This window comes from Cyanistes caeruleus, chromosome 7 (assembly GCF_971803275.1).
Source record: "Cyanistes caeruleus chromosome 7, bCyaCae1.hap1.1, whole genome shotgun sequence".
NCBI classification, from domain to species: domain Eukaryota; kingdom Metazoa; phylum Chordata; class Aves; order Passeriformes; family Paridae; genus Cyanistes; species Cyanistes caeruleus.
In genome coordinates this window covers 12,143,149-12,215,237 of record NC_141707.1, presented here as the reverse complement: position 1 = coordinate 12,215,237, position 72,089 = coordinate 12,143,149, and the positions used below count along the sequence as shown (strand labels likewise).

General features: G+C 38.1%; 1 long non-coding RNA gene across 1 annotated transcript; it reads left to right on the top strand.

Moving 5' to 3' along the window:
* The first annotated feature begins 38,738 nt into the window (after positions 1–38,738).
* LOC147652191 (uncharacterized) lies at positions 38,739–71,820 on the top strand. Its single transcript, XR_015289401.1, has 5 exons — positions 38,739–39,482; positions 42,128–42,338; positions 66,118–66,281; positions 67,902–67,958; positions 71,665–71,820. It is a non-coding gene; the product is annotated as an uncharacterized LOC147652191 (long non-coding RNA).
* The last annotated feature ends 269 nt before the right edge of the window (positions 71,821–72,089 follow it).

Sequence of the window (72,089 nt, the reverse complement as noted above, 5' to 3'; positions counted from 1 at the left end):
GTGGATTTTTTTTTTCAAATTGGCATTGGTAAGGCTTCAAAAGGCAGTTCTGGATTTACCAGTGAGTTCACTGATGAAGAAAGGCGTGCTGAGAAGATTGCTAGCTTTTCAGATGAAATGTTAGTAAAGAGTCTGAAGAGCAGAGCATGTGTGTGGTAGCAGGTAAGAGGCAGCTGTGGTGGTAATGAGGGCTGACAGCAGAAAGGGCAGAGATGAGAAAGAGAAGAATCAATGTGAGGCACAGGAAGCCAGCAAAATCTGAGCCCTTTCTCACGCCTGCTTCGGCAGCATGAGAGCAGGAGCAGGAGGAGAACTGGATCTGGGGCTGCGATGGTGCCATGGTGTCAATAACTGAAAGGACAGCTTGTCAGAGCTGATAGGACAAACTCTATCATTTTACAAAGGGAGGGAGGCTTGGGAAAGAAGGATGTGAAAAGCGTCTGACAGGGTGAAAAGAGAAAGCTGGTGAAGCTGAATTGAAGTAGGTGATGAGCAAAAGGAAATAATTGAAGCGTGAAAGAGATCTGGAGCAAAAGAGTAATGGTACGCTGAATGGATGGAAATTTTGGAGGAAATTTTTAAAAGTGATGTAAAAGTGAGCCAGACTACCTGACCTCCCAGGGTCACTGTAGAAAATTAAGGCTCTGAGTAAGACTGAAAGTGCAGAGTTCTGCAAGGGGTGAGAGGAGCCAGAAGCCATCAAGAGGTATGGAAGAATGGAGGGGAGCTATGGGGCTGAGGGGGCCTAAAGCTGAGCTCCAGGCTGGACCCAAAGGTCCTGCAGTGGAGGAAGGCAGAGAGCTGGGGGCACAGAGCAGGAGGGGAAAAGCATCTGTGGCTATGCAGCTTGTCAGCTTGGACCAGACAGTGACACCAACGTGAATAAGGCTCTAGAGAACTATTTTCCAAAACAAAAAAAAAAATCACTGGGGTGTATTTGTAGAGCAGAAATGGAGTACAATTGGTGTTAATAAGACCTGTTGAAGTAAGTCTTCCTCTGAGCTGTGTTATGTGTTTTCAATTTCCATAGAAGCTTCTTTCTCCCCTCTGATACTGGTTTTGCATTGTATTCCTGACTCCTGGCACGCAATCATTATCCCAGATAGACAGAAATTAGTTTTAAAATGTGAGTTGTTCTATGCATAGAACATCTTCAGCTAATAAACGCTGTCTTAAATTTCTGCCGTTTTATTTCTTTCTTCAGTTCATTTTAAGTGTCACTTCTTCAATACATCTTGACATTTAATATGAAGCATTTCATCTACTAGAAATACATCCGAGTTTTCAGCTCAAGAGTCCAATTAAGAAAATGCTCCCATGTGCATGCATTTTCCTTTATTGAGCTTCAAGTTCCCTGCAATGTCAGGTAATATGCAAGTTTAAAGTTAAGGCTTTTTGCAAAAAAAAAAGTATTTCTAATCCAAAATATCACCTTGTCTCCTCACTGTGCTTCCACATCTTCAAAAAAATGAGATGCAAGAAGCTTTTAGTTACTATATTGTTCAACTTTTGCTTAGGACCTTTATTTTTGCAGTTGTTTGCATATGCGTCACAAATGTCTGTGTGTTGATAAAAGTGCTGATATACTTCTGCTTTAATGTTTAAGAACTTAAATAGGGTAATGGCAATTAAAAATGTATACTGCTTAATGTATTTGTAAAAAAGTCTCCTTTGTTGTTTGTTATTTTCCTGTTTGAAGTTGATACTCGTGTAAATGACAGGTGCTGAGCAGTAATGAATGAAGATCAGGCTGTCTCCTCTGGATGCTGTAATACAAATTAAGCAAGAAAGAAATCTGTGTTGTGCAAACACATGAGCAAACACACTGTTGGTGTCTCTGAGTCTGTTCAGGCCATTTCTCAGGAGCTGGTGGCTTTCATTTGTAGGGTTGTGCTTTTTATGTTATTTTATGGAGTATTACGCTATCTGGAATATTGTGCTTTAAACTGAAAAGTGTGTCCGTGTGTGTGTGTGACTCTTTATGGATGGATGAACCACAAAAAGTTTTCAGTAGAGGAATCTCTGTTTCCAGAGGCATAAGCCCACAGCCTCATTGACATGCACTTGATCCTGTGACCAGTGTGAGCAGGAGGCAGTTTATGGATGGATGGCTTTGCACTCAGGAAGGGAGAAAAGTGAAAGGTTGGTGATTAGTTTATATGCAGTACAACATTTCTAGGAAGCTTTGATTTTGAAAAGCGTTCTTCAAAGTTTAGTTTTCTTCTCACCTTGTTTCACTGGGTGACATATTTTCTGCACAGATCCGCATCTCCAACAGTCCCACAAGTGGCAAAACTGCATCCATGGTACATAAGGTCTGGGATGAGGAGTCTTCATCCTGAGGTAATTTAAGGATCTTAATACCAGGATTTAGGATGTAGCAGTTAGAAGAGGGCATGAACAGAAGACCAGAGAGAGGCCAGCTCTGAAGCCCTTCTTTAGAAATAAAGACTGTCTTTACTGTAAATGTTTCAATTATATTTAATTGAATTCAGAAGTTCAACTTTAAATCCATATTGACTGCTGTTCATAAAGGTAAGATGTTTCAAGCCCACAGCTGGTTGAGTCTCTGGGCATGTAGCAGGGCCAGGGATAACAGAGCTGTTGTCTGGCTCTTCATTTCCCTGAAGAACTGCAGCTTACTGATGGATATGGATTTTTGGGAGGGGTCGCCCTCCGAGGCTCTAGTACACTGCTGTGGCACTGGGCTTTGTACTGCTCAGTCCTGTGATGCCAGGCTGGAGCTCTCTCACAGACAAGCAGATAAATGACATGACTGAGCAGCTCCCATTTGGTCAGGGGCAGCCTTTGCCTCACTCACAGCTCCAGCCTCACCAGCAATTTATTGCAGTCAACTTTTGTGGGCGCTGCAATCATCTTTAACCAATTACAATTTTCCTCACATATTTAACTGCATTTTGCCCACATAATTTCTTAAATAATTTTTCACCCATTTTATTAAAGGCTGAAAGTTAAACATCATATACTAAATGGCTATAAAATAAAACCATTGAACTTATGTGGATGGTTTAAAATTACTTTCTTGAAATTCTGCTAGTCCCTGTCAATTTGGTTATTCGTTGATGTGGAATTCACCATACTCACCTATTTATATTTTTCACTGTAGACTTACTGATTTGTACCTCAAAAACCAGAGTATTCAATATGATATAAATCTGTGATAATACAGTAAAGTAAAAAACCAAACAAAACCAATGTATATCCAGTAAAACTTTCTAATGCATACTTATTTAAAACACAGATCAGTGACCAGACATTTAGATCTGTATGTGTTCTTTCTATTAATTAAAACTATAATTCCTCCTAACACTTCATCATTCAGTTGAGGTATATCAATTGGAGACAGTTCCAAGAAAGCCTACATTTCCAGAGAGAGGCCATGGTGATTTTATAATATCTTCAGCATTTGGAAGCCTTTCTAGTGGTTGCTGGCTGCTCAGGGCTTTCAGCAATTTGGCTTAAGGCAGACAGCTTCGTGGCACCAAAAGTCCAGAGCATGTTTAAACAGTCTGAAATTGCAGTGATGGAGATAACAGAACAGTGTAGAGACCACTTAAGCTATTCAAACCCAGACAGGAACGAGTGCCAAATGAATCGGAATGGAATTTGATTTTACTTATTACTCTGTGAGTGATAATGGAGCTGAATAACAAGCAGATTTCTTCCGTGGGCCAGCTCCGTTCAGTGTACCTGTGCTGGTGATGTTTCCACATGCAGCAGCCCCTCTGTTGCCAGCCTGTGGTTGCAAGGACACTCTTTGATGTTCCTGTGCAGCTCGCTGCCATCGGGGTCCGCGCTTTCCTCCCTGCTGGGCTGCTTCATGGAAAGCTTCTGCTCGGGAATGGTGTTAACAGTTGTTCCAGACAGAATGATTAATCTGTCTTGCAGGATCCCTGCTTGTAGCACTCTCCCTGTTTTATTTTTCAGTAAGGAAAATGTCTGATCTGACACATTGGCTGCCTCACACGTCTGTGCTCAGTTGCTTCCCCACCGGTTCTTGCCTGCATTTGCTGTTCCGTGAAGGTCTTGGGAAGCTCAGGGGCTCTGCTCTCTCAAGCAAGCTGGAGCATTTCCATCCACGTTCAGTATCTTGAATTTTCATTAGAGTGGGAGACCACTTCAGTTTCTGATTATCTGTTTGCTTGCAGGTCTGTCTGCTCAGGCTGCAGACAGACATGTCTTTTACTGCCATTTGTATAGAGCTGTGAGAACAGAAAGTGTGTTTGCAGGGAGGGAAAGAAAAGTGAAATAAGTGTAAGTGAAGTCTATTGTACATTTGGGAGCCTTAGCTGATGCCTGTGAAAACAAAACATAAGGAAGCAGGTGAACTGGTCTTCCTGAGACCAAGCCATCTCTCCTCCCTGGAAAGGAATCGGAGAGAGGAGGTGGGATTTCTCAGGAAGGTGGCTGGGGGAAGGCTTAGAGCAAGCAGACAAAGCTTGATGTTTTTCAGTGAGCCTACAGAGATCATGGTGTTTCAAAACACTGTGAATAAGGCTGCAGAGATGTTGTGTTTGAGGTTTTTCCTTGCTTCTGTGTGCTCAAACTGCATCAAACATTTTTTCCTCTAATTCCACTCAGCTATTTATTTTCAAATTTGTGCTTATACCAAACTAGTCTTCTTAATGGATGCTGGAAATGTCACAGCATTAAGGGCAATGTGCACCCTGCACCTCCTACATTACTGGTGCTAGGATGCAGGTCAAGGAGAACTTCTCAACATCAGGCACCACAATGTTTGTGTTGGTACCTACAAGGGGCTGTCAGGTTTGTGCACTGTCAAACATCCTGATAGATTACACATTAAAAAATATGGGAGCACTGAGACAAGATTTCTGCTATTATCTCTAGCAGGCAGCACAAGATGGCTGATGGTAATTAGCCATTGTTAATGTATAATGTAACTCCTTAAATTTCTAGATGGAAAAAATATAATGTCCTCAAAATCAGATGGAAAAGATCTATAAGAAAAAATGCACGCAGAGTCCTAACTTGACAACAATTGAGGGGTTGATAGTGTTTCGATTCCCATCCCTGCAGCTGTTTCTTTCTCTTCAGCAATACATTGAGTAGTGGATATCAATTGACAAAATAAATGATGCTGACTTGTGATTAATTTGAATCAGATTTGCATTTGAAAGACACCAAAATTTTGTGGAAAAACAGGATGAAAGACTCAAGATCTTAACAGGCTTAAACTTAAAATAGAAGAAGACAGTAAATTTGTAAGTACTGGAATTTGACACTATAAAAAGCCATCAATAAACTCCCATTGTATGTAAGAAGAGAGATGGAAATATTCAGAAGTGCTGCATAAATTACTTTTCCTGTGAGTTTCTTAGTACCTACCCTTTTCATTCTTTTAAAATCACTTGCAGTGAATTATCCAAACTAAAGAATTGTCCTCAATTTCTTGAGAATTCTGCTGTTGGTTTCTGTGGCGGAGGACTGTAGTGCATGATTTATGATTCCAGTTTTAAAATAACCAGAGAAAACTTACTGTTTTCATTTTTGTATCTTCTTTAAAATTTTGTATTTGTTTTAATAGCTCAAATCCATCTCTAAGCTTTTAGAAATTGTTTCTAAAAGAAAACTTGTTTGCCTTGAGGCTTCTCTCAGTTCTTTTCACTTTCATTCAAACAATTTATTTACCTTGACCTAACATACCTGTCATTTCTGCAAGATTCTGCTCTTGATGCTTCAAAGAATGGACTCTGTAGTAAATCTGTAAGAAAATAATTTGGTTTGGAGTTTCATTTTTTGCTAAATACATAAAGTTGAAATATATTTATGCCTAGGCACTACCTTTTCAGGAGCACAATGCAATGCAGTGATTTCTCTCTGACTAGTGCATACTGGCTTGTGCATAAATTTAATTCGCATTGTGATGCTGAGTCTTGTAGTATGAAAGCTGAGCTTTCTCTAGTTAAAGATATATTGCATTAAAAAGAAGAGGCCACATTATATCCCCATTCACATTTGGGAGATCTGTGAGATGTCAGATGGCTTGGAATATATAACGTGTGAAAGAAGTGGCACTTAATGGAAGACAAAATATATAAATTAAAAATAGACAAAAATATAAATTAAAAATTGCTTTTCAGTTCTTAATGGAGCTACCAGCCATGGAGGAAATTGTTTTACAAAAAATACCTCTGGTAGAGCCATGTAGTGATACCATTAATGTTCAAGTGCAGGATCCCTCCTTCCAAGGAAGATGGAAAAGAAAAAATGTAAAAGCCCTGCCATGATCAGGCTGGTGTGCAAGACTCACCTTCCCTGCAAAGCTTTCCCCAGCAAGTGGAGCAGAAGAATGACCCTGCAGGGCGCCCAGGGCTGCAGAGAGGCAACCAAACCACAGAGTAAGGCAGAGATTGGATTGTCCCTCTCACCAGGATTTCACAGTCATGTGTACTGGGCTGCAAGAGCAGCTGCATTCAACAGCTGTAAGGGATGAGAGATTGATAGAGAAATGGTGAAAGGCATGGCAAAAGTGTGCAGACATTTAACATCACTGTCATTATGCATGAAAATTATTGTTGTTATCTTCTGAGCAGTGGCTTAAGAGCTATTTTCCATCCATAAGTTCCAATCTCAAAGCATTTACAATATAAAACATCTATATAAAACATGACAAATATAAGTAAATCACCACTTTGATATTGCCTGTAATATTTGAAAATCCTAATGTACAGAGTTCAAAATAGGTTGTCATTTGAATGTAAACAGTCTGATCATAATTCTCATGTAGATCACCGTATAGGATTTTCTTTTTAGACAAAACTTTTCAAGTACTGGATGTATACCTTTATGTTATTTTGTACTTTCTCTGTGTGTGTGGTTTGAAATCCACATGATTCTTGCAGGGTTTTTTTTTGTTTTCTATGCAAAGTGCATAGCTAAGAGAGAAATGTGGTTGTTCCTATGGTTAAGGGAAATGGACTGTTTTTGCTAAGCACAGGTCTGCTGTTGGAAATAGCTAGAAGGAAGCTATGTGTCCTCAGCATTATCCTCTTTTCTATTGCTGTTGTGAAGTCGCATCAAAGAGTGACCTTTATACTTTTATCTGATGTGCATTTGGGATAAAGCCATCCCTCACGCTGCTGTAAAGTGGGAAAGCTCCTGATCCTCAGAGATACACAAAGAGAAATGCTTGGGTTTCCTCTTGAGCCCCATCCATCCCCTGCTGCTTTCCAGAGGATGTCATTGCCAGCCAAAAACCAAGCGCCGCCAAGCCGGCGGTGCTGGGGCTCGGCTCTCAATGCGCTGCTTTCTGTCAATGTGCTCAGTAAACTTCCAGGCAGCATCAAACACCTCACAGAGCCCTGGCACTGCTCCAGCAGGACTCCAGAGGAACTTCCACCGCCCCAGAAATAGGAGTGAAAGTGATGTTTGCGATCTGCTCGCAGAGAAGCCCCCGGTGGGAAATGACATTAACGAGCAGCAAAGCCAAGCGTGAGGGGCGCGCTCAGAGCTGGGCCCACACCAGGCCGCTCCCACCCCTCTGCTCTTTGCCAGAATTTAGGCTGGGTCAAGGAGATTTGCTAAAAAACCCACTTCTGCTCAGGGCTGAGCATTCTGAGTCACTGCAAGGCAGCAGGCTGTGTGCTGTCTGACTTTGCTCATGATAGGTGTTGCAAGGCCTACACACGTTTTATCTCATCTCAAGGATGTAAAGAGACACGGACCTTTTATTGGCCATCTGGCAGGGAGAATAATTTCCTTCCTTCAAGTCTGCATAAATGGTGGTTTATTTTAGTTTTGTCTCAGAAGTTATAAGCATGGTAATGCCTTTTCTTTATTTTTTTTGGTCTGATTCTGAATAAAAGCCCATCTTCTTGTCTTCAGAAAGTGTTTTATTTTAAAATTTTAACTTAAATTCTGCCATTCCTTCCTTTGAAGTCTTTATGCTCTTGAGCAGCTCAGACCTTTCTTGTTTAGCCTTTTTCCATCTGGTAGATTTTTATAATTCACTGAAGATTTTTATAGCTGTTTGATGAATTTAGTGCATTCTCAAACTTATGTGGCAGAACACATTCCTCAGAATGTATCTTTTGAAGTGCTCCATATGATCCAGTTTAGCATCTCTGTCTTCCTTTACTTACATCTTTTCCTTTAAGCTAGCCATGGATTTTATTATCCACACACATTTATAAAGGTCTTTTTCTCCAGCACTGTGTCCTTTTTCCTCTCAATGTAAGTTTTGAGATGGGCTAAAATGAGAGTTCCTTGTTGAATTAACGTTTCACATATAGTTTAACCAAAATTTTTGTCATGTCAGTTAAAATCTCATGTAGGAAATGTCTTTTTACAGTGAAATATGATCAAAAGGCCGTGCTACAGGCAAGGAGCTGCTCCTGTAGTTCCTACCCTGGGCTTATTTGTAGGTTTAGAAGAAGATAAAAATGACAACTATCTAACTAAGCAGCAGGCAGTTTCCTTTCTGTTTGGGGTATGGGCTTGCTGAACAATGAGAACCACCTCTGAAACACACAGTAAATGGCAATTTCCCTCCGTCCTTGAAGCAATAAAGCTTCTAATAAAGTGAAACAAGCATCTACGGATGGTAATTTTTTTCTTCCCATTAAAGTATTTAGGACCCAGTATTAATAACTTTCCATTTCTCATGCTATTTCATGCACTGACACCCAGGTGCACTCTATTTCCTTCCCTGAAAGCTATCTCAAAGGTGTAGTCATAGCTGTCATTTCAGATATAAATTTTCTCTGTAGAGAGACACAGAACTTTTCCGCCTGGCTTCAAAATTTCCCAGCAGGGAGGGGCTTTTTGTAGCAGCCATGAGCTGTTATTCAACAGCAAGGGGATTTCTGAGTGTGGCACCCTGCTGAACAAAGGTGTTTCTGTGCTCAGCACACTTGTCATCAATCATTTTCACTATCTACAGATTATTTTTTTTTGTACCCTGCTTCTTCCTCGCTACTCGAGCAAAGCAGTCTTTAGCAGAAAGAAAATGACTGGATTCTGCTCTTTGTGCCTTGCCAGAAACTTTTAGTGTACTGTGACTAACAAGAATAAAACCAAACAGAAAGTTTTGAAATCTACCCACAGAATGCCCAGCAATTCCTGAGGATATAAATGAACCACACCTGAGGATATAAATTACTTTATTCTTTTTTCCTAGCTCTATTTCAACAATAATTTGACAGCTATATCCCCTGATTAGGTAGGATAGTTATGAACTATATCATAGACTATGAAATAAAATGAAAAGCATTGCTCAGGCACAGCAGTCTAGAGAAAATGAACCACATGTGGTTCTCTGTATTGGCAGGATAAAGATACAGAAATGTTGAATCTAAAGCCCACTGAAGGGATGATTGGAGTAACCCTGAAGTTTGGGACTCTTTCAGTTTCACCTAATTCTCTGTGTTGGTGGTACATTCAGCTTCTGCACACCCTTAGCTGTACATTTTTGGGGCTTTTTAGTATACTACATAACTCATTCCACCCAAATCTACTACACTTTTTTTCCACTGGGTACCAGAGCATGTTTAGCTCCATTTTCAAGAGTCTCTCACTTAAATCTTGACATTTATATTTATTTCCTCCAGACCTCAGTGGCGTATCAGAGGATGACATTCTGCCCTGTATTCAGCTGATAGTTTCAAAGAGAGTTATGTTGTTTCTAATGCTCAAAATATCTTAAATTCATTTAACTTTTTATTGACCTGTTATATAAATGTTATATCAGATGAAGATCCTTACCTTGCTGCTGTCAACTAAGAAACCACCCCCCACACACCGCATGTCTTTCATTATATTATTCTTATTAGAATCCCAAGTCTGTTTTCAGATAAGCCAACTTATTGGAGTATCTTTTATTTTTGTGATTTGCTTTTATATCAGCCTTAAGAAAACTGGAGATAGTTTCAGTATCAAAGCAGCTCTTCCTTCAGTGTCTTTCCTTGGATGCAGGAAACAAGCTGTAAAACAAGCAGGTAGAGCCCTGTCAGTCTCCAGCCAAATGAGACAGAGCAATGACTCCCAGATGATCAGGCACTTGTCCCACACACTGCAGGCTTTACTCTTCATTTAGCAATTAAACAAATTGTTCATGTTATCTGTCGTAACTTGAGAAGCATATCAAATCAATATGTTCTCTTCTGTTAAATACATGTTCGCTGAAAGCAGCCCAGTTTAATACAACACATTTCTACTGCATTTCTGCTTCTTAGACCTTGTATTTTTAGAGTATTATTGAATGGATTCATTGCAGCTAATTACTTAAATATGCTGTTGAACTGTTATAAAGTCTGTTTATTCCTGCACCCATCAACAGAACCAGTGAGTAACTTCAATTAACTAGCTAAGAGCTATATGGGAAAGATTAAAGATATTTGTTTATTCCTCTTCATATGAAAGCAAGAAGCAATGACAAATATGAACAGGTGGTATTTTCTAGTAAACACGTAGAAATAATTTCTTATTTATTTCAGAAAGAATTTTCCTGTGCAGAGACAAGAAGTGAACATTTCAGGCTTGGCCATAGTGTGCCTGTGGCAGCCTACAACTTACAGAAAGAACAGGCCTTCTATATGACATCTCTTTCAGTCATATCTGCTATGTCTATGTTTAATATCTATGTTTCTATGTGACAAGCATTCCTCAAAAAGGAAGTAACTGAGAATTTAATTTCAGAATTTATAAGCCTAATTAAAACCACAAGTCCCAGAAGAGTATGTAGTTGCTCTAATCTGACTTTCCCTAGAAAATGAGTTGTAATGGGTTTCTTTTTATTGCTATCATATCAAAAACATCATTCAAAAAACTAGAAAATCCCAACCAACCCAAACTCAGGTTAAGAATTTCATAATGCTAGAAGTAGGTTTGCTGACCCAGAAAAAGAAATTTTGGGTAGCTACAATTAATTTTGCCCTAAGAATTAGGAGTTACATTCAAAGATTTTTTCCTCCTGGAAGGTAGAAATATGAATATATTTTTTTGCATGTGTATTTTCATTTGGAGATAATTGATATGTTTTTAAGCCTGTCATGGAGCCAGCTACCTTGGTGACCACCATGTTAATATATGCAAGTCAGTGGGGAATTTTCTCCTGCTTTGCAACAGGAGCTTTTTTACTCTCATGCCAGTACCAGGAGCTCTGTACAGACATTTGGTTAGCCTCAAAAATCTGGTGAGACTGCATTCCCACTATTTGGAAGGAGAAGGTTCTTGGGTCTTCCTTCCTTCCATCATAGTAAAATCTGCCCATCCTGTAAGCAGTGACCATGTAACTCACATGTGGAGTTGACAGGAACTGGGAAGTACACCCCCTGTTTCTGTGGCTTGGCTTATGCAGATTTAAGCTCTTTCCTTTAAAAGTATAATCAATCACCAAAATATTTTGTTATGCTTTGCTTTGGAGACAGGGCTTAAAGAAATTGTAATACTTAATGGTGCTGCTAACAGTTTTACCATCACATTGACTAAATTTTAGAACCCTTGAAGTAATAGATTAACTTAATATATATTATTTCTTTTTAAGATGAGAGAAAAAAATTAGAAGTACAAGTACCTGTTCTCTGTCAGCTTTATCTACTTGAAATTATCTACATATAAAGAGAGTTTCCTTGATTGCCTTTCTGTGAAGAAGCATAATGGGGCTCAGTTGGGTGAAATCTAATGACAAAGTAGTCCTGCTTAGAGGAGTGCTTGTGTTATGACAGCTGGGAAAAAGAGCAAACCAACCACTGATGAAGAAAATGAATTTATTGATTACTCAGCAGACCAACAGGGAGAATATGTTTAAAATCAGATGACAGCAAGCAGTACAGGCTGCGAAACCAGACATGTTTTTATATCGCTCATTCAAAGGCCTAGAGAGATGCACTCAATGTTTGTTCTCCTGTTTTTATTTCTATCTGGAAGCAGTCTCCTAATCAATTATTGATGGGGTTTTTCCACATTTTCACATCTTATAAACTGCCAGTAGTATCTTAATTATAAACAATTTGGTTTTAATACTCAATAAAAGAAACACAATGTATGCACGACTGTCACTGGAGAAGAACAGAGTCAGGATTACTACACTGGACTCCTCTATGCTCTACTTTCTAAACCCACAAAATGAAAAAGGTTCTTCCTGTTCAAGAAGATCTTGAAGTCTAATGCTAATAGCAATAAGATTGTCATCCCTTTGGACATAACATATGTTTTTTGGTTTTTTTTATTTCCAGTGAGAAGGGCCAGCTATCCTGAAGTCTGTAACTCCTTTGGAAATAGGTTGATAAATAATTTATTTGGAACAATTCTTCTGTATTGCCTTTATATTTCCTTGTCTTGTGAAGAATTGTAGCTGTGTAAGACAATTTGAAAGCATTTGGAATGGCTGTGAAGTCCAGCCACCTGTCATTTGAGGGGCTGGGAGGTAGAAGCTGAGTATTCTGGTATGTGAAAGCTGAGGAAAAACGAGAATGTTTTGATTCCAGGAAAAACTATAGACCAATCATTTGTTTGATTATTCATAAAGAGGATGTGGACAAACTGACATTTTTTTGTGCCAGAAGACCAACATTTTTCCTTATTTCCACCAGATGTTACTTCTGTTCACATTGCCTTGGTAAGTTTAAAGACCTGGTGGTTAAAGGGCATTAAGTATTTTAATAACCTGAGAAGGTACTTTGATAGTGTACTAGCACAAAGTTGCATAGCTTGTCCCATAGACCTCTGCATATTTCAAAGGCAACAAATACATTAATTGATGCAATAAATGAATCTAGAGGCATGGAGAGCACAGCATGTTGCTGTTAAGGACATTCATTCTATTGTTCTATATTTGGCAATTATTTTAAGAACAGACAGTTTCTTTAGTACTAGATTTAATACACTCCAAGAGATAAAATATCTTACTGGAACTCTCATGCCCAGTGCTGGCCTCCATGGATCATTTGTCCTTTTGTGTCTTTGAAGTAGTATGATAATTATGGTAGCAAAAGAATACAGAGGCTTAAAATTGACTAACTCAGAGATGTAACATTCAGAAATTATATCTCCTCTGTAATAACTAACTTCTGAATAAAATTCATCATAGTGGGCGTTACAAGATGCCTTCAAATCTTGTATTTGAGAGATGATAATTGCTTGTGGCACAGGTGGAAAAGAAAAAAAAAAAAGAAAAAGAAAGAAATCCTCTTCCAGAGATAAATGGGTAGAGCTGGAAACAGATAAGAGGAGGGAAATGAAAGCACAAAGTTATTGAATGAGTAAATTTAAAAAAAAATAAAACTAGAAGAAGCTCTGTATATCTAAACAATAAGAATATTTATGAAATAATATTTATTTATGCTGCCTAGGCCAATGGCCAAGCATGGTGTAGAAGCAGGCAGGCCAGAGTGGTGATGCTTTCAAATGGTTTCTTCAGGAAGAGGAGAAAAGTGATATTCCTAATCACTCTGTATGCTCAAAATGAGATTTGGCTTATGGAGCAGGTGGAAGCCGTGCCTGTAAAACACAAAAAGGAGAAAGTATGGCGAGTCTAGAGTAGAAACAATTATCCCACTGGGAAAAAGATAAGTGTGTGCATAGTCATTAGATGTCACTTCCATAGAGAACTCTCATCTGTTACCTCTGGGTAGAATGAGCATCCATGTAGACAGCTGATAAGATTTATTTCACTTTCAATTTCAACAAATAGGGGAGAAAGTTACATTTTCTTTCTGTCTGAAGTATTGCATTAGGTTCTTAACATTTGTTTCCTTTGCTGATTTTGATGCATGCTTTAAATTGCAAGAGGCTGCAAATGCTTCTGTTTGAGATCCCTCTTATCAAAACCATCAGTCAGAGGAGCTGTTTCTCAAGAGAGTTAGTTAGACAGGCCTCTGTCATCTTGCTCCTAAGACCACACAGTAGGGCATAAAAAGTTTTCCTTGTGAGCTTCTCGTTGCATTTCACTTTCACTGGGAATTAAGTGGCATCCTCCTTTTGCAGCTTGGAGGAGACTGTGTTCTGGAAATGGCTGTTTCACGCTGGGTGTTGGAGAGATACCTTCAAGTTACAAAAGTGCTTTCTTCCAAAGAAAATATGCATAATTCTTTTTGTAATTCAGGTGATTGGCTTTAAGTACTGGTACTTATCAGTGTTCATTTTATTAAACAATTGAGTTACATATGCAAACTTGTCATATTGTTAATTCAGTATTGGTTTTGCACTTCCTGTAGATGCATCTCTTCTGTGCTAATACCAGCATACCCTTTGGGTATCTTCTGCTCATCTCCTGTCATTAAAATTCAAACAACTGACTCCTTTTCAAAAGGTACTGCCTTTCAGCAGTGTGGTAAAGAAGGGGTTAAGAATTTTATTTAGGTTGGGTGAGATACTGTGATTGACAGGTGAGGTGAGCTTCCTAAAGGGACACATTAATCCACCTGAAACAGGCTGCCTGGCTGAAACTGCAGCCTGGAATTAAAAACTCCACAACAAAACACGCTTTTCCTCTCAATGGTATTGAACCCTGAGCCATGAAATGTCCCAGGGGTGTGATTATCTCAGAAAAACTGTTTCCCCAGTTACGTCTTGTTGCATATATAATCATCTCTTTGATGCAAAGGATAACTATGGGAATGACGTAAGTTAAACATGTTCTCCAGCAGTCTGACTTGCAAGGGAATAAACAATTTTTTGATATTCAGAGTTCTTAAAACCACTTCCTCTGGTTTCTAGGAAGCTTTAAGCATTCCAGCCACACAAAAATAATCTAAATTTCATGAATAAGAAATCAGGTCTCTTTCATAGTTTTATTGTTTCTTGTGCCTTTTCTTTTAATTTTTTTTTTTTTCTGCTAAATCCATGCAGTGAAAACACTAGTTATTACTGCCAACATATAGATCCAAAGCTTTACTTCAGTTATCATTTTACAGGAAGAAAATATTTCCTGAATATGTTAGAGCCAAACATGTCAAAAAACATCAGTTCTACCAGTACAGTTCAGTAAAAGGTGTGCCCCTTGGGTAGAAATCACCTCGCTGTAGGGAGAGGATATAGAAGGCGAGTCCACCCAAGAGAACTCCAAGGAGCCACTGAGCAGCAGTCTGTGGATGCATGTCCCTGTTAGACACTGAGCAGCTACCTTGGCCCCTCAGAATTCTGCTGCTGCCACAGTGTCCAAGCTGCAAAATCAAAGGGCCCCACTTGTTTCACACTGTTTTACTGTCATGGCTCGATTTTGTTTCCAAACCAACTCTAAGGCAGGATTGAGACCTCACTGACTGCAGTACCCTGTTTACTGTGGTAGAGACAATCCCTTAATGAAATCCAAGAGCTGACTAAGCCTCTTGTTGCCCCACCTCACAGAGATAAATTTCAGCTGTTAGGAACTTGGGTAGAAATTGCTCCAGTAGATCAGTTTTAGGCCTAGGGATAAAAATGGTGGTGAGAAGAAATTTAGAAGTGAAAGGATGTAGCCTTTAAATAGTCTGTACTTTGTAATTTTTTTAATTAATATTAATCCTCAAATCAATTACAGAGATGTTTGAGCTCATAATGAAATCATGTCCCTGCTATTGAGTATCTCATCACCTCTCTGTCCTGCTTAGTTGCAATCCTTGTTTACAGTTTCAAGTGTCTCTGTTCTGGGTTTCCAGGACAGTTTAAATCCCAAATGAAAACTTGCAACAAATATCACAGCATCTCATTTTCTCTGAGCTGTAGAGGTTTTGGTTCTGGCATTAATTCAAAAGTGGAAGACACCACGGGCTGCCTTCCCAAGTGTCCTTACATCCAGGTGCAGCTTCACAGGAGATGCCCTGTGGTCTTCAGGCCAGGTCTGTCCCATAACACACAGTGGCCAACATGAATTATGCTAAGAGAAGCCAGCCTTTGCTATTTCTCACTTGCAGTATTCTCTCAGTGCCCTCTCTTCTTAGACCCCCACAACGGAGTGTTCTGTCTGTAATTTAACAGTAAAATCAAAACTAGTGCATCCCAGTAACACAAATAGCACTTAAAGAGACCTTGAAATAAGCTATTTGCAGAAATGTAAATCAGCAGCTTATTCTTAAGAAAATAAGGCATTTTGGGGAGAAAACTAAAAGGCTTCAAGATAAATGGTTGACAGTGACAGCTTTCTCTGTGCGTATTTTATCCAACAAAAGTCTTGTGAACAATGTACTGATACGAGGAGAGTTAAAATATGGCATAAATTTTAATTTTATATCTATCCTCGTGATATTACTGAGACCCATTCACATTTGTGATGCTGCAGCATTCACAGTTTTTCAGCTCACAGAAAACACTACTAATTGTATAATGTTATTGATTATTACACTATTGGACTTGATCACCTTAAAGGTCTTTTCCAATCAAAATCGTTCTATGACTATTTGTTTTAGAAGTGATATACCTAAGGTACTTGCAGTATCCCTGTTGGTTTAAAAATAATATTCAAACTTGATTATAAAATGGGGGAAAAGATATTCTTGGAGACAAAATTTGTGGCCTAATTTGAATCAAAATATTAAAATAAAAAGGAAATATTACGGTGTTGTCTATGTTGTGTAGGCTAACCTGTTCTAACTAGCGGGCAGTAAGGGTGAGAGAGTGACCTTTCTCAAGGCTGAAAATTGAAGGGAGGGTTAGAAAAAGATCAAAGGTCCGTATATCTAAATATATGAAGTAAGTCTACAGGAGGCTATAAAATTACCCAGGCTGAATAATGATGACAGGCATGCTGAGATTTTGCAGAATATGGCATGTTCTAGCTTAAGGAAGATCTGAATGGTTGTGGTAGGACAGCTGGAGTTCCAATGTCCCCATGGACCACGGAAGGATGGATGGATAATGGATGATGGATGGATGGATGGATGGATGGATGGATGGATGGATGGATGGATAGATGATGGATGGATGGATGATGGATGGATGATGGATGGATGGATGGATGGATGGATGGATGGATGGATAGATGGATGATGGATGGATGGATGGTGATGCTTTGGAGAAGTCCTGTTCAACAACGATACCCAAGAGACATTGGAAGGAGGCTTGGAAAACTCTGCCTAGCAGGGAGGTGAGAGAAGAGTAGAGTAGAGATGCTGAGAGTTTGAGAAAGTCGAGAGAGTGTTCAGCAGTGGCGGGGGAGGCAGATGGGGAGGCTGGAAGAGCAGATGGTGGCAGTGAGAGAGAGCAGAGTGAATTCCAAGTCTGAAACTGCAGAATCACACAACACATTATTTGGATGTTCTGGCTTCTTCCTTTTTTTCTTCATGCTCAATAAATGAAAAATTCGACTCCTCCACTCCCCCACGAAGGAAAGCAGCCCTTACACTGTAAGGATGCAGTGTGCAAAGTGCTGGGGCTGTGTTCAGCTGGTTGGGAATCACATGTGGCCTTCCCACACACTGCTTGGGAGTGAGCTGGAAGAGAGAGCTCCAGTCATGAGAGCTGTGCTCAGGTGTGCAAAACAGAAAGGACATTTCCAATGCTGTCTCCAAAATGCCAAAAAAAAAGTGACCAAATCCAGGCCTGGAAGTCTAAAGGGGGAAGGAAGCTGACGAGGCCTTTCTACATAAAAGCCTATGTATTTTCAGTTCCAGTGTTCCTTATACATTGAAAAAAGTATTTTTCATTGAGCTTTAGAAATCAGCAGTGGTATTTCAAAGACATATTGAAAGTCTTAGAATAATAATGGTCTTTACCCTAAATTCTTCCTTCTCATGACTGAAAGTAGATGTGATGTGTTTTGGGGGAAATACTTGACATCTGGCCAGTTAAGGCCAGACAAACAGCCCACTGTGTGTGTAAAAGGTTCTCCTCTCCTTCTGAGATGTCAGAAAACCTCAATTTCTGTTGCTTTTCCCCTTCCCCGCAATGCTCTGAGTCCTATATGCCTCACTGCAGTGGCTAAAAAAATGCATGCATAATTCCTTCATGTTTTTTGGAATAATTCACAAGTGTGTTTAAAGGATCATCAAATAATACTGGTAAATAGCAAATGGCTTATAGCATTTCTTGGAGGAGTTACTTTTTTCAGCACAATTTCACTGAAAATTCTAGCATCACTTTCTACTTTGTAGCACAGATATAAAAGTATAAAAATTTCTGATAGATCCACCTTTTAACCTTTGAGAAATAGAATTTAAGCTACTCAGTCTTCTTTTACCAATGTCACCAATATTTGGCAAAGGGTGTTCCACTACAGAAGATGAAAGATACTGTAATGTATTTGAAATAATTATTTTTATCTTTGTCCAGTAAAAATATGCATGTTTCTAAGCAAGCCAAATTTATAAAAATGAGACAATATCTATTGTGTTCTTCATAAATATATTGTAATCAAGCACAGTCTGTTTTTGGAGAAAACACCTCTTCCTCCCAAATGAGTAATTTGATTTCAATCTCTCTGTCTTTAAATATTTGATTCATGGATCACATGCAAAGTAATAGCACAAGAGGAGTCCCTGTTTTGGCAAATACACCAGCTCTTTATTTCAGGGAGCTGTTCTGCACGTGTGTATCTTTTTGCAGCCTTTTGCATACAGTTGTCTTTGTGGCACCTCCTTAAAATTTTCTGCTCCTGCAATCTGTCTCTGCCTCCACAGTCTGTACAGACCTTGTTTATTATGAGTAGCTGCTATTGGTGTTCACAAGGACGGTGTTTTCCTGGTGCCAGAGGCAGAGTTACTATTTCAGGTGTGTGCAATCCAATCTGTAAAACAATGCAGTTGCTAAAATTAAAACCTTTGACGTGGAAAGCACTGGGGCATGAAGTGAAAGGGTTTTGAAAAGGGAGTAAAATCAACAACAAGTGAGGAAAGTTATTCTGACAGCAAGACATTTCATATGTCAGCAAACCAGAAGGAGAGGAAGGTGTAGCTGTGAGAAGCCAAGGGACCAGCAGGGTACCACATTTGGTGTGTGAGATGACAGGGTTTAGCACTAGGGGTGGTGAGGAAAACGGTTGGACTTGGTGATACTGAACAGGAAGAATTGTCTGAATTTGCTAACAGCTTGTATGTTATGACAGAAATAAACTGTTGTAATCTTTTCTATTTTTTTTTTTTTTTCCCTACTACTGGAGTGGGCACATGTACATTTCATATGGTGTTTGCTGTCAACTTCATCTTCTCAGCTAGCACCTTAGGATGTAAGCAATGATTTCTTCCCCATTCCAAATCCTCATAGCTTAAATATCCTGCTTTTATTCTTGCCTTGTAGAGAAGGGTGAAAGAAAGCAAGCTAAACCTCAGTTCTTTGTTTCAAATTCTTCACGTGAGTATGTGGAAAGCTATAGAAAGTGGGAGGCAATGGAAAATAATCATTTATGGGGAAGAAATCAGACAATGCGAGCACACGTAGATGTCTTTCTAATGAGCAGGCAACCTGACAAACAGATGCATCACACAAACTACAAACATTAAAAATGCAGTTCTTTCTACTTTTATAAGTGAGTCTTGGGCTGGGGGGTTTTGTTTGGTTTTCTGGGGGTTTTTTGTTGTTTGTTTTGTTTTGTGGGGGTTTTTTTTGTGATTTTTTTTTCTTTGTGTTTTTGGGTTTTTTTGTCCTTTAAGGAAGAATAAACAAAATGTCAAATTTTTATAGTAATTTCTTTCTCTTGGTTTGATTTGCCTCTTAGAAATCTATTTGACTGAATTGTTTAGGAGATTGGTTCAGAAATAACTATCTCTTTCAAAAAAGGTGTTTATCTCATCCTTATATAATTACTCAAGTGTATGACAGGAGTTATCAGAAGGCTCCTGACAAAAAGCATTTTCCAAAAACATCAAGGAAGGATTATGAGTGTCAATTTTCATTTCTTGTAAAGTTAAAGGGGTGGTTATTCTCTTGTTTAGGAAAACCTGCAACAAGCCTCCCTCGTATGTATGAAAAATGATGATATATTTATAAATGTAATTTATAAATGGCTGGTAATATGAGCAGGCAGTAAGGCAATTACCAAATACCATCACATGTCTCTTCTGCACGTTTGAAGATGTTGTTCCTGCAGATGCCTTTAGAAATTTTTTACCTTAACTCTGTTTCTTACCTGTCTGGCACTATTTTTAGAAGTCTGGCTATTAGAATTTAAACCATTCTAGCAATCTGATTTATTGTAGCAGTGCCAATAGCAGAGAAATAATATCTCCTTATATCTAGCTAATCACTTGACCGCTGTCGGGTGCTGCTCTCCGTGTGAGGCTGTTGTAGATGAAAATTGGCACAAACACTCCAGCAGTTCTTTGGCAAGTCCTCATTGGTACTGATCTGTGGTGGTGGGGAATTAGGATAAATTGACATACTTGAAGAATAATTAGCTGCTCTAGCTGAAGCAGTGGCATTAAAGAAAAAGTTAAACCAGTTCCATCTATGTTGTTGCAGGCAGTCATATTAATCCATAACATTTTTCAACATATGCCACTTGAGTTTGACCTTGAATAAATATTAGAGCAATTAAAATTTTACACACACACAAAAATATTGAATCTGCATTTATACTAAGTACATTTAATAGAGGAGAAAATTAGGTTTCATTTGATGTCTGATAGTGAAAAATTTATCAGAGCATACAACAGTCTTTAAAGATAGACAAATAAGCTTCCAGTTGTCAAAAAAAGGGAGAAAATGGCAGAAAGCTTAATTTTCCATCTAAAGTGCAATATACTTGAAGGTTTTAAAAAAATTATTTTCTTTCCTTATGATTAAGATGATTTCTGTATGAGTTTGCAGTTATTTTCAGAGAAGGAAATTTTAAGGTTAAGAGCTGTTCATGGTAAGAATAATGTCTGGAGAACCCATTTTCATTACTGAAGGAAACAGTCACTCTCTGAAGTGATATGAACTACTAGAAGTCCTGTTCTCTCAGTTCCAGGGTCACATAATACTTAGCACAGTCTATAGTGACAAAATTAGGGAAAAAATATCTGTTTTCCAGCCTTGTTTAGCCCAAAGATTGGGAGTATTCCCTGCTGCTTGGAAAGTTTGGCTTTCACTCTGCCCCTAAGGGACTCTGAGAACAGGATATTCTCAAACTTTGCTCCTTCCAGGCTGTGACCTGGTTGATGTCTGGTACAACAAAGCACAGTGTCAAAACAGTAGCATATGCTAGAAAATATCTACAATGTACTGTAGAAAGTCAGGCATTTTGCACTTGCTCATTTGGCATCTCTTTTAGCAGCGTATGCCATTTAGAAAAATCAAGGGCTGTGAAATTCAGGGTCCCTGCCTGGACAAATTTAATTCACTGTTTCAAAGAACTGTAACCTGGTAAAAGCTGACTTTTCTTTTGAAGCATATCCTGTGGGTGGCAGAGATCAGAAATGAATTTTTCTACCACATTCTCAAGACAACAGACTTGGTTTGTCTCTGTTCCCAGACCCACAGGGTTTTGTGCCATGAGGACAAGGTGGATGCCCTTCCCATGGCAGCTTTACAGCCTGTCCTGTGCCTGCCACCCTTCAGCCTCTCTCCCACCTGGCTGCCATGGCCTTGTGTCTCCTGTGGTGAGTCCTCTTTCATGTCCCCACTGCTTGTGGTCAAGGACACTCCTGTGGCAGGGAACCCCAAGCCCTGACACTTCCTGGGGAGTGACTGCCTGGCAGAGGGGCCAGCCAGTCCCTGCTGCACTTTCTCCTGCCCCCTCAGACATCCCTGGGATGTCCCTCTAGGGAAAGGAACAATGTGCATGCACAGAGGTTCACAGCCCCCAAACCCTGCTCCAGTCACACCAACAGCTTCCCAAGCAGAATCAACCAGACAGGGGTTTGAGCAGGTCTCGTGGAACCCCTGTGGTTACTGTGGCTGTTTGAAAATTAACCCATCGGTTTACACACCTGATGGAGGCTTTCTGGTGTTTGTTTTAAATCTGTAAGCTGATTTCCAGCTTTTTAAAGAATGAGAGTTAGTGAAATAAGTGAAAAGACAGGATTTAGGCAGAAAGTTATGTCTTGGGAGACCTTGGACATGTCACTTGGGAGAAGGCACTGAGTTGCAGCTTTGAAAACCTTCCTTCAGCCATTGCGTGACAGGGAAGTGTCAGGGCTTTTATAGGCAGTGGATATTGATGCAGCTTCTCAGACTTAGGAATTTAATATATTTTGTACTGCATATATCTGCTTGAGCCTAGATCTTCCCTTGCCTGAACACCTTGGCAAACACTCTTTGTATAAAACTGTCAGGTCCTGAGAGACTTGATCAGATGATTTTCAAAGCCACAGTAGAACGCCCTACTTTGAGCACTGTGTTGTACATCTGGGACAAAGCTGGAAGCACAGATCCCCAGGTTCTGCCTTTGCTTTTCATGTGAAACACTCACAGAATGGCATTAAATAAAAAAAAACAAGTTCCTCCCAGACATGAGACAAAACCTGGAATTACAGATTTGTATTTGCCTTTATGCCCTCTTTCAGTGGTCAAAATGTCTTCTCTACAATGAAGTCCCTTCATTGGAGTAATGGAAATTAGTCTCCTCTTTTTCCCAGCTGCAGGCTATGATCTCTGAGTTCAGTTAGTTGCCGGTGCAGAAAACCTCTACTTGCAGAAGAGGGGTGGGTTTGGCTCCCACACATCATTTTCTGAGGGGAGCATACTCAATCATCTCATTCCTGAAAACAGGAGTGGAGCAGCAGCTGTGAGTAACCACTTCCTCCAGGTGTTTGTAGGTTTTAGTTTCTCCCAAGAAAGTCCATCAGACACCCAGGAGCAGCTATGGCATTAGCCACTGTCTGGCCAGGGAAAGTGCTGGGTTTCAATTTGTCTCTCCATAGGGAGCTCCCTGCCAGCAGTGCTGATCAGAAATGCCAGCAATCTCATATTCTGACATACCTGAATGTCCCAGGATGCTCATTGCAGTTATGGCTTGACCAGAACAGGGGTGACACGGATGGGCCACAAAGGAAATTGCTCAGGTGTTGAGCAGCGCAGTTTCCTCTGTGCCTCTACCTTTCATTTCTCTCATCTGCAGTGTGGTATTATCTGTCTTCTCATGGTCTTTATCTAGAACTGACTATATTAGACCATGAGTTCTTCAGGATCAGGGTTTTGTTATGTATAGATACAGTTTCTATAGAGAGCTTCTGGGTGTTTCTGTATTATGTGTGAAAGTAAGTATAAGAGAGCAAAAAGCTTAGTCTTCTTAGACTTGTGAATATTTGTAAACTATGAAAAAGCAAAGTTTCCATAGAGTTATTAATATATTATGTATTCAACAAGGTCAAAAGTGATCTGCAGCCTTGTGCTTTTCCATATTAAGTAGGTTACACAAAAAAATATTAGGCAAAATAGGGATGTTTTTGCTATTTCCCTTATAAGGCAGTTCCAGAGACAAGAAAGTTTCCAGTTTGAGAGGTCTCTTTATGATCCTTGATTTTGTAGTAATAAAACCCGAGAGCTGTTTTCTGTCCTTTCATTTACACGTTTTTATCATGCACAGCGTGACTCTTATAAACTGGACCATAGCCACAGTTAGAACTCCTGCGGGGAGGATAAGTGCCCATTTTCCTCATGATAATAATGTCTTTCCTGGCTTCCAGAAAATTCATCTCCCAGCAACTACACCATTTCCTATTAGCTGGGTAACAGCTTATGCTTTTTCAGCTGAGTTTATAAGGTTTCTGGAAAAATGGGAAGGCCCAAACTAATTCAGTAGTGCTCAAACGCTAATGTTCTCTCTGGCTTCTTAGCTGCATCTTCCTCATAAATACCTCCATGAAGTAATGAGTAAATTATGAGGTGTCAGTATTTTATTTCTTCCAGCAGTGAACAGGGTTTGAGATATGGCTTGGAAAGTGTGAGGGGTTTGGAAATAAGATAAAGGTGTGTTTCATCTGCTGACTGAATGGAGTAGAACACAGCCCTGAAGTGTCAGGGATGGGAACATATCTGCCTCTGAGCTCTGGAATGCACCCAGAGACAGGTCTAAAAGAGCTACACTCTTTTCCTGGAGGCTATAACATCTCCTGGCTGAAGAGGCTTCTAAATATTCCAAAAGTCATGTAAAGAGAGTAGCTTGTTAAAAGGCAGAATAAGATCAGTCGAAGCCCAGGAAGAGCCAGGAGGTTGTGATAGAAGACACTGTACAGAACTAATACAAGGATTTTTATAGTTACTGGGGTGCCATGAGGTATGCAATTGCAATCTAACATTCAATCTGATGCTTCAAACAAGAAAAAAAAAAAAAAAAAAGTGCTTTGGGAAGGTCAAAATAATTCAAATGTTATCTCTGAAAGAGCATTCTTAGATATTGGGTAAAATAAGATGCCCTAACACATGCCAGTATGCAGGCACTGAAAACTGCCCAATAAATGCTGAGCAAACTACAAGCAAATAGTTTTGATTCCAGATTGTGGCTTGCCAGCTGCTCTTGTTTTGTATCTAAGGTGAAATATACAGACCTTGCTTTTAGATCCAGCTATTGCATTTTCCTGTTTCCTTAAGGTGCTCTTACATCTGCTTTTACTTTGTTAAATCTTCTGGCATGCAGAGGTTGGTGAGTGAGCCAAACTGTGTGTCTGGTCTGTTCTTTGCATCAGAGTCTACACCCCATGTTATGGCTGGATTCTACCAAATGCAAGCCAGAAGAGTTGTATTATGCAGTCGAGGTTAATCTCTCTTGTAGCATTAAAGCAATAGTCAGCCCAAACCTCTCCATTAGGAAAAAAATAAAAATAAAAATCCAGTTAAGGTATATCACTTCAACATAATAATGAACATATGGGTGAAAAAGTGACAGACTAGGTCTTAGCTACTCTTAATTGAGTACTTTTGTACTTTTGATAGAAGTTTATTTTTACCATTTCTACCAGAAACAAGAAATCTGGGAGATTACTTTGTCCTATATAATTTAATTTCTGTGGTAAGCTGACAAATTTGTTGAAGATACACTAATAACTGTTGATTCTTTCACAAGCTGTGTTTTTCCAGGGCCACAGACTCCCTTCACTGCAACGTGTTTTCATTGCAAATTCAACAAGTCCTACACACAAGTGTTTGTTTGTATGTTTGTTTTTTAATTTAAACTGAGCCTGTTGGCTGTTTTATTTTTTTTTTTATGCTCTTCAATATGTAGATGAGTCTGAATATGCTCAGGTGATCAGGTGAAAGGTATTCTTTTGTTTCTGTGTACCTATGCAGATAGGAATGACTGAAATCTGGCTTAACTGGCCTTTTTGCTATGTTTGTGAAAAAAATATGTGCATTCCCAAATACTCTACTGCAGGTGCAATCTCTGAAAGTACAAAAAGGTGCTGAAGAAAGTAGTCTAAAGCCACAGGAATACTTCAGCCAAGTCTTTCTGTATCTGTTGGTTCAGCTGTCATTTGAGAGGAGTGCACATGCACTTACAGGGAAGGAGAATAGTCCGGACACCTCCTGTGTGGGCTGCCGTGAAAATGAAAGTTCAGCCCCACTTTGAACCCAGCCAGTTTCATCTTTTCCATTGTAACAGCTGAGTATGGCGTGTTTTCCAAAGCCTGCTGTACAGATCAGAGTCAGCAGACATCAGGCTGGGTTCTGGTTTTGTTGTTCCCAAGGAGTTTTAGCTGTGCTCGTTAAAATTCCCAGTGTCCCTCAGATGTCTGGTGTGGAGTGACAAAGTGTTCGTGGAGAGAGCTCCATGGAAAGCTTCTAGCAACGGGTACCAGGGAGGACCACGGATCTTGCTGCCACTCGCTGTGCTCTGAGAGGTGGCTGCCCTGTTTCTTGGTCATATTGTCTGCTTTTCCATGGTTTATTTCTAATGGAAGCTACTTACCCCTTCCTAATGAGCCAGGGATCAAACCTTGCCCTCCTCACACATTTACGTGGATATTCAGCTGAAATACAGAAAGGTAGCACTTAGTGTACAGCCATGAGTACATCAAACACTGAAGCTTTATCTACACATTCATATAGATATAATACTGAAGCTTTATAGATATATTTGTATATACAAAATACTGAGGCTTTATATGTATATATTATCAACAATTCCTTTTTATTTTCTGTATTAAGTGAAAAATGGGATTTCATTTTTTCACTTCTAAATTCATAGGGTTATAAAGCAATTAAGCTTTCCCAATATTCTTATGAGATGCATGTGCATTAATCTCCTTTAATTTTTTAAGTGATGCTGACTCTAGCAAGTGTAAAAATGATGCCTATAAATATTACGAAACTGTTAAAATTCATCAGTACTTCAGTTTTCACTAAAAAGTGTACACACTTCTGTCTTTGCATTTGCACATTGACTGTTCAAAGAGCCAATTCAAAATTTTATCCTGATAAATATTTTCAAGGGACAGAAACACGTTGGGAAAATAACAAACATATGTTAGCACTTATAATAACCAGTTCAGCAGTGTTTTCTTGTGTGTGTTTTGGGGCCTATGTAGGCTATTGCAATGTTAATTTTAGAAACTCTAGCCCAGCAACAGACACTTAGGAACAGAATGATGTACTGCAAGCAGCAAGGATTTTAACTGCAGAATATAGCTTTATTTTCTTATTTATAGCTCCTTTCACTCTGTTATGTTTTATGAAACGTGTGTCTCTGAGAGCGTCCTGGCTCTGTGATTTCCTGACCAATGGACTTTTCTTCAGATTACATCCAGTTAGTTATCTTCAAATACTGAGATTTCAAAAAGAAAAATCATAAACCAATGGCTTTAAATTTTAAATGCCATGCAAATATTATTAGAAGTAATTATAATTTTATTTAACTTCTAGCTATGTTTGCTTTGGTATTGCTTCTTAATAAAATGTACAGTTGTTTTAGGAGTAAGCTCGATGTCAACACAAAGAAATACAAACATTTATGTTATCTTACAGAGACATGACAAAACTAAAGACTTAATAGCACTACAGGTTTTAATAAGCAAAATCTGATAGCATTTTTTGCTGAGATTGGAGATTAGGTAGACAGATTCACAACAGGTATGGTTGTTACAGTTCTACTGGTTTGCCAAAATGGGAACCAAAGCTCTGTTTTTCCTGGTATTTTACTGAATAACAGCATTGTGTAGGGGCAGGCTGAGATTCCAGCACAGTTTTTTCTCTACTCTGTTGTTTCACAAACCAAACTATTATTCATTAAAAAAGAAATATTTTGTATTAACAAAAGAAAACAAAAAGGCTCTACACAACCAATACATCTTTGCAGAAATTATTTTCTATAGAAACGTAAAAATGTCCAGTTTTGGAAGATTCTTGTACTCAATCCTTAATTTTCCAAAGTCTGAAAAAAACCCAAACCAACAAACCTTTGATATTTTAAAAAGAAAAGATTGATTTTGGAGAGGTGGTATTCTGATGTTAAAAATAGTATTTTGCCTAACAGTTATCTGTAGCAAAACAGGAAATCAACAACATAATGACTGAAATAAATAAAAGAAGTCATCATTATTAACTACCAATTGTTTTGATTGAGTTTATAATTTCTACTTAAATTCAGTTCATTAAATTCTTCCAAGATTTCTTTTTTATTTTCATCTTGTTTGGATTGAAAAGTGCCTCAGTAAGACAAAAAAACATTTACAGAAGATTAAAATAATTTCTTACGCACCCCTATTTTCTCTATTGACTTCAAGATCAAAGTCCCATCAGAAAGCCAAACCCACAGGAGAAATTATGGGCATATGTGGAATTCAAACTTCAATGTATGTCTACCCCAGGATTCATTGTTTAGTGCAAAATGAGATTAGGGGATTGAAAACTATTTCTAGGTGGCTTTTTTATTTCTGTATTGATTCTTTAGGCAGAAACTCTTTCCATTGACATTTTTTTTTTTTTTATTTAGACTAATAATAAAGAGGCAAGAGCAAGGAGATATGTCTTTCCTTTCTACCCTGCTTTATATAAAACCTCTTTTAGCTTCCTGCTTAATTTCCTTCCCAATGTCCTTAACTCTTTATTGCTTTTAATGCCATTATTATGAATCACTCTTTTCATGTTCAGTGTGCTCAGTCATTTTAATACAGATATAATTGTATGGTGCAAAATGTAAATCCCCATAATATGCCAGAAGACAAATGTGTCAAAGTCCCTTTGTCATACTGACAGGTTATAAAACGAGACTGGCTCATTTTAATCATGTTTAAATTTTAATGACACAAGCAAAACTCAGACTAAAGTAGCTATCTCTTTGTTATTATTTCAGATCACTGCCACAAACGAGAAACCTTTTATCACTTATTCATTGATTGTATCATTCAGAGTAATCTCTATCCTAACATCTGTTCTGGAGAACGTGTTCTAAATCATTAAAGATTTTTCAGAGGTGATATCCCTGTTTGGTGGCTGGTTGCCATCCTTTCTTATGGTACCATTTCCTTTTCATCCTCACCTTTCCTGAGCTCATTCCTGTCCCTAGATGTGCCCATTATTTCCAGGTCTAGCGAAATGCTTCATTTTTGGGTCAGTCTTCCCTACCTGTCTGTCTTGGCAGTGGATCCTTGCCTTTCAGGACTTGCAGCCACTGGATAATAAGGTTATGTGCTAGTAAGGCTGATCAGGGCAGGGTGTGTGTGGCAGGGAAAGAAATACAATAAAGAAAACAAACAAAACAGCAACAACAAAGAAAGAAGAAACATGCTAAACCTATAGTCTAACAAGCTAAAAGACAAGGTTCCACTGGGGGAATTTTCCAGTATTTGGGGCATGTGAGAATGTTGCACATTTGTCTGATCCTTGCAAGCAGTTCTGTTGAGCATGGCCCCAGTTTTCAGACATTATCTGTGTACTCCATTCAGTGGAAAAACATTTTATACAACTGCTACTTCTCCTTCCTTTGAGTTTTCCTTGTAGCTGGGTTTAGCAGCTCAACTACACACCTCCAAATCCCAGTAATCCTAAAACTATCCCAACAGGTGGACCATGTTCTGTAGTTGTAAGTTCTTGTAAGCCCTTTCCATGTCCTGCATTTGGGACTTCCTATCAGTGCAGTTAATTAACTCAAAGTCTCCTGGAGATGTTACTTACACTTGGTGCTGTCTGCCTCGAGGAGCAGAGACGTTCTCTGTCAACCTCACAAGCACCAGTGTAGGATTTCTGCCTACAGAAAACTCTGCAGTACAAAGCTGACAACAGGGGAGAAAATTATGGGTTTAACTTTGAGCCCAGGTAAGAAGATTGAGATCTCTGGCTTAATTAAATAAGAAAGGGATAGTAGTAACTTTTCATGGCTGTCGTTATCTTTTGGCCTCATGGCAGGACCCTAGAGGCCAGGCTTGTACCCTAACCTTTGTCATATCCTCATTGTTCTCAGTCACCCCTGCATTAATATCCACCAGCCAGTCAAATAATCAGGCTGGCTCAAATGAAAAAGGAAAAGAGCTCTCCAAAGCACTGTGCACACATTACTGTTAAACAGCTTCAACATTTTCATTAAAGGTTTTTTTCTTTATTAAGGAGTGCTTTGTAATCAAAATGTCCTTCCTAAAATCAGAGGTTGTTTTCTAGAACAAGGAGTAATGGTCTCAGATAAAATAAGGACTAAAGAAATATATGTCAAACTGTCTTTTTCATCAGGGAAAGTGACTGTCATCACTTTTTTGAAAGGTGTGGTTGACAGGAAATAGGAAGAAAAATACATATTTTTGCCTATCTTCTTTAGTAAATAGTTTGTTTTGACAGATATATGCACCTGACTTCTTGCTGATCATTGGGATATGCAGTAATATTCATGTCTTGCTCATTTTTTCTTCAGAGGCAGGATTCTACCCTCACATAGATCTTTTAAATCATAAATCACTAATTGAAATCAAAGACAAGTCGGGATAAAATTGCCAAGAGACAAAACAGGTTTAACATGTTAATGGAAGGATAAGTCTGCTAAACAATATGAAGATATGTAATATCTTTTGAATGAGATTAGGTGGAAAGCAAGCAGCAAAAAAAGACAATTTTATGCTCTGCTTATAAGCATCACTGGCCTAGTGACCAAAAATAGATCACTATTTTACTTTTTTTTTGAATGAATTATAAACATGAATATAAAATTGTGAGTGTCTTCTTCAACAGTAAACTGCTCATGAAGGAGAATGTCACCCCTTAGGGCTTTTTATTTCTAAATTGAAACTCAATTAGAACATTAAATGGCAGCTTGGTCTTTGCCCCAAATTGGAAGTTTATAAATTTGTCTCTTGCTTTGTGAGGGAACTACAATTTAATGTGGAGAGAGGTGGGAAAAGAATGGATGAGCTGTCATTTTTCAACATATTTAAAGGGGGTTGAAATCTCTGTGAGAAGTGTTTATGCAGTATATGCCTATCACATATACTCACAGTGGTGCTTACTTAGCAAGACAATGAGTCAGATTTACCATTAGGAAAACATCTCTGCACGTCTTTGTAAGGAGTGACAGCACATTTGACACATTAAACAGGTATTCTTAAAACATAGATGGTTTTAATTAGCTCCTAAGATGTGTTGTTCATGTGTGAGATTCACAATCTACTTGCATTTGCAAGATTTGGATCTGCAAAATGGAAGGAAACCACAAGAGAAAAACAGCTGTATTATGATTCCATGCTGTTGCAGTTTAGTGGTTTCTCAGAAAATTAGGGTTCAAGCATAGGTGCAAGAGAGAACCTTATCTCTTGGAGAGTGTAGCACTCAAGCCTTTGAAAAGAGGGCACGAGTAAAGTCACAGTTCATTTGAGAGTTACCTCTTGCTGCAGCTAAAAAGGTAGAAAGGCAATGGCTTTGTCTTCCTGCCCATCCTGCATGTCCAGGTCAGGCTCATGCTCTCCCTCTGAGAAGAGACATAACAGATCTCTTACCCTGGAGATGGAGCCAAATAAATAGAAGGGAATAAAAAATGTTCAGAAGTGAGTACAGTGCAATACATCCTGATGTCCTGATACTGAGTCCTTCTGTCATTTATGCAAATTAAATCCATCTTGGCCAAAGATGTAGATTTGGTTGCAGATATTTGTGTAAAATTTGCTAATATTTGAACCTTTGCTTTATTAGAATTGGAAGTTGTCTTTGCTGCTGCATGGTGCACAGTATTTTCTGGAAGGTTAGCAAAGCTGTGACAACAAGTACTGAACCCTGCTATGTGAAGACTTCCTCAGATGTTTGTTAGGAAGATTGTGAGGTTAAGGGCACTCATGTGAAAAATACTGTTTTGTAGAAAAGTCAATCATTCTGTCTGAGCCTTTGAAAATTAATAGTTCGGGCTTAATTAGGATTTTAGATATGGGCACGTGGATTTCCTGATTTTACTATTTTATAAATACCTGTGGGTTACAGTACACATTTCCCTCTGCTTGCTATGGAGCAGTGTTTCTATATCCAAACCCCAGAAATGCAAATATTAAATACAGTAGGTAACATTGTTCTATCCTTGGGTTGTAATCTGGAATCAACTTCTCTGCAGCAGAGAGTATAGTTTAAAAATGTGCATTGATGCTCTGTTTTCAATCAGATATGTTTTCAAAGATGTATTTGATCTTGACAAATGTAGGCAGTGTGAATCACTCTTATGTGTGTAAATGTATGTGTGTGTGTATATATTTTTACCATTTGTCCCTTTCTTCTTCCCAAGGCATATTCTCTGCCAATTTTAAGAGCTCCAAAAACATAGCTTGACACAGAATTGCTTGCGGCACACAACAAAGACAAACTGTATTGATCCAGTAAAATCCAAGATCGATGATGTAAATTTTTGACTGGCGCTTGTCAGCAACACATCCCTTTACATGTTTGACAACAAACACATTTTTCGGAGGTACTCTGGGAAAATACAGTAATGAATTATGATAGCTAACCACTCACTTCCTTGCAGATTTTGTAATTTTATTGCACATTTCATTGTAATCCCAGCAATTTTTAAAGCAACACATTTCTCCAAATTAGCAAGTGGAGATGCTGGTGCCAGAGACTATGTTAATGTGCTGTAGTAGAGTGTCAGTCAGCAAACATTAGGCTGAAGGGAATGCCAACCAAAAAAAGCCCCTCAAAACCACATCCTGAGACCCAAGCCTCTATTTTTGCCTTCAGACTGTGGCTTCAAAATAGGTTTGAAGAGCATTCTTTGTACCCCTCAAGCCAAAGACTATCTTTTGCAGCTGGGAAGTGTCAGAGGGATTGCTAAATGTGGGTTTGCACCCCACACTGCCTGATGGGCCTTGCAGGCTTTCCACAGCAGCTGTTGTGATTTATGAACTACTCTAGAAACACTTTCTGGACTCAAATAATTTCATTGCTCTGTGTTTTATGAATTCTTAACACAAATCTAATGCAATTCTCTGTAAGGTACAGTATCTACCATTACACTCATTTTTTAAAAAACAATTTGCAGTTTTCAAAATACTGCAAGAATCTTCATTTAGAGTAACAAAGACAAACTAAGAACAGATATGACATGTCATGTCCTCTGTTCTGGATTGAAAGCCTGTTTCAGGAGCTTGTACCATAACTGTCTTCCTCTCTAACTGTTCTAGACAATTCATGCAGAAAGCTGCATTTTCCCCTTACAGAATGGGGAAAATGACCATAGAAAAACTATGTACAATTACCAGGAGGGAGTAGATGAATTGAAATTAGTCCCTCCTTTTGTTTACTATTGCATAATTGTCAAGTATGGCACATTTCTTATAATAATTGGATGCAAACATATGCATAAGGTTTTTTTTTTGTTGATGGTGGGTTTGGGGTTGATTTGGGTTTTGCGTTTGGGGGATTTTTTTGTTCTGTTGTTTGCTTGTTTGTTTGTTTGTTTATCTATCTGCTGCCATTTGTCTGTACACTGTTCATCAGTGGACAGCAATGATCTCTTCATTATAGAGGTGACTCCATAACAATTTCCTTCTTTCTGAGTGCCTGAAATGCAGCACACTGGAAATCCAAAGTTTTCTAGCCGTGCTCAAAGCCTGAGATGGTATTCCCTGCTGTTGTCTTTGCAGACAGATTCACTACATGTTAGTGGGTATGGAGGGTATGTACAACCTGACCTCTCAGTGCAATCTGTTAGGAAAAAAGCTTTATTACAAATTTGTCCCTAGCTGTGTTTATTTATCAGTATATGTTTATACATTCTTCTTCAGAAGAATGGAAAAATCCAATTTTATTTATTTTATGCAGCCTCAGTGCTCTGAAAATGCTCCCTCTCCTTTTTCATCTTGAAAATAACAGAAAACTATTTGAAAAAAATATCCTTTAATGAAATTAATAGGGAACATTCAATAATAATGGATGTATTAAGCTGACATTATTAGTCTGCCATAGTCGTCCAGGACAAAAAGTATTTTCTTTTCCCTGGGCTTTTCCAAGCAATCAGTATTTAAATGAAATTTTCATTTAAAAAATATTATTTACATCACTAAAACAAAATTAAATTCATGCAACAGCCATAGAGCATTTACATATTTCTACTTTTAATTCCAACTTAGATGATGCATTCATTATATATAAATTCATATTTTGCTAGTTTGTTTAATTAAATTGAGTAGAACAAATGGAAACAAAATGTGTGTTTACTGTCTCAAAATTAAAAAAAGCAGTAGGAATTATTATTATTTCTACAGGGACTCTCATCTATAGCTGGACCAGCCTGAGCCCTCTGCTGCTGGGTAGCCAAGGGAAAAAAGCCTGTGTTAGCACCCAGTTCTCGTAAATCGTATTTCATGTTATACTGACAATGAGAAAGGCCATGTATTTTTCATTTATTAAGAGAAACTTTGTCTGTGTGACATATTTGATTTGATTACAAAAGGTGATCAGATCCTGCCTTGTCTCATTTGATTTCTTCCTATTTTTGGCCAAGAATCTGGGCAATCAATTCCCGTCATGTGGTATGGCATCTGAGACACACCACCTGGGAGGCCTTTCCTTGGAAGTTACTTGGATTTGCTTTGCTTCTTTGAATCCCCATGGGAAGAACCATTGTGCCAACACTCATGGAAAATGAGCACAAGTACCTTTAGAAACTTGCTTTCAGAATTTCAGTTTAAATCCTCTGGCATACTGTTCTAGTTCATAACAGGAACAGGGTAATTTTCTTCAGTTTGCAAGATGGATTTGTGATTTTGAGGCTTATAGCAGGTGAAAAATATCTATAAAAATTGAAGTTATATATCTTTTGAATGTTCCATGTATCCAAATGAACAAGGATTAGGTTCACTTAGCTATTTGCTGGCTGGCAATGCTATAACAGCCTCTCTGGGAAGTGTTTCTAAACAAGTGTTTCATGTTTCACTGTGTGATGATCTGTTTAGTTGATCCTGCAGTGTAGGGTGGGAGAATCACTCTTTGTGATTTCTCCAAGTGTCTGCCCATTTCCTTTGAGGGGAGCAAGGTTTGAAAGTCTTTAATCAAGCTGTTATTTTCATAATAAGGCACAAGAAGTCTTTTGGAGGGGAGGCAATCATAAACTCAATATGAGTTTCATGTCCCTGCCCATGGGAGTTTTGGGGTTGCTTTGATTAGAGAACCTAATCCTAGCAATCTAAGTTTTGCATATGTTACAAATACTTGGGAATTATATTTGTGGTTTTTTTATGAGTGGAAAGGGTGCATAAGCATCATGTTGTGCTGTTCTAGGGTAATTTTTAATGTCATTAATTAATGGTGAAACATCTGTTGTATATTTGAATAATACTGTCCCTCTTGCTATAACCCTGCCTTTAAGTTTTGAATCTTTGGAAAGGTTCCATTTGTAATTTTTTGTTTGTTTGTTTTTTAAAGAAACAGATACATTCTATTTGAATCTTTGAATTGGCATCTGAGGGAATAAGTAACTGTGCTATGGATATACAGAGGTTTTATTTTGTCAGCACAGAGTACTAGATGCCATTTGGACACTTGCTTGGATTCTCTGGGAGAAAGGTATATATACCTACACATTATTTATGACAGCTGGCCAAACAGAAATTACAGCTTGAGGCTCTCCTGGTATGCCAGTTGTTTGCATGGCATCAGGGAGCAAAATCTTTCTGTCTAGCATTTCTTTCACTGTCTGGGTGTCTCCTGGTGCTATAAGAACTGCCACAGCCCAGAGTCATGCACATTAAAATGGTGCCCTTGTGAATGACTGTCCAGTTTGGACATGTAATTTCCAGAGCTTCCTAGAGACTGGATGGCCTCCAAATGTTCAGCTGTTCCAGTTGGTGCCAAAGGAATTGAATTTTTGTGGTTTCCAGCAAGGGCAACACTCTTTAAAAAAAATAAGAAGCCACTCAACTTGCATTTCTGTTTATGTCCTGTAAGAAGAAACTAGTTCTCTGCAGTTGATTAAAATCTAATAATTTATGTTCTGAGGGGGAAGGTTGTGTATCAAGGCCACATGGGAAAAAATATATCAAGGAGAATTTTCTTTATAGGTTTTCAAACAAAGGCAAGAGTCTGACTTACCCTGGTAGCTCAATGCTCAAAAGCTAAAGCCCAATTCCCCAGCCAATGGTTTCATCAGAAGGCCCCAAATGTTTTCCCACATTCTCACAATGACATGCTGAAACTGCTGACATCTCATGCACTTTGCCTATAGCCCAAACCATCAGGCCTTTCTCAGCCAAGGGCAGCCCTTGTAGATCCATCAGTGGAGAAAGCCACATGAAAAGGGACAAAGGAAAGAGAAAGGCACTTGGAAATGTAGTTTCTAACTTCATTGGATTTGTTGATTGATGGGAGTCGGGGGGAGAAGTATCATGCTGTCTTTGTCTAGGTATCTGTGTGCTTTGTTCATTTATGAAGATGTCCTGTGTGAAGGAAAAATCTTCCTTGAGGACTCTCAGAACAGAGATACTAATCTTCTTTTCTCATTATTCTCATAAGAGATAACAATTTTCAACCTCCCTCAGGGTGGAGCTGGGAAAAATCAGAGCTTCCATGTTTTGACAACGTTGTATCAAGCAGTCTTTTATTGATAAGAATTCACTAAAAATCCTTTTGCCTTTTTAGCAGAAACATCTCAGGTACATTTAATCCCAATATCTACTCTCTTCCTATAGAGTAATAATTAATGTTAGATGTGTTGGAGCTCTTACTGGGACTCTTAGCAAATGGAGAGAGTCTTGCTTGACTTAAAGTTTCAAATAGACTTTGAAAATGTTTCATCTTTACATTATTCCAAACAAACCTTTTTCTAAGTAGCTCACTTTTGTTTCTACAGGTACATGTGATGATTGCAACAAAGCAACATAAAGTATTCATTATAAATTTATCTACTTTCAGAGATTTAAATAAAAAATGGTATTTCCTGTACTTGCATTCCTTCAGGAAGCAATTTAATATAAAAAAATGGTGAGACTGAGTGGAGAAGAAAAGCAACAGGGAGGTAAACATTTATGTGCAGATGATGCAAGTAAGCACACATTCAAGTGTAGGTGCAAATCTTCATGAAGAAATAAGGAAATTGGAGGTAATTTGTTAACAGGGCATTAATTAGAATTTAATCTAAGTTATACAAAGCCAACAAAAGATTCTTGCTTACCTGTGACAGAATAACACACCCTCCAATACCTGTATCCCCATAACTAATTCAAAAAAGTCTTGTAGGTTTTGATTGACAGCACAAACTTGAAATAAGCCTGTGACAGATGACTTGAAAAAGAACAGCCTGCAAGTCATCCTCTGAAATGTTCACTTTTTTTTGCACCTGCTGACATCTTTGCTATTCAAAACCTATAAAAGTTATGGATGTTTTAATGTTATTTAAACACACTAGTCTTAATCTGCTGCCATTGCAAAAAAATGAATGAACTCATTAGCAAGAGATAAAATCTTTTTACAACCCTACTATTTAATTTTATCCTCAACAATACCTTTCCAATATGTGCCATGTGCTGATACAAGCAAGAGGTGTGGGAACATTCCTCCTGGGACTGAAGTGCTCTTGACAGAATATTGGTCATCTTTGAGAGTAATAAAGACAAAGGAAGACAATATCTAATCAAGGATTTACTTGGAAATTCTAATAGATTTCTAACTTAATTAAAAACCTTTTAATGAGCTCTTTGTTTTTGATGAGCGCTAAATATAGATATCTATGGTAGTATGGCCTTAATGGCACTGCAGACCAACATTTCCTAGCCCTCCAGTGCATTGGAAAGGGTTAAAAACATTGCAGCACCAGAGAGGTTGATTCAGAGAGAAACTGTAGTGCTTTTATGTGGAAATCACACAATTACCCATTGGAACATATTGAAACTGGTTTAGTCTATTTACCTTGATTTTACAGTGTACAGATTGAAGGTAGGACCTGTTTCCTGCCATGCAGCAGGTGAGTGTTTGGTAGCAGATTGGCTGCTCTGAGCTGTGTTACCTCCCTGCCCAGCCCAGTCCAAGGATCAGGAGATGCCAGTTTAGGATAAACCAAGACTTCTCAGCAATACAGAGACATTTACAGAGTTGTACTGACCAGGCTTTAATGGAATTGCAGCCATCATCAGCAGGGGAGGAGATGGAAAACAGACCTTAAGCAGCCTGCAGGTACTCCAAGTCCAATAAAAATCCTTGTTGATTCAGCAGGAATCGGAGCTGCAGAATGATTGTAAGCAAGTCTGCAAAAGGAAAAAAGAAGGAAAGAAAATTTAGAATTATGAGACTTCCAAATATTATATATGACACTGTAATTAATTGCTGACTTTCACTATTGCATTTAGCTAAGTAATCCTAAAATCAAGAATTGTTACATGGCTTTCATAATTTATTTGTATTTATTTAATTGAAAGTACTGCATGTGGCATATTTGATTTCTGAGTTTTTATTTCTCCCCTCCCTATTTTACTTAAAAGTTTTTTCGATTGGAGCATAACTGTTTTGATTCCAGTTGGGAAAAATATGCTTAGAAATACATATAGAAATGAAAGAAGTATAATTATAGTAAATTTATGCATTTATTTCTTTTGCATTACTTAAAATTATGTTGCACATTCATAATTTTTATTACATTTTCAATGTTTATCATTTAGCAAGTAAGTATAGTCATGTAAGATATAAATCTTTATGTACATATAGCTCTGGTAGCCAGTAAATTGTCAGACATTCAAAGGGAATGCACAGGTCTTATGGACACAGCCATGTTTTCCCAAAATACCAGCTCTGTTTCTTAAAATCATAGCATGAAAGAATTTATTTTTTTTTTCCACACAAGCAAATGCAATCTTAGAATAAAATTGTAACTTTAGCATAAAGCATCGAAGTTGGCAGTGAAAGCAAAATAAAACTCTCATAACTGCCTGGCTAACTCATTCTGTTCTTATAGAGATTTTCTTCTCATGTTGGAATAACAGAAATCTGTATAAAGGATCTGAGTAATGTTAGTTCATCTGGATTGGAGCAAATTGTTTAGATTTTAGACATATTTTTAAAATTGAAATAAATTGCATTGCAAATTATTAGATTGGTAGATACATGGAATTTATCATTCTTAAACCTCTTGAACCTGTAGATGGAAAAGTAATTCATAAAAGGGAAAATAAGAAAATGAGGAAAAGGAAGCAATCTACCTCATAATGTACCTAATAATACCAATTTTATACCAAGTGTGATTGTCCAGAACAGGTAATAGATGAGTGTTTTTATTACTCTTATGGGAATAATGCAATAAACCCCATACTTCTCCAAGAAATACCTTAACATAATTGAAATAATAAGAAACAAATTTAAAGGAGTTTTAATGTTGGGGGATGGAGTTAAAAAAAGCAGTCCTTGGTAAATTCAGGAAATCATAATACATGATTTTCCATTTGAAGGATCTTATTGTCTCTTTTGTCTCTTCTTAAACAGCAAGAAAGGATAAGAGAATAATTAATTTCCCTATTTATTTGCAGCAGACGGAAAGGCGGTGTGGGAGTGCCAGGGGATGGGTGAGCAGCCACGGGCAGGGGCCAGCTTGGGGCTGGCCGCAGGACAGCAGGCATGGCTCCTATCTTCAGAAAGAGTTGGGAAATTCTTTTCCATTCTGGGAAATGAGAGGGCAGTGCTGTCCCCGTGCTCCTGGGAGAAGGATGGAGAGAGCACAGGGGAGGTGGAAGGCTCAGGGAGCAGGGAGCAGGCCCCTGAGGAGAGCTGGCTGGTGAGGCCCGTGAGCCATGGCCGGCTGAGGGGCAGCAAGGGCGGGAAAAGCTGGGAGCACAACCAGCCTCATCCACCCTGTGAGGAGAAATGGTTTGTGAAGTACAGCCCGTGAGGTATCTCTCATGTGATTTCTCAGATATTTTTTTTTTTTAAATTGCTTCTAAACTGGGTGCTCTTAATTCAGCTGCAATTTTCAAGTGAAGACTTTCTCTGTGGGTTGTGAAGCCTGTGTATTAGTCACCTTGAAAGGTTTTAAGCAAAGCCTTCAAAGTTTTGTAGCATGGGGATTTTGTTTCTGCTCTAATGACACACATGAAAGCCATGGGAGTCATTTTTGCAAAGACTGTGGAGCTCCAAGGACTGAGGGATGTCTATGCAAACACACTCCAAGAAGAAGGGGAGATAGTCCATGTGGGAGACACCCAGCCATGATCATCAACAGGGCTGGATTTTGGATGGGAACAGGAAAGCGGTGTGCAGAGGTACCTCTGTGAGACTTTTCCAAAAGTGCTACGGTAAGAGTTAGCTTAGGAGATGCAAATAAACCTTTGCCTCCAGGGTTGCCAACACATACCATACATTAAACATCTTTAATTGCATTTTTCCCCACCTTTTTTTCTTTAGCACAGTGTTTAGAGGAAAAAAAAAAAGCAGTAGGGTTTGGGTATCTCTGGCCCTTGATGAGCAAAAGCCATGGAGGCTGCAAATAGGAACGAACTGTGCTTATAATATTTGCCAAGAGAGAATATTTATTGCAAGGGCAGACAAATGCATGGCTCCTAAGTACTCTCACTGCATCTCCTGGCACATTTCTCGGGGTAAAGAGCAGTACATGGACACTTATATTTAACTGGATTTATAACATGGCAGGAGGTTTATGACTTTTCTGTGTACATTCAAACTCATCTGCTGTGTCCTGAAGGGTTTATTTTCTTGTTTGCTGCCCTTGATATGCTGGCTCACCTTAAGTGAGGGGCTGAGCAAGGTTTCCTTCAGGGGCTTCTTCCCACGAAAATTATTCTGTGGTCACTCAGGTTTCAAAATCTGCAGAAGGAGACCTCCTTTATTGAATTTCTAGCTGGGGTGGGAAAGGCTGGTACAACAGGGAACAACTTTCACTGGAATGAGGAAGGTGTGAACAAGTTAGAGAAGTATGCTGTGTGGTTGTCAGGATCAGAAGATAAAGTTGCTGTGGGCAGTGCGTGTCCCTCTGGAAGAGACTGAGATAGCTATGAAAATGCTGGGAAAAATGTCTAAATCAGAATGGCTGACTCATAGGCAATGTAGAAACACATCAGATTTAAAGTATAGCTCATTATTTAAATAAAATTATCTACAGTACCAGTGATACAGCAAAGATAAATACACTTGAGTTTATGAAGTACTAAGGTCCCACATCTGTCAAAGAACAAGAAAAATGACCACCTTAAAAAAAAAAAAAAAAAAAGGAAATTATATAATCATGTTGAAAGAATATCTATACTCATGTTTCATCTACAAGAACAAAATTGTTTTTACAAGCCCCAACTGCATGGTCCTAAAAAAGCTAGTTCTGAGGTTTTTTGCTGTTCTAATCTAGTATGCTTCTAGATTATTTTAATATTTAATTTGCCTTTCATGAAACACTCCCTCCTCTGGAGTCTCTACTTCAAAATAGTGAATCCCAAACTCACATTCCTCTATTTTTGGCCTGAGAGAAAAATCTTCTCAGGAAATGTATAATCTATTCTTTACTTAGTGAAAGGATGAAAAAGTTATTTACCAGAATGACCACTAATTTTTACTGACTGTCAGTAAAATTTACTTTTGCAAGCTATTGCAAAAGTTGCTACATATTTTATAAAGCTGTATTTTTATAGTGGTTATTATTGATTTAATTTTACAAGAGGCATGTATATCCATGAGCATTGCTTTCGTGTTCACATAATTTTTTTAAATGTTCTTAAAATTTGTCTGCTTTAATGTTAATAGCAACCCTATTAAATCAGTTCCCTGGCAAAGCATTGATGATGATTGATTGCCCTTACCAAACTGTTAATAGGTTCCACTTAGAATATGTACAGCCCATGGTAAGTGTCCTCTTGTAGGGTCACACTCATCTCTGATTTTTTTATCTGCAATTTGGAGCTACAGTTAACAAGGGAAAATTTGTATCTATTCAGTGAAAGATTCAAAGAACAGGGTTTAGAAATCTACCTGTAAGTTTCATGGAGTTACACATATAAATTTATCCTTTGTGTTCCTGAGTGGCAATTCCCATTAAATTGTAGATGACAATGTTAAGAATATTAAAATATATGGCTCAAAATAGCAGTGTATCTACCGTTGTTTCATCCTGATGCATGAAAAGTCCTGAATCCCATGATGTTAACTTAGAGAATCTACAAATGTAAAGGAAAATAAAGTTAATTTCAAATTTTAAACAAGAAGAAAATCAATTTCCAATATTTCCAGTCTTTTGTGTCTGCTGTGATTTGTGGTAAAAGACCCTGTAGAGTTCTGACCTGCCTTGCAACATGCTAAACTTTGTTGACATATGTGGTTATATTGCCAGGTTAGTGACAGACACATTTTTATAAACCAACACAGAAAAATCAGGATAATGGGTTCCAAACCTAACAGCTTTATTAAGAAACACCCTGTGTCCCCTCTTAGTTAAAAATACGTGCTGTGGTTCATTATGGTAGGAAGAAAACTGAGAATGCCTAGAAAATGAATCATTTTTTTTCTTTTGTCATCTTCATGTGTCATGAAGAACAGAAATACTATTTATATAAGGCTAACAGGTAGTACAATCTTCTTTTTGATTTTTAAAGTAATTTAAGCAGCAGTCATTTCTAGTTTATAGAACGGTACACATCAAATAAGATTTTATAATATACTTCCTGAAAAGGAGTGAGGATTTTTATTCTTTTTGATAAGAAAATTGTGCGTTTCAAGAGAAACATTGCGTTGTGACACATAAAATATCTGAAGATTATTTCAACACCGTTTCCTGATGCAGACATGGTATCTGATTGAAAAGAGAAAGAAGGAAGACTGTTGAATGAAGGGTGCACAAAGTTGGGTCCACACCCTCCTATTATTTCTCTGCTTTTGCAAGTAGTTTTGTGTTAATGCAATAATCTAACTTGTCTTATTTTTTACTTTTTCTTCTCAGCTATGTGGTGGCCCTTAGTTATCCTCAAACATCACTGGGCTCACAAACACCCATAAAAAGTTGAAGGAGGCTATAGTTCATAAGGTGAGGTCTGTGATGGTTGTTATTGTTGATGACAACTCCACTAAAACAAAGCAGCAGAAAAATGGGAATCCAAGCAGTCTGGGGAGGTGACAGGACAGACACATTGTGGGGTTTTCTCCCTCAAATGGTAAGTAATGCCTGTACTAAAAAAACAAAAAGGTGAGTTTTATCTGTGGTATCATAACAGTTTGCAGCCCAGCCACAGAGAAAAGCAATCTTTTCCCTGAGGAGCTTCTATGTTGTTTTTTAGTTTAAATGAAATGCTCACGATCGTATGGATGATTGAAGGTTGATTGCCCCAAGCAATTGTTTATTTATTAGAGATCCAGCCAATCCTAATTTGTATATCTTCATGTCTGATAAAGGCAAGTCTTAAACCACTCTGTCATTATTGCTCTTCCTCTAGCATAGGAGATAATTCTGACAATAGCTGTCTTGTGCTCAAGGGCATTATGAAATTTATTCTCTTAAGACATATTTTGGAATTCACATCTGTGAAATTAGATTGGATATATATCTCTCTGTGGCATCTGGACTAGTTATGCCCTCCCAAAACCATCTTCATGAATTAGGAATCGATTCCATAAGGTATCTGATGCACAAAGAAAAAATAGTAATCATTACCCTATTAATGTACATATGGATATAATTTTCTGTTTGTTTTTCCTAATTGAAAAAAAAATCTCTAGTGAAATTTTAATATCTAAGTGAGGTGGTGACACATCTGACTGTTAATAGGTGTGTAATGAAATCCTCTACCAAGTCAGAGAGCAAGCAACCCTAATATTTTACATGTAAACATATCCCACCAACTTTGAATCCCCATTAAGTCAAAAAAGTTTCAGATTACATATCCAAAATTCATGATGGTTGTATAATAGTTCAGCTAGAACTGAGTAGACCTCATTTTCAATGTGAGGAATAAATCTAATAGTAAACTTTATTTCAGTTTTTGAGAGCTTCAGTAGTCAGAAAAGCCATCCAGATAATCTTCAGGTTCACAATGTTGTTAGTTCACCAAAAATGTAGAAAGTCTTTGTTTATTGTGCTATTATTAACTGAAGTTTAAGGACTAGAAAGGCCCAGTGGAAAAAAAAAAAAAAAAAAAGGTGTATAATTATCTTGCTGGAAGGCTGCTTTAATTAAATTCTCCCAACTGAGACTTGGCCCCATTTTTTAAGTGAAGCATGGACTATAATCAGTCACATTAACATTCAGTTTACTACCCTGCAGATGACCATGAAAGTGAGTGCATCTGAGTGAAGCTGTGCTTCAGGTAGGACAGTTCTTCCTGAAACCAGTGGAGCCATTGGTTCTCCTCTTTCTCTGTGAGACCTGTTTAGATGCCAGCTGACACAGCAAAGAGGAAGAAAGGATATTGTGCATGGTAGATATCTTTCAAGGCCCACTGTTGTGCATATATGTAATTCTATGCACACATAGAATTACGCTCGTAGGCTCCTTCAGTAGCTTACCTGAAATTCCACTGTACCCAAATGCCAGAGTCTACATATAAGGAACAGATCCAGTAAATCTTGCTTCATGGCATTTATATTTTTCAGTCATATTTTTACCCATTTAATGAAATCCCATGGAGAAAGAGAGGACTTGAGTCACACTGAAACTTCACCAACTCAAGATTTGTGTAAGAGAACACCAACAAAGTGCAAAAATTGTTTTTCATATTTTTGGTGATATTACCATCAGGTGTTTTTTTAGCTTCTGGGCTCTCAGGTGAATGTTCCAGGGCTGCTCCAAAAGGAATATTTTCCAGTACTCAGTCTGAAGATATTCCAGACATTGTGAATAATATTCTGACTAAAAAGTTGCTAATCCTCAGACACCTGTGATTTGGAAAAATGCATTCTTCACAAAATTGTTGTGAGAGATTGAATATAAAAAATTGTCAAAACAGATAAGAAAATACTCTCAAGAATAGGAAACAGTCCCCTGTCATGATCAAGTTTTATAGGCTACACCCTAGTTCTTCAAGAACTGAAAGTTAAATTCCTAGGACTTCAGGGGATGGGTCATAAATGAGCCCAAGCAAATTGCTTCATCTTTATTGTTCATTGTCCCATTGGCAAATTGAAAATAATTACAATTATTTTCTATCCTTAAGTTGAAAGGGTCTAAAATAAGACAGGAAACTCCACAGTTGTCCTGTGTACTCAATGGAAAGATGTTTTTACACACAATTCACTCTGAATCACTCTATACTGAAATTTCAGACTCAATTAATGATCATTTTAGTGCTTGAGTGATTCAGGCCCTGGAAATAACTGTGTTGAGGGACATGCCATCCTGTAAGGGTAGCCAAGAATTGTTGGGAACCCAGGAAAGAAATGGAAAATTGAGCCGACGTTTACTCTTTTTTTAATTACCAGATATGGCCTTAGTTCCAAATCAATGATATAAAATAAACTCCTCCAAAACAGTCAGCTCTGAGCAACCATTGGTACAGTAACAGCATTTTTGTCCTAAATGATGCTTATCTGGGAGAAATTCACAGATTTTGCCATTCACCACAGTTAAGTTGGTAGGTTTAAAATGCTGTGGAAGTTAGAACTTCAGGGAACCAAGGAATCATTCTGTGTACCAGCCTGTGCAGTTTGGTTGTGCCCAGGGATGTGCAGTGCATGAACTGCCCTCACCCTGCCCTGTGAGTCTAACCCAGCCTGGCCATGGCAGTCATGATTCAGTGTCCCAGCTCCTGCATCTGTGCAGTGCTCATGCTGAGGGGGATTTAGATCCCCTTTGCCTAATTGAGATCAGAGCCTGGATTTGCCTAAAGAGAGAGCCTTTAATACAATGGCTGTTAAAGCATGGTTCTTGTTCCACCATCAATCTTTATCCATTTTGAAGGACACCTTATGGATATAAATTATGAGGTCTGTCAAGAGAAGTTTCATAGATAAATGGGTTCCGTCACTGGATTATTACTTCCTACAGGACTGGCTGCTGAGTAACAGTAAATTGTGGGAACTAAGGAAGTTTATAAAAGCCAGATCAGCTCAGCTGCTTCACTCCTGAACCGACAGCAGCATATGCAAAACCCAAGGTTATTGTGTCACATGGCAGGTTCAACAATGTCATTTTGACAATTACAATATACTTGCAGATTGACAATGTGACAAAATACAGCACTAATATAAAACTGACAGGCCTTGGAACTTCAGGTTTTTTCAGGTGTTATGTAGCTGCATGAAAATACATTAAGAAAACCTAAACCAATACCTCCAAATTAAATAAATAACTCTTTCACCTTGATATCATCCAATGTCTGTGAAGTGACAGACCCCAGCTTTGACACCACCATCATTTATGTAATCTCTTGCCTTAAATTACCAGGTTGTGAAGAGTGTACAAAACCAATTCTGTATTTTCATTGTCTGAAATGCTTGATAAATCAGCTTTGAGACATACAATCTGAGAAATAAGCTAGATCTCAGTAATTTTTACATAGTTATGACCTCTGCTAGTGACCATTATGTTTAATTCTCAGCCCCACTCCAAACACAACTGTGTTGTCTCCTAATTGTGAGCCAGAAGCTTGTGTGAGGATCTGCTGTTAGATGGGTAATAGTGGAGAATGATGAAAGAAACGAGACTCTTAATGTATGACTTTTTCCTTACACAAAGAACTTGATATAGTTTCCTTGGATACTATCCAGCATGTAGCTGACAGTGTTTTTATTTTCAGACTTTCTTTTCTTTTTTTTTTTTTCCCCCAGAAGCTGGTGATATATCCCATTATTTGTTGTGAAAAATCTTGTGTGTGTTTCCTGAATTTGTAGTATCTACTATCACGAAAAATTGAGGTGCAAATTAAGTCTCACAAGGATGAAATCCCATCATATCAGTAATTATTACAGCATCTCACCAAAGGGTCATAGCTCTGCTTTGCCCTGAATATGGCTGGACTGAGGGAACTTGGATTATGGCAAGGACAAAAGTGAATTTTTATGGAATCAAATAATTTTATGTTTATCTAATATTTTTTTTGGAACATTTTTTTCTTTTATTCTTCAGAGGCTTAAGCAATCATCACCTACTAGATACATAGAGTCAACAAATATAGGCTGCATGAAGGCAACATTCTGATCAATGATATCAGATACTTGGAAAGGAAATCAAAAAAATATTTTACATTATCATTGCTTATGTATTTGTATGGTTGATCTTTGATCTATTGCAGTGGTTTGGAACCAAATCCTGTTGGTGGAAAACTGCAAAATTTCTGAAAAAGAGATAAAAATGCATTTTTGTATTAATTAAATCACAAATCCAGCCAATTTTTTTCCCTTTACTGCATTTTTGCAGTCTTGAAATCCTGATATTTTTGATCAAATATATTCTTCTTCTTTAAAATTGAAAATATACTGAATATCTGTGTAAAAAGTGCGTGAGCACATGCATAGGAGCACTCAGATAAAAGATGGAGATGGACCTTCTCTCCATTTCAAATTCCTTTCAAAACTTGCACCAGAATCAGGTAAATAAGCAGGCACTGTTAATACTTTCCATATACTTTTCACAATCACCTTTTGTTGTTTAAGGAAATATTGCTTCATCTGTAGTGGCTTACCATAAACATTATTATTATGTTATAATCTACAGGGATACTTTCTTTTTCAGACTCCAATTGCTTCTTGTTACAGATCTTTCTTACAAGACCTGTGGATTTCTCTCATTTTCCCTTCACTCCCCTAGCCTTGATGAGACATTTTGTCTCTGAAATGTGTCCTAATTCCATAAAAGCAGGAAAATAAAAAATGTTCACGGTGAGCCCACAACATAATCCATGTTTTCAAAATTACATTGAGTCACCCACCTCAGTGACTCAGCCAGTGGGTAGCAGCACAGTCATTTCGAGTGGCTGTTTCCCAGATCAGCAATTGCTTACCACGTTCCACTGTGGGCTGACATTCTTTGTGTAAAAGGAACATTTTAGAGTCCAGAGAAAATAAAAGGAACATTAGTATTAGTCCTGAAGAATCAGAAGCGCTGCTGCATTCATAATGTTAGGCCCTGAATGGTGGCACAGATGTAAAAAGTTTTGCTTCCTCCCTGCAAAATCCACCTTTAAAACAGGTGGAAGACCTGGAAGTGAAACCAAGCATCCTTGTGCATGTGTACTTTGGTAATCAGAAAAAGTCAGAAACTAATTGAATTTTATTCATTATTCAATTATTTGAAATTTTCAATTTGAATAATTATTCAATTATTTTAATAATTCAATTCAATTATTTGAATTATTCACCTGTGTATTTTGGGTAATAATATACATATGTCCAAATATGTGTTGTATTTTTTATCATTTATTTTGGCTGGCAGAAGTTGTCCTTTTAAGAAGATGTAGTGGTTTAGGTATGAATGGGAAACCTGGTAGCAGAGTTTGCAGAAGGCTTGTATTAGCACATGGAAGGCTTATATAAGTTTTTCCTGGCCTCTAAATGTATAAAAGCCCACAAAGTTGTTTTTCATGCACCCTTTTTTACAGGAACTGGTCTATTTTAAGGTGTTTCAATATAGCATGAAATAATCCTCCTGGAGCTGCGGAAGGTGCTCTACTTTGAAGTCATTAACCAATAGCCAGGAAGCAAGAACACCTCTGGTGTGACTAATGACAGGCATCTAATTGTTTATAATAGATGATGTATTTATGTAAGAATTACTTTAAATGCAGCACCGTGTCCTGTGGCCTCCCCAGGATGCTGCTCGAAGACTTTATTAATTCTTATATAACAAAAATTTCTTTTTGACAAAATCTTTTTTTGTGAGGAATATTTTCACAGCAGGAAGGCAGCTGCCTGCTGCATTTTCACCAAGGCTGAATTTTAGGCAGGCCCCAATTTGACTGTAAAATTGCAGCTGTATATACCTATGGATGCAATTATTTTCTCTGGGATGATGAGATCTTTCATACATGGGTACAGTTATATAGCTGCATAATAAAGTAGTCTTAATTACAGCTGTTCATGTGTACAGAAGGAAAAGTGTTAACTCCAGACTGACCTTTTAATAAAAATACCTTCCACTTTCATTCCAATATTGAATTCATCTCTACCAGAACTGAATTCCACAGAAAATGGCCTGTGATGAACTTGGACTTAGGGGCATTGTTGCATCTGTGGAGCTAAAGGATTTGCATGAAACATTTCAGTCTGTTCTTCTCAGATCCCTAAATTTCCTAAAAAAAATAGGAGTCCTGGGGCACTTTCCACAGTGGTAACTGGAATGGTGCTTTCTTGAAGTTGCAAGGCACTGAGAGACTTTTTTCTGCCTTGATAGTGAGGAAAAATGGAGAGGAACACCTTCAAATATTCAGTTCCAGAGTGTATCTATCATATCTGGGTATGATGCTGAAAGCATGGAGAGAAATTTCAAGATCCCTTAAGGTGTACTTTAACCAACATAAATCTGCTGTTACCTGTGTGTGTGATTAAAATACTGGTCCTTTTGTGGATGTCATATGCCACAGGGAATGACTCTTTCCAGATGTAGTCTCTTCTTTTAACTGAATACTGAATCTTGGAGCTGTGAGCACCTGCTCCTAGGATAGCTATAATGACTTTGTAATGTATCCCTCTCTGAACAACTTAAATATGATCTCATTTTTCACTTATTTTCTACTGCTGTTTTGACAGGTTACTATTAAGACTGCCTGACACACCTGATGATAAGATGATGATTCACTTGCTAATTATTTTGCAAAATATTAATCATTTGTACTGAAATTTTATATTCCAATTTTCTATTTGAGAACATTTCTTTTGTATTTATTTTCCCCTCCAGTTGAAATGATCTATCAATTTCTGACAACGACATAGGAAAGGCCTTCATTCTGATGTGATGAAAATATGGTGGTTGTTTGCTTGGGAAGGACACAGCCTGTGCTGTGAGCTGGACTTTTGCCTTGTTTAGGTAGCATCAGTGTCTCCTCTTTGGAACATAACAGTTGTGCTAATTTTTGCTTGATGTACATTTACAGAATATCCATATTTACCTAGTGCCCATAGTCAGTGGAAATGCTTATATCAAGCAGGGCATACACAGAGGTCATGTATCGCTCTTAATTTTAAAAGAAATTAATAATATCTTTAATAAAGCAATATGTGCATTTGCAAATACTACTTTTAGCTGACTTTTTTCAAACAGGAAAAAAAATTCCCACAATATTAAAGAAGTTTTGGATTTATTTTAATTTGAAAGCAATGCATGAATTCGGTAATGTTAATTAAAGAATAAGTATTAGCAGATTTTAGCATTCCTAACATGCTTTGAGGATTGATTAATAAGGGTAATACTTAGATGGCACAATGGAATCATTTTCAACATCATTACCTTGTCCCTTGAAGAAGTCAAGCTTGAGCCCTTGGGATTTGGCATCACTGTGTAAAACAACATTACCAAACTCATCTGACTTTCTGAAGGACAAAACTTTTATGACAATCAAGGCATTTGAATGTATTAAATTGGGAAGTGATGCAAAGTAGCAGGAGTGACTTGAGGAGATGGGGTTTAGAAGACTAGTTTGAAGGAGTAAACAAAATGTTCTTCAGCCTAGGAAAATGATATAAAATTTAAAGTTATGCCTAGATATAGGATGGGAAGATTGACATGGCAGCACTGGAGTACCCAGTAAATCAGATAATAGGTGTAGTCACTACAGCTGTTGGCAAAGTTACTTATCTGATCTTTACATGGACTAAGGAGTAATAAAATAGGAGTATCACATGTATGCTATAACTAATAACAAATGCAAAATGCACAAGATAACATAAAAATAGAGATTCAGAGGGAGTTGAAAGGTAACTAAGAGACAGTCTATCTGGTTTGATACCATAAAATCATTACGTGTACGTCCCACAGGCACACTATTAGATGCATTGCAAGAACAAAATGAGAGAGCAGCAATTTCCAGTTGTCTCTTCATGACTTTAACCAAACAAGCTTATACTTTCTGCAAAATAAGCTTGGCAGAATTTTACATGGGAACTTTTTATAGGACTGTTCCCTGAGATCTGACCACTGGGAGGGTTTAGCCTTAAAGAACAGCATCTTTAAATGGGATGGGGTAAAACCCAAGCTGGATCTGAGCTCCTCTGACTTTTCAGGACTGAGGAGCTTCTGCTCAGAACTCAGGAGCAGGGTGATGTGCATGTAGGTACTGTTAATACTGAACACTGATGGTGAGGCGTGGCTCCCTCCACAGCCAGCCCTGCATGGTTTACAGCTTTGGACTTGACTCCTAAGCGTTGTGTTTGATTTTGGGTGAGTTCTTAATATGCTTTAATCTCAGCATGTAACAATTGTTATACGTTATATATTTAGATGCTGAACTCAGCTTCAGCCATGTCTGTTTGCTTGCTCCTGAAGACATCAGCTATAAAACACAGTCCTGTGTCATGACTTCATTTGACAGATGTTCTTACAATCATAGTACCCTCAAAGCAGTGAAATAACTGCAAGGGAAGCACAGGACTGCTTCAGCTCAGGCAGATCAAAAGCACATGGACTCTCTGTGGGAGGGACGTAATTGTTTATCATCAGCAGGTCTTTGGCAGCCCTGTTGATATTACCCTTTTCCTGGTTGCAGTAGAGGAGAACAAGGACTGGCCAGGCCACTGCTGAAGCAAGGGTTGTTGTTTTCCAAGTGCAGGTGGGTGGTGTTGGTAGATGGGATTACGAGCCCTAGCAGATAATGGATCAAGGGACTGCTTGGGATGTACCTGACTGCTGTAAAGACTGAAAGAGCCTTGCCCAAGAAAGCGAATTGCAGAAATTTAGTGGCTCTTGTAATTTAGGTGTTCAAGAAGAACAGCACTGGATAGGAAAGAAACCTTTGATTTAGGAAGGGTAACTTTTGTCAGACTGGAAAATATATAAATGTGTTTCATTTAGAAAAAGAGAGCTTAGGCCTAAGATGGGAAATGAGGTCTTTAAAAGTTCTGGTATTTTCTTTTTCTCTTTTTTTTTCTCCTTTCCTTTTTTAATGTTTCCTAAGCTAAGATCAGCTTTCTAAGGTCAGGCTTCACTAGCTTATGGGGGAGATTTTTTTTTTTTTTTAAAGCTTTGAAGTGAATCCTTTTAACCTGGATAGACTCATCTCACATCTGCTGAATATGCTTCATTCTTCTGCTTTATTCTTGCTTGTGTGGCTTTTCTCAAGAGAGTAATTCAACAGATGCAATAGAAACCAAAAAGGTAATGTTTTACCACCAGTAGGAAGCAAGGGTTTGTAAAGTAAGTTGTCTGGTGTGTAAAGAATACCAGAAAATAGGATTCTCAAGCTGACATCATAAATAAAGGTTTATATAAATATTACATAAATTAAGAAAATAGAGCTATTAGAACAGGATTCTAGTTTCAATTTCTCATGAAAGTTATGTTAAAGAAACAGCTTGAATTCTTCCTTACTTACCCAAACCCTGTCCTTCACATTTAAATGGTTGGTAAAATGACTGCATGCTTATGCTAACACTTTAACTGTATTAAAGCAGACCTGCCTGTATATCATAGAGTTCTCTTGGTTTAGGTAATCACAGCAGGTCTATTTCATCTCCTGTTGTAGAAACTGTGTCTGGGACTTGGCCAGGTAATCCTGAAAATCACCCGTCCATGACAATTAAAAAAGGTGGCACAGCAAAGACAAAAGGGAGAAAAATGAAAAGCCCTTGAGACATCACCCTGCAGTCTGTAACTGGGCAATCTGGAGAGCAGGAAGGCTGAAAAACAGCCTGGCGTCTTTCTGGAGCTATTTTAATGTCTGTGATTTATAGATCTGTTATTTTGTTTAGAGGATGGGAAAGAATAGCAGAGTAAACATGATGGAGAGGGCATCCACTTAAGGCTAAGGTCAATTACTCAAGGGAATAAATGTGCGTAATTGCACACCTGATAACTAACAGCATAAATAGACTGCTGATTTATATCATGAGTCTTTAACTGCAACCTTTTTATACAAACAATTATAATAATAGGAGGCTGATTATTTGCATTTGTTCCAACTACTTGTGATGATCATCTTTGCAGAGATACAGAGAAAAATAGACTACTGCTGTCTTTGGCAGATATCCTTTCTCATTAGATGGTAACTGGCATTGTGGATAAACCTTTTATAGGTTAGGGCAGACAAACACTTTAATTATGCTCGGTAAGGTTTTAATTCCCAGATGCCTAGATGAGAAAATCTTCTGGCATCTCAAGCCGTTGAATTAAAAGCATCTATCTGTCTTACTAGTTCAATGACTTTTCATTAGCAATGATGTTTTTCTGCTCTTCTCTATTCTTAGCATAACTACAGTAATTAAGAGGCAATTTTAAAAATTCTGTGTTGGAATTCGCCTTGATACTGAGTTTGCTGAGCTTGGGAAACTGATGTCTGTCAGGAGAACTGGAGGCCCAGGACCCACATTCCAGGCCAAAATCATCATTATTACATGGCACTGACAGCCCCAGGCAGCACAAGTCCAGCTCTGGAGATAAAGCTTAGACAGGGTTATCCTCTTGCTGAGTGTTTTATTTGCTGTGTGGATTCTGGGGGCATGAGGACATGGCAAAGGGGTGTTGTCAGAGAACAGAGACTGCATGAAACTAAAGCAGTTTTCAAAACTCAGCATTTTCCATCTTCCAGAGAAAATACATTTTTACTTTACGGTGTCTCTGGGCTGCCTAAATCTAAATCTATATCCAAATATGAAAACTTCCATGCATTTGAACAATCTTACAGATAATCCCCACAAAAAATATTAAAAGGTGACTTAACACTGTTTGTAGATAATCACACTTCAGTTAAAGTTAAACTTAGTTTAAATTAATATTCTATTTATTTATTATTCTTTGCAAATAAATATATGCATACATTTTCCTGCTCTCTAATTTTCTTGTTATGCCACTTATTAGTCTGCCAGAATTTTTTTATACTGTTTCCCACTCCTCTTTTCTGATTTTGGTTGATGTGAGCTGTAATTATGAGTTATACGCATAGAAGTCTCAGCCTGGATTTTCCTCTTCTTCTCCTTATCTGCTGGAGAACTTTAATAGTTATTAGCTAGGCCCAGCAAAACCTAGTTAAGCTTCATGATATGGTTCAAATTTATCAAAAAATTTCTGTGACCTCAATAAACTCAGTGTCCATCCTTTTCTGTAAACTATAAAGGAATAAGTTCTATATTCAGTATTCCTTCAGCAATTATATTCCTCTGAATTCTGCAAAAATACCTAAAAAGTCTGAATTTGAGGGTACTGTTCCAAATGTAAAAAAAAAAAAAAAAAAATCATTTACGGATGTGGAAGTATTTTCTGAGTTCAGTTCAAAAGTATCTTTTTAATTAGCAAACCTTGCTCAATGTCTTTACCCTCAGCAATCCCAATGATGCCAGTCCCACAAAGGCAAGGATTAATGCCATGAAATGGGACAGCAAGGAATTGCCAAGTTCATCCTTCTCCATTAAGTAACTGCCACACTTTGAGCTCTCTTCTTTTTAGCCTCTTTATGGAGCTGATGGCCAGCAGGGCACAGGGATGTAATTTTTCCTTTGGGTTCCCCTTAATTCCTATCTTCCTGAAACACTGTAAATTACCATGAAACTACCTCTTGGTCATTGGAGAGGGGAAATAACCTACCTCTCCAAACAGGATCAGTGCTGCAATGAGAGTTATTTTCTGACCTTTTTAAGTGTGTCTCCAGTCTGATACTTAAATGCCTGCTTGAGAAACCTTATTTATGCTTGATCTATAAAATATATTAGTGGTTTGAAAATGTATAGCTTTGTGAATTACTAAATTACTAGTAGCAGAACATGGGTTTGGACCTGAATTTTTCAAAGTGTTCTAATTTAATATTAACCATTCTATATTTATAAAATTTCACAATGTGTTATTTTTTTGTGTGAGCAAATTGGAGAAATAGGTGGTTAACTAATGCCATTTTCATCTGCTATTAACTCCACTACAAAATTATACCTGTGAAAGTGTAAATAATCTGAGTCCTGTTTATACAGTTTGAAAATCAAGAGGTTTTTATACCCCATCACTAAACATATGTTTCATATTGTCAGCAGATATGTATTCTAATACAAGCAAGAGGTCATAATTTCTGAAGAGACTGTGGACATAATTTCAATAACAGATTAGCACATTAACACCTGTTAAAAGGCTATCCCTTGCTTCAGCAGATTGTGCTCAGTTGTAAAGATAAAATATGTTTTCACAGGTCTCTTTTAACTCAATTTGGTATGAACTGTGTCAACCTGTGTCTTGCCCATGATACCTTACCTTTCTAGGTGTGAGAGCATCATTCATTAAAGCATTGGATAATGTCTAATGATGAGGGATTGAGGGCAGCTCCAGAAGAGTGCTAGCCAGAGGGTGAACATAAACAGCTTTATTACAGGCTTGGAAATAGCTGTCAATGACCTCCCACCCCCTAAGGAAAGGGAATTACTTGCATACTTTGTACTTTTTTTCCATGCAATCCCTTAATACAAGAGTAAAAGATCTTGCTGTTTCTCAGTTTCGGCAGCACCAATAAATGAAACTTTGCATCCATTCTTGTCTCACAGCCACGGATGATGTGAGGCTTTGGCAAAGCCAGATGTATTTCTCACTCACCCAGCTCATCCCTCTTGAAGAATCCATCACGTGCCATGAGCACAGCTCAGAGCCCGAGACTGCAAGGTGGAGAAAGGTCACAGAGTTGAAGTACAATAATGCAAACTAACAGGCTGCTACATCTGCCTGCTAAAAATCCTACCCAGGACAGAGGGAGGCAAGGTAGGGCTGCAGCTTGCAGCCTGTGGAATGGGAAAGTGTTAATCTAGCACTCACTGAAGATGGAAAGCACCTGTCTCTTTCCTTCCTTCTGAGGGGGTCTCCTGGGACATGTGAGTCAGCCTTGCTCAGTCGAGTGATTCCTCAGACCATGCTCACCCTGCTGAAGAAGTATTTTCAAAAAATGTAAGGAACGTGTTGCTCTGTCTCCAGAGAGCAAAATCAAGGAAAGGCTCTCTTCTATGTCGTTCACTGACACACTAGATTTGGTTCCAGAGAGGCTAAACACTGACAAAGAAGAATGAGAGAGAGAGAACTGGGACTGTTTTCCCTGTATTTTATATCCAAGCACCATAATTTAATGTTAAAATAATTGTGGATGAATAGGATATAGACCACAAAGTGTTGCTTGCTATTCTTGTATATCACCTTAGAGTAAGCAACTGAATTCTGCAATCAAAAGACTGATTGTAATCAGAACCAATACTGAATTGAAGAATCTCATCAGATTTCTAGTTGTGTTGATTTTTTTTCCTCTCATCTTTGTCTTTTTTTTTTTCACTTGTCTTTTGAAGAAGGCTTTGAGGGTAAGTCAGTGAAGTCAATTTATTTCAGTTTAGTCAGAATCATGCCATTAATCTCAGGGATTCTGATTTTAGGACCATTTCTTTTTTTTCCCATAATCTCCATAGTGTTTTACAATTATTAATTATTTGGATAGAAATTCTCAGGCTGACTATGCTCACAGTATTTGAGGTAATATTATCAATTATTATTTGTTTCTTAAAACACTAGGCAACGAACAAAGATGTGCCACGTTCCACTTTGAAACCAGGTTTCTCAGTACAGAAAAAAATGACTTGAAAGAGTTGCCTTATTTCTAAATCAGCATTCGTGGTGGAATGAATAAAAATAGCTGGACATTTGTCTTAGAACAGCTATAATTCAGTTATAGCTTTACAGCTGTTATTTCATATCATTCTTGACTGCCTGGAGTATCTCACTCAGAATTAATAATACATACAATATTATCACCACAGAAGAATAGATTTAGAACAAAAAACGTGAGCTGAAATTCATTTTTTTCTCAAAAATAAAGCATCTTGTTTTCTCTGGGAAGAAAAAAATTAATCAGATCTATTTTCAAGGTAGATTTGTTCATTACTTGTCTCATATCAGCACAGCACTTCTGCTTTTCTCTTACTACATTAGGAAGCTGGATTATAGAAATGTACTGTAAAGGTCTGAGAATAATTTTGCCCTTAGCTTAACGCTGCTGACCCCTTCTTCAAATGGAGGCCACTGTTAAAATCTCTTATTTATGTAGTTAATACAGTTCAACATTATTATGTTATGCTGTTGACCTGAATACAGCCAGCGGCTGTAACCAGGCTTAGAGAACTTGTATAAATATGCAGTGAGTAATGGCAAGCGTGCCTTAAGCCTATGCCTTCACAAATTCTATGAATTTTCAATGTGCTAAGTGTAGTACAATTTATTTGTTCACAGAGCAGGGCAAAGCTTTGGAATCTAAAGCTGTTGATATCCTTTGTTTGGAATAAGAAAGCGCAGTCAAAACAAACAACTGGCACTTTAGCAGGAACGCACAGAGGAGCAGTCACATCCACTCAGAGTCACCAGGGCTTTTCCTCCTCACACACTATTAGCTCACCCTCGCCTCAGAGAGGGGTTTGCTACTCCCAGCATGGAAATGCAGTCGTGTCTCCAGCAGCACACTCTGCCTTTCACACTCCAGAGCTCTTCTGCAGTGTGAAGAGAGGTGCCCACCTCTCTGCCTCATTTCTTCATAAGTGACAATCCTTTCCTCCTCTGTAGAATAACATTAATTTCTTGAATGAAAAATTTTTAGGAATAGTCTTCCTGTCTTTTCATCACTGTATTTTTTTCCCCACTATTTTCAAAATGAGGAGTATACCTTCAAACTCAGCATAATTTTAGGTTATTGTTTCTCATGAGGGGATCTATTCTTAGACACCTTCTCATCTTTAAAAAGGCTTTCAGGAAGAAGCAACTGAACTCAGACTAGCTGGAGCCAGGATTCCAGAGCAAGAACTAATAATCCTGAATTTACCATTAAAGTCTGATTTTGCTTGACAAAGTCATGAGCTTTGTTTCCCACAGAAAGCAGTTTGGTTTTGTATTAGCAGCAGTTGAAAACTGCACAAAGTCAGTGTTTTCAGTGTGAAATCTCTGTGTAATTATATCAGCATTTTCCTGAAAGTACAATCTTGCCCATCTACAGGTGTTTGTATCTTTTTGTCCACTCATTGTTAATGGAAGCAAGAAAAAACATAAAATAGATGACTTTTTAGTAAGGCCAGGACCATGTGTCCTATGGCAAAACCTTTCTTCTGCAGGGACCAAAACTGATGTACATCCAGCAGAAAAGGGGAGACGCCGGAGACACATTTTGAGGAACACCAAGAACAGAAGGAAAAGAGGAGTAGCAATTCTTTGACAGCTGCAGAAATTGCTATTTACAAGAAATTAAAATACTTTAGAGAGAAATCTGACTGATTCACAGAAGGTAGGAAGAGGTGAAACAAGGAAGGCCAGAGATCAGGGAGAAACCTTTGGTAAAGGTCACCAAAGTTCTGCCTATAACTGCATTTTTTGTTTGTGCTCATTTATTTACCTTTTACTTCCCATCACTTACAGTCAACAAGGTGATGTTCTGGAGATAAAAGGCAATGCTGTTTCACATCTGCTGGGGACCTCCCTTTTATACAGTGAAGTGATTCAGTAATGTTAAAAATAAGGAAGATAATGTGTAACTTCTATACCATATCTTCCCAGTTTATTTCTAAGCATTCCTCACCTTTACACACCTTTCCTTTTCTTTGTTCTTCATTCTCATTTGAGTGCCCCAGAAAGGAGTAGAGAGTAACTTGTGACTTGTGTCTCTTTGTGTTGATGATTTCACTTTAACTCAGGCAATAAATTGGGCACAACAGACGTAAAAATCTGCAGATGAGAGCTGTGACAAGCAAGGGTGTGCTTATTTAAATCTACCATCTGAGAGATGTCAGGAACCACCACTGCTAAAAAGCAACACCTCCAGGAACAAAAGGAAAAAGGCTGGTAGGCACATGCCCAGCTGACTTCAACATCATAAAAGGAATAATTATAAATCATTATTCACTCAATAGCAGCAAAGTTAAGCTTGCTATAATACCTTTCATCTATCTGAATGTGTAGTTTATAATGGATTCTGTGCTGAACGGAGCCTGAGAGATACCCCAGGAAGCAGAGCAATAGCTTACAAAACAACCATGAAATCAATCTGTAACCTGGGGGGAGTTGAGGTCTTTTTTAACCAATATAATTGCACGTTACAATAATACACACTATTCTAGAACAAGGCATAAATTCAATTCACCTAATTTTAAATACTGTTTTTACAATTCTCCTATGCTATTTTCTAATTATTTCAGGTGAGACTAAAAAAAAAAAAAAATGGAAAAAAAAAAGAGGAACTCCTGGAAAAAGGTAAATAATTCAGTCTAGCCTAGCATGAATAACTAAGCTGCAAATGACTGTAAACTGAGAATATAAAAGATCTGGGAAAAATGTTTTTTTGTACTTGAAGTTAGGCAATAGAAAACATAGTGGATAATTCTGTGCTGTTGTTATGCAGGCATAACATGGCATCAAGTATAGGATTTACTGTGGTTGAATAGAGGGCAAATCCTGATCTATTGTCCTCTGAATGATGGTCACATCTGATCACAAAAGACAAAATAGGATAGTGCAACCAGATCACAATTCCCTCCAAGATTTCCTAGTATGGAACCCCCCAGCAGCAGCCTAAAATTGGGAATTCAAGACTGTGAAAAGTCAAAAGGATGAGAATTGCTTACAGGACTAGAAGGCTCAGACCCATGTAAGCCGTTTAAATGTTGTCTGCTGAGTACATGCCAGGGAATTCTTCCTACTCTTCCCCTTGGTAAAAATCCATTTTTAAAATGTTTCAGTCAGAAGTGAAGACCCTCCTCTTATTGGTGCCAAGGAAAGCAGCAAAACTGTTCTGAAGAATTATGTGACTCCTGTATTTTGTACCTGTTCCTCATCATCTTTCAAATGACCTAAAATATCTTTTTCAGGCTTCTTCTCCCTCTGAAAAATTGAGTAAATTGTGCAAATTTGGAGCCTTACAGGTTGCTGGACTTTTCTTAAGTTTTAAATAATTTCTATCTCAAAGTTTATTATTAATAATATACTAGGAAATCCACACAAAACAAGCAAAGATTTGATTAGAAAAAAAAATAAAATTCTGTTTTCATCCATTTCTCAGCAATTCTGAGTACCTCTTGGCCCACGTTTAAATTTCTGTCAGGAAGGAACAGACGGGAAAGCAGGTCATGGTAGGTGTTGTAGCCACATTTGACCTAATCATTTCTCCCAAGAATGACTCTGTCACCTGTCTCACAGGCATTTCTCCACACCCTTGCCATCTGATGGCCTCAGTGATCATGCCCACAGCCAGTTCTGCCTTTTCCATTTTCCCCCATTGCAGGTCTAAACCACACTTTTTATCCCCTCTTATTTTCACCCCAGGTTTTTCTCTCTCTTTTTCCTAAGCCATCTCCCTCTGCTCCAGGCCTCCCTTCAGGCAGTGCCATTGCCATGCAGATGCCTTTCTTTCCTGTTTCTGAGCTCATCCTCATTATTTCCATGTAGCTCATCACCTTTGGACTGCTCCACTTTCTTCTGTGCTGTGGGATATGTCCTCTTCCTCTTAGCTTTGTTCCCCTGCAGCCACTCCATCAGCTGTGTTTGTCTGGCCTGGGGCTCAGGAAATTATATCTTCGTATCCTTCCTGGCCCAGACAGTCTCATCAGTTTTCAGTAAAAGCATTTTCTGGAGTAGTACAAAATTCATAGTAAATAAATAAGGGATAATGAACAAGGGATAAATCCCATGTCATTAAACAATTATGTGATCCACTAAAGCAATAAGAAATATCATCACTATTAAGGAATTACTGTGATAAGGCAACTAAGTATTTATTTAATATTTGCTATTTGTCAATGATTGGTTATCTGGGCTTATGAGGTTCTCTGCCTTGGGAAGGGCCAAACAGAAACAAATAGTTTTCATACTGATGGAATTAAGAAAAATAGAGATTTATCTAAGAAACATTCAATTATTCTAGGCAGTAGTTAGTAAGGGATTAACTTTTGAACAATGAAATCCAAATAAAAATAAAGAAACTAAAACAACCAAATTTATCACAAATGACAAAAAAATTACCTCGCTCAGAGTTGTGAGAACCACTGAAAGTCTGAATTTTTTATCTAAGAGATAAATCTTTAGGCAAAGATAGGGCACTTACTAGAAAAATTTGGTTTTCATTAGCCTAAATCTCCCTGACCTGTTCATCTGTTTGTGTCCTAGAAAATATCCCGTTAGTATGCACAGATTCAGTATTAGCAGAGGAAATTATATTGCCTCTTTGAACTTCAGAATTCTTAGTACAAGTCAATGCAAATTATCAAATTCTCCAAAATCCTATCTGGCAAGTCTATCAGCTGTCTGGAACATACTCCCAGGAAATATACTGCAAAAGGCACCAAAGAATAGGGTAAAAATAAAACAAAACCTCCTCTGAGGTAGTCAGGAATGCTTTGAAAGCAAGGAGTTATTTGATTTGATAAGGTATGACTGCTGAAACAGCTTAGAGATTATAAAAGAACCAAAGAGGTCTCAAAGCAACAGCAGTACCTTTGACTGCCTTACAAAATCTTGGAGTAGAGCTGGTCTGTCTGCATCTTCAGGCTCAGTTGCTGTAAACATCTGTTCCAGTAGGTGACACCGATCTGTTCTAATTTGCCTTTTCTAGGGAAGATCGGGGTGGTGACTTTGTACTTTGAGTATCTCTAACCCATCTCTACAGGTCTGGGTAATGAAAAAGGTGAAATTACTTTTCTTACAAAATTAAACCAGTATTTTTCAGGGGAAGTGTTTGCAGAGATGTTTCAGCTATCCAAAAGTAAATTCGCTTCCCCTTCAAGCTCTGTATAAATAGCCAGGCAAATAACAGTCAGTTTCTCAATCAGTAGATCTCAAATAAAATTATTCCTAAGTGTTCATCCCATTCCAAAGCTTCCTGTATATTTTGAGACTCCTGCATACAGATGACATTCAAAATTTATTGTAAAACTAGTCCTATTATCTACACTTAAAATTCAGGCATAGATCCAAAATTCATTGTCTCATCTTAAGCTATTGTAAATTATCATTATTCCATTTTCGTGGATGGGAATAGTCAGTGGTTATGGGTAAGAATTTGTCTTATATATTATGTCTAATACATTAGATTTGAGATACTACTCATTTAAGGAGTAGGTGTTTTTTGTTTAGAATGCATTGGAAATACTCTGAAAATACATAGTTGCAGAAAGTGTTGAAAGGATGCTCCAAAGGTGGTGGAAATTTCTAGCATGTTATGCAGACCTATTTATAATAAACATTTATAATGTCACTAAGAACTGCTAAACAGAAGACAAACACTAAACTGGAAATATTTTCATGGAATTTCCTAATAATTCAAATGAGAGGAAGCACACACATCTTTATCCTGTTTGTTTAATAAATGTGTGTGTTGTAATAAACCCCAGACCATTTAGGCTGTTTGTGAGACCAAGCAGCCAAGGGCATTACAGCAGAGTCAGCACTCCACTAACATTTACCAGGAGATTTTATAAATGCTATGACAAACAACCTAAGCTCCACACCAGTATCATCTTTCTCCCAGGCTACTGGAGCAGCTCCCCAGGGCCACTTGCCCTGTAGGAGTGGTTACTTATTTCCCTTCTGCCAGACTCAAAGATAAAATAATATTTCTTCTCTGTCCTTAAGAGCATGAACAATTTTGGCAAGAGCCATTTCAAATTGCAGGTGTTTGGTTTGCCGGAGCCAGGGGCCTGTTCCCCTTCAGGTACCTGAAGGATCCTGGCACTGGCTCCTCAGTGGTGGCTGCTATTCCTGGGCTCACCATTACCCATGAGCTGAGGCAAGGAGCCTGAGGCTTACTTTGCAAAAATGAAGGGAGCCTCAATATCATGCAGGGGGGAAAATTATCTCAGGAAAAATTTCAGATCTTGGTAAAACTTGATCACAGAAGTATAGAATCACTTTGGTTGGAAAAGACCCATAAGATCATTGAGTCTGACTGTTCACCCAGCACTGCCAAGTCCACCACTAAACTTGTCCCTAAGTGCCACATCCACGTCTTTCAAATACCTCCAGGCACAGTGACTGCTGCCCTAGGAAGCCTGTTTCAGTGAAGCAATTCTTCCTAATACCCAATGTAAACCTCCCCCACACCAGCTTGAGGCCTTTTCCTCTTATCCCTTCACTTGTTACTTCATGTTGGTTATTTTTCTTGTTAGAATTACAATAAATGGGGAGGTGGGAAATTTTTCCATTAGTACTTCTTTCATAAGAATGAAATGCTGCAGCATGCATGGCTATGAATATGAAGGATAGGATCCTAAAGGACTAAGGGCAGGAAGATTTGTATTATCTACAAAACAGTATTTCCTCTTAGGCAACATAAAACCAGAACTGAAAGTTAAAAGTTTAAATTTCATCCATCAACACGGTAAGGTCCATTTTTTTAGATGAAACTCTACCACTAGCATTCCTCCCACCCATAATTCTGTGACAACATTGGAACTGAAAAGTCCCAGGTGGTAAATATGATTCTGTATACTTAAAACTGAGAAAGAGCTTTTCTCCCAAGACTGAAGTGGCAGGTTAAAGAATTTCCTTTTCCAAAAGCAAATATGAAATTCCAGAGGGATGCTGTGGACAGTTTTATTACCCATCTGCTTTACAATAATGTACCCACTGACAACCTGATTACTCTATGCAAAGAGAAGATAAATGATAATACTATAAGGGTTCAGAAAATAGGAGAGATTTTGATTTTACCTCTGCACTCCAACATAACTCCATTGATACTCTGAGCGTATTTGTTATTATACTGGTGTGAAATCCAATTCTTAATCTTGAATTTGAACAAAGAAATATATTCCACTGTAAGGGGAAAGTGGGGTCATAGTGGGGTTGAAGATAAAAGAACACTCAGTGCATGCACTTCACAAAATAATCCCTCATGTGCTTCGCAAATTAAATGACTTGCTAGGTAACGGAGGAGCAAATCCACTTCTGAGGGGAAAGTAAACATTTGTCTCCTAATTAAGAGTTTCTGCGATTAAGCATTTCACATATTTGGAAATCAGGAATGCTTTAGGTGGAATTTGCACAGGCACGGTGCAGCACACCATGCAGCCCATGGAGCAGACCACGGTGGGGCAGCTGTGCCCCTGCAGCCCATGGAGAACATCATGCTGGAGCAGGTGGGTTCACATATTTTAGTTCCTTATTTAATAAACCTTATTTAGTTATATGAAATCCCAACTACCTCTCTGTGCAAGTATCTGTTGAACATCCCACCACACTAATTTGTGATACAAGGGTAAATAATAATGAACATAAGAGTACTTAAGCTGCCAAAAAATGTTGCTGGAAAGATAATTCCATGAGACAAAACTACAAGCATTTTATTTTCTCCAAATTTCCAGTCTATTAACCTGTAATACAACTTGGGCTTGCTTCTGTTTTACCATGCTGGGAATGGAGTGGGATGGTCTGCAGTTATTGTAGGCAACTTTATATCACATTAATATACTTTGGGGTTACATGAGGATCTCAAAAAGATATACCAAAGAAAACAGAAGATTAATGAGGATGAAAGACCGAACCATGGCAGTGCAGTACAGAGTGAGAGATGATTTTCAAAAGCAGTGCCAGTTCATGTAGAGACAGTGCAAGTATGGAATTACTGAGGTTTCTATTCTGCATTACCTAAGCATGTGTTCCAATATTTTGAAGCATGTGACTCTTATCCAAAAAACAAATACAAACCCACACACAGACATACTTGCTGGTCTTTCATCAGACTGAGGTCCCACTCCACAATTTGGGCTATACCCTAAGGACTAAAAATTTCCTTTGGCCATTCCTTGAGCACTTACCATGCTGTTTCTGAACACTTTCCAAACTGTGTTCCCTTTTGTTGTGCACAGTAGTTGAAGAGGGAATATAAGGGCAGCAGACATGATTTAAACTAGGTCTGGAGGACTGATCCAGATTTGATTGATGGTTTATATTTTAAAGCCTTATAATCTACTGGGCAGAATTTTGTAGGTCCTCATCTGCCTTCAGAGTTAAGTTTTGTAGCTTACCATTTTATAACTACAGTCAAGTGATTTATTCATGGGAGGAAACTATCAAATATTAACAATTTCAAAGAGGCAAAAGAAAACCCTTTGTGAAAGTAAGGCAAACATTTGAAGCAGCAGGCCTGATGAGTGAACACTTATCTACATGCTCCTTAATCTTGGTTAAGTAGTGCACCATATTTGTGTCATGGAAAAAAAATCTAGCATACTTTAGCACACTGCCAGTGATTTTTGTGCTTTATGAACTGTACCACAGGTAATATGTACAATCTGAAATGTTTGTGAAGCCTTAAGATTTAGGCTACCCAGATCTAGTGGTACTAAAAGTGAAATGTGGCCAGGGTGGGACTATTCCTTTTGCCTTCAGACAGTAAGAATTCAGTCAGATACAGTCTGCTTGAAATAAAAGAAAAACTACCAGGGCATAATAAGCAGACTCACATTTTTTTTCACTTTTTCTTCATTCTTCCAATATTCCATACATATTTTAAGGTGCTTGTCTCTTCCAACATCACAGAAAGTTATTATGCAGGTACTTGATCTGCCCCCAAAAGGAATTCAGCGTTTCAAGAAAGCCATTAAATTATGCACCATGTTAGCCTGTGACCATCTATTCTTATCTCTACTACAGTTGCTGCCTATCTTCTTTCTGCTCCCATTTCACTGCTTTCTTCCCCCCACTGCTTAGTTTTGTCCAAGTTGAAATTCAATAGCAAGACCTTTGGGAGAGGGATCAGGGCCTGCATTGATACAGTTCCATGATCTGTGAGAAAGCCAGGGAAAATAAGTTTGAATAAGAGTGGTACCAGTGATAATTTTGTACACCTGTATGCTATTCTTGTTTTATGCTTCACTTAATGATTGGAAGTGGAAAAATTATTTTCTCTCTAAAACTATTTGGAACATGAAGAATAAAACATGTTTGAACTTAAGATTTCTAAGTTCATGCAGAGGTTTTCAAATGGAGGACACTTCTATCCTGAAAGACACAATAGATTTAAAAAAGAGATTGCTTATTTTACTTCTGTAAATAATTTTTGCTCATCCCAATTTTATTGTGAGACATGGGCTTGGTAGGTTTCTTTCTGAAAATACTCCCAACTCTTGAAACTTTACTTTGGACCTGAAATGTATTTCGTTAAATATTTTGTTGATCCTGTCATTTCACTAGTCATCAATCATCTATTTCTCCCCCACCCCAAAAAAAGAAAAAAAATCCTGAAAGCCTTTCACACAGTTGGACTGCTGAGAGTATTAATGTGTTCCAGAAGAAATGTGGTGGTGTTCACAAAGGTGTGTCTTAACCGTGTATTTAAACCAGTTTCTCTTCGGTCTGCGGACAATAGAAAGGCAGATATGGAATTGGAACTTTTCAATTGGTCTAAATATTTTAAAGTGGAAGGTATTGTACTTGTGTGATTCCCAGGAACTCTGGGTTTTTGATTAGCTAGAAATACATCAGGAATGGGGTCTCTGAACTTGGATGCTTCTGTTCTCCATGATCAATTGGGAAATGTGGAGAGACTGCAGAGGTTTTTTTCACTTCGGTGAGGATGTGTGGGAGATGTATGCAGGCATCTTTGTAATTTTTTTGACAAAGTCCAAGTTACATTAGGGGAGCATTTTGGAGCTTATTTAGGGTCTTTGAAAATTAAGAGACTTATTTTCAAATTATCCCATACTGAATAATGAAGTACTTCTCTCTCAGATGGTGTTTTTTATTCAACTTTTGTCTCCAGGAAAAATAAAGCTCCTGTGCATCTCAAACTGTGAACTACACCACAATGTGTAACAATGTGTGTGTTTTGTCATGCAGGAGCTCTTTATCCATTGTTTGGCCTCATAATTTGTTTTCAGGGGCACAGCTGAGCCTGGTCTACGATGGAGCCACAATGATGTGTTTGTTTATCAGTGCCTAATACTCTCCTTTGGAGCTAACCTGAAGATTCAAGGATTAAAATAGGCAAACCTGGCATAGCCCAACCACAGAGCCTTTGTGGAATGATGGAAAAGCCTGAAAGGTCAGCTGGGGACTCAAGTGGTCTGGGAAGCCCTGTGGTCAGGCAGGCTTTGTAGACAACAACTTCTCTCCATGGACATTTAGTGGGTGCTGCCTGCAGAGCTCTCTGTTTGAGCAAGTCAATAATAACCTGATACTGGGAGGGACTGAGAGCCTTCAGGTGATACTTGTGTGGGTGTGGTGCCTTTCACAGGATCAGACCAGCAGCAGGAAATTAACTTTGGAGCTCTTCCATTTTGAAATTGGGCTGTATTTTCTTAATGTTTTAGGATTCTGCCAGGAATTGTGCTATATATTCATGGTCTTTAGATTAAAAAATCTGGTATCTATTAGTGAGTATATGAACTTCAACTTCAATGAATAGAATATATTGGTGGGAAGGGGAATGCAGATTATACAGTAAATATATGCCTGTGGGACAGTGAAGAGTAAATTGTTAACAGGCTCCAATATGTCGTGGGTGCATAAATATCTCACAAAAGCCTGAGATACAAAGTTAATGCTGACACTGTAAAGTGCAGGAAGGTAATAATACCTTTATTGTAGACATCTGCAGCCGAAGGATCCTCTTGGGATCACCATTTGCTTGCCCAGGGAATTTGATGACTTGTTGGATGTCAGCACCTACAAGTTTTATGGGCTGGAACAGAAGGGTGTTTTCTGATCTAAGTTTTATAGGCAAAGTCTTTGGTTAGTGATGTAGCAGTTGATATTTGGTTGGAAAGGGTAGGGAAGCATTTTGGCAGGTCATAGCTGGAGACTGGATTTCTCCATGTGAGCTGAGGAAGAGTACTCTATTGCAGAATACCCCTGACACTGCATAAAGATGATTGAAATCATCTGTACTACTCTCAGATTTCAGGAAATATTCTTAAGCAGTTTTTAAATTGCAGAGAAATTCCAATGGTGTTGCATTCTATATCAAATATCAATGAAAGCAGCATCATTAATGACACACTAATGAATACCACATGAATTAATAACAATTGGCTACTTTTTGAAGTCTCCCTGGCTTCCAGCTGTCTCTTAAATCACTTCAAATAATTAATTGCTTAATGCTTTTCACCTTTGACAGACAGAAATAAATTGCAGATTAAAAATACCTGTGTTGGCAGTGGGCAGAGCAAAGTGGAATGGCTGTTTGCTGCTAATCGAGAGGGACGGTGCATTTTGCCTTGCTGAGCCTGCCTCGCCCAGGTGGTGGATTAAAGGAGGCTGATATTGCTCATTTCAGTCAAAAATTAACCCAGGGCCACAGAGGTTTTGCAGCTGTTTCTCCTCCACAGAGCTGAATCAGTACCTCTGAAGGGTCCAGTCCTCTCTTTGTAGCCCTGCTGCAGGACAATCAGTGGCCATGACTTTCCCCTGTAGCTTGTTTGTGTCAGTATGTGGCAGGGATGTCAGGGGTCGTTTTTAGGGTCATTTCTCTGTTGAGACTGCCCTGACATCACCTCAGTCAATAAGTGACCGAACAATTGCAAGATATTCTAGTCCCATTGACCTGGGACAAATATGAATGACTGCCTCATGCAAATGCAAGCACCTGAATTCAATATATTGTTTTTTTCCAGAAGCTGTCTGGCCCTAAAGATTTTAATATTATTATTATTTTTACATGTAGATACTAAGGAACTCTGTTGCTTGGAGACCTGCATCTTTCTACCTGTGCTCAAAACAGGTAAGGTCAATTATTCAAATAAAGTTGTAGTGACCAGAAAATGCATGGAAAGCACCCTAGTTTTTTATCAGTTTGAAAATGGGGAAGTCAGTCACAATTCTTTGTTCTCAAATTACTTAAAGTTGCAAAATGTGCAATCTTGCCATTTCAAAAAGTATGGGAAAATGCCTGAGATATGCTGTGGCAGGAATTCTTTGCTGTTGTGTATTCTGCTTTATTCCACAAGTGACAGCCACTTTACAGTGCTGGATGCAAGACTATTGCATTTGTAAATGTTTGAGCTGCTGATATCAGTATATATTGTAGTGCCTGGCCAATGTGTAAGTTTAATTTATTATTTTTTACTAATTTTTAAAAAAACTGTATTTTATGGTTTTATGATAGAGAATACAAGAGAGAGAAGCCATGGGTGCTCTGTGATTCAAAGGGAAGAAAAGCCAAAATGCCTGGTTTTTTTCAGCCTCTGATAAGTTCAGCTCACAGCATTCAACTGCTAATGCAGAATTTAATCCTAGTTCTGCATTTTCCCTTTCTCAAACTGCTAAATGTGATACAGAATGGCAACTCCTACTTAATTCAAAATGCATTTTAAATGCACATTTCCAAGCACTAAAGTTACCGGAGGAGTTCTTTGCATAAAATGACATTACCCTGTGTACATTAAAAAAATGGAGGGCAACAGGAATTTGTTGTGATAGAGAGTGTAAGCTTGGAGACTTTCAGACATTTAAAATGCTAGGAAAAAGTTTAAAAAAAAAATAAAAAAGTTTTCTTCTGCATACTTTTGTGCCAGTAATCACCACAAATTCCTTGTAGAAAATCCCTCAGGCAAAATTGTTCCTCCCAGGTATAATTATGGCAGACAGAAGGAGCTGCAGGGGCCAGTTTCCAAGCTGGAGGGCCTGTGCTCTCCTGAGGTCAGGCCAGTGGCAGGAGCAGCTCCAGCTCAGCACTGCCAGGCTGCCCCTGCCTGAGGGATTTTGGAGAGTGTGTGAGCCCAGCTTTCTTGAGTGGGTGACAAACAAGGCCAGGAGTGAATGGCAAAGAAACCACGGCTGGTACAAGGCAGTGGTGGAGGAGCAAAGGGGCTGGTGACACCCCAGTGACATCCCAGTGACATCCCCATCCCAGTGCCAGGTGAGCTGCTAGCACAGGGACCCTGAGTAGGAGAAAGAGCCCCCACGAAATCCTGCAGAGAGTGATGGTGAGGAAAGATATGACAGGGAGGAAAAAGTGGCAGAGAAGGGAGATGTGGTCTTGGAAAAGCTTATGAAACAGAAACAGGGAAAAAAAAAGGGGGGGGATGGGAAAGAGGGCGAGCAAAGTAAAAGCAAAGCAATAACAGCATATGGCATAAACTCAGAAATCTTTTACACTAGTATTGCAAGATAAAAAATCCACTGGGAAAGGAGGGCAAGCACTGGGTTGAGACGAGAGGCAAGATTTCTCTATGCCTGAAAGCATACTGTTAAGATGAATTTTCTTTATGCATCCATACCCTTTACCTAAGTGCAGTAAGAATAGGTTGAGGCCTGTTGGCTATGAAATGTATTTATGATTTTCTGCTGCCAAATAAACCTTCAATTTTGTTCAAAAATTGTTTTCTTTATTTACCCAGGGCAGGTTCTTATAGTGCTAAAGCTAAATGTCACTCTGATCTGCTAGAAGTATTTTGTTCTGCATAATAGCCCAATGCCTTTAAAATTCAGTGTGTTATGCCTTATTTAAAAATAATGGGCAATATAGCTGTATTTCACAATGAATAAGTGTATTAATTATGAGACAAATCACACTAGATACTGTTTGCTGCTTAATTTCCTTTGAAATTCAATGAATAATAATTTTCTTCAAAACAGTGGACATTTTTAATGCAGCCAACAATGATGAAGTAGACTAATTACAGGTAATATATTTTTATTGAAATCTGAATGACTACACTTGTCACTGGGTCTCAGAAGCAGGCTATACTAGTTTGAATTATAGAACATAATATATATCAACTAATTATAGATTTGTATCATTCCTACTAAAGAACATCAAGTTAGTGATAATTTCATCTGGCCCAATTTTCCTGAAGTGTCAGAGGTAAAGCTTCTCTTGACCTAAATGCAACCTGTGTTCATTCTTCATTTTATGGCAGGAGCAGGTTTGTTTTTACCCTTAAACTTCTGCAAAACAGAATATAGAGGGCTAGAAACTCCACACTACTGTAAAAGGCAGCTGCCTGCTCTGACCCTGGCGTGAGATCTCACTTCTTGGTAACTTGGGTGTCACCTGCAGACACAAAGGCTAGAGCCATGATGCTCCACACTGATCACCACGAAAAAGAAAATCAGAGGCTTATTATAAGTTTGAAATTTTCTTTCTGTAAACCTCAATATTCACTTAAACTTAGCTGTTTAAGCACTTATACCTGCCACTAAATTCCTTTGCTGGAATATTAATGGGAAGGGAGCACAAGGGGTAAAATCAGTCGAAATTAATTTCAAAATTCAAATAAAGGCTCGTGCTTAGATTGTTTTTCTCCAGGACTCACCATTTCTAATTAGGATGCAATATGACATGTCCCGTTTTCACATTTCATACGCTGCATATTTCAAGTAGAAAATCTAGACTCTCAAGATGATGGCTGGCAACTCGAGAGAAAGAAAAACATAAACAACTTGGAGGAAAAAAATGAATATAATAAAACTACTCTTGAAAATATTCCAAGGGTAAGTCAGTTCAGAAATATGTTCAAAATATGGAGTGTGAGCATTAGCTTTCCATAATACAGATGGAATCAATACATGCAGAATATTGATTACAGATTAAGCTCACCTTATCAATAAGGACCAACTTTTGCAATCATCTTCTGAGGGATCCATCATGCAGTTCTATCTATCCTGAAAAAAATCTTTCCATTGTTAAGAAGGTTGCCTTTTTCACTAACAGCTTGAAAACAGTTTCTCATCAACTCAGTTCCTCAAAAAAAGACTATTTTGTTTTTTTCCACTTCTGTAACAATATTCCTTGGTTTAGAAATTCATATCAGATTCTTAAGCCCTATTGAAGAAAAAATAAAAAATAATAAATAAATAAAAATAAGTACTAAAAATATAAATATAAATAATGTTATATGGATGCTAAAATTTAAAGGACATAATGAATTCTGTAAGGAAATATATTATGTATCAAAACAAAAATACTCTTAAGAAGACCAAAACAATATTAAGACTGTGCAGTACACATTCCAAAACACACGTCCGTAATTAGAATAAAAATCTTGAAACTAACATGATGTTCAGACCTTATTATGTTCCTACAATTAGCTATTGATCTAACACACATTTAAAAGATAATATTTCCATTTGGCTACAAACAGCTGCCAATGGAAAGAGCATCAAACAATGGCTTAGTGGCTATTTAAAATGAGCCTTGAACTATTTTAGTCTTAGATGGGGCATAAGAGCTAAAGCAAAGCACAGGTGTTCCAGGTGGATGGGAAAGGCACAAAGTGGCACAGAGCTAGGAAGGATCACACACTCCTTGTCTCAGCTGTGGTTACTTAGGGGTTTCCTCTGAAGGTGTTGCGTAGATGTTCAGGAATGAATTGTGCTGAGTTGTACCCAAAGGCTGGATTTAGTTCAAAAGCTCATTTGACACATAATCAAAGCCCACAAATGGAAAAACTGAACAAATAAAAACCCTCCATCTTTTCCCTTAGACATGAAGCAACAGATCAACTTGCTTTCAACAGTTCAAGATCAAAGTAAGTCTGTCCCAAACAGGCATGAAAATTGTGTCATTCAAACAACATGTGAACTCCAATTATGACTCTACAAGTGATATCATTTACTCCTGTAATCTGCAGGTATGGTAATTGTTTGTGTTTGATTTTTACCAAATCCAACAGCACCGTAGGGCCTGATCATTAGCACTTAATTTAAGGAGGCATCAACAACTTCAGTAATGGTAAGTGTGTTATTGAGGGTAACTGCTCATTTCATTAGCTTGTTTTCAAACTTGTACAATTCTTATTCAATAGGATACTGCTTTTGTCAAGCTATTTTATTGATAGCTTAACAAATTAAAAGAGGCATTTCATTCTTTTCCTTGGAGAGAAAGGAAAAACAGAAGGATGGAAAACAA